Source organism: Talpa europaea, assembly GCF_964194135.1.
Source record: "Talpa europaea genome assembly, chromosome: 15".
NCBI lineage: Eukaryota > Metazoa > Chordata > Mammalia > Eulipotyphla > Talpidae > Talpa > Talpa europaea.
In genome coordinates, this window is record NC_140083.1 from 10,980,604 (window position 1) to 11,041,409 (window position 60,806).

The 60,806-nt window shown below is 38.1% G+C and overlaps 1 protein-coding gene across 1 annotated transcript; it reads left to right on the top strand.

Moving 5' to 3' along the window:
* Window positions 1-235: 235 nt before the first annotated feature.
* Window positions 236-51,324, top strand: SLC41A2 (solute carrier family 41 member 2; the record flags this gene model as incomplete). Its single annotated transcript, XM_084256319.1, has 10 exons — window positions 236-817; window positions 8,474-8,581; window positions 15,722-15,793; window positions 16,866-17,010; window positions 18,602-18,748; window positions 25,640-25,787; window positions 29,529-29,608; window positions 38,374-38,505; window positions 39,679-39,827; window positions 51,139-51,324. Exons 1-10 carry the CDS (start codon window positions 263-265, stop codon window positions 51,322-51,324), a joined length of 1,722 nt encoding a protein of 573 aa, XP_084112445.1. The 5' UTR covers window positions 236-262.
* Between the last annotated feature and the right edge of the window lie 9,482 nt (window positions 51,325-60,806).

Consider the following 60,806-nt stretch of genomic DNA (forward strand, 5'->3'; position numbering starts at 1 on the left):
GGGTTGGTTTATGAACATAATTTATACTTTTATGAAAATATGAAGTATCAAGAGTCAATCTGCTTTCTAAAAATGATTTATTTTTTCTTTCCAGACCCAGTCCCTCTGTGGAACTTCTAAACATCTTTTATTTGTGGAAGAATTTTCTACAGAATGACAGCAACATCTTGATTTAAATTCAGTGTTTGTGTGGTTCTGGTTCACTTGCTCTGGTTTAGGAAGCGCGAGATCTAAGGAGCCCAGGGTCTTTTGCGATGACAATATGACTAATAACAAAGGAAAATCTATTACTGTTAAAGCAAGTGGCGGTTCAAGTAGTGTAGGAGATTTTGTCGACTGGACTTTAAGTTTAAATACAATTCAGTCGGATAAGTTTTTAAACTTACTGTTGAGTATGGTTCCAGTAATTTACCAGAAAAAACAGGAAGACAGGCACAAAAAAGCAATCAGCATTTGGCAAGATGGGTTAGCATCTCCAGCACAGCCATTTAATAATAGAGCTGATCAACACATGGAGTACCACAGTTTCTCCGAACAGCCCTTTCATGGCAATAACAGTCACTCACCAGCAGGGGGCAGCCCAAAGTACGATGACTACGCCAACTATAATTACTGTGATGGAAGGGAGACTTCAGAAACGACTGCCATGTTGCAAGAGGAAGACTTGTCCAGTGATGGTGATGACGATGTCATTGTGGAAACAAGTCAGAAATTACCAAAGGAATCCAGCGGTGTGATGGCGTTGCAAATACTTGTGCCATTTTTGCTAGCTGGTTTTGGAACCGTTTCAGCTGGCATGGTTTTGGATATAGTACAGGTGGGTTTTCATCGTTTTTTAACTTCACAGTTTTGCTGTTGATTGAAGTGTTGAATATTGGTGATGCATCTCAACCATTAAATTGAGCTTTAATTTATCCCTTAGTAAAATGAACCGATAATGACTCTGGTAGAGAATCACCGCAATTTCTAGTGTTTTTTGTTTCTTTAGATTTGAGAGAATAATCTCATTCTGACTATGAAGTAGCTCTTCGTGAAATGTTACAATAGTAAAGTAACAAAAAAAATGGGTAAATCAGTTAAATGAAAAACTCAACACGGTTATATTTAACTACTTCTTTATTTTTTAAAAGAAAAATTAATATACATTTTTGAAATGAATTCAAACAAGGCAGAGTATCAAATGAAAGAGGTGTGCCTTGTTTCTCATCTCCAAACCCAGACTCTCTTCCCCTCCAGATACTACTCTTGTTGAGTTTATTGTGTATACTTGCAGACTTTTTTCTTTGCATATGTGTAGTTTTTTCTAAAGTGAAAATGATATGAGAGATGTATACATATATACTTTACACACCCCTTTTTGCAACTTCATTGCTTGGACACCATCCCAAATAAGTAACAAGGACTTTCTGCATTTTAAAATGAATACTTTTGATAGACCATTGTATACATATACTAACATTAACTTATTGATTCTCTTCCATGCTAGTGTTATAATAAATATCCTTATAATTAGATCTTTTATTTTCTTATGTTAATATTTTCATGGGATTATTGGGTATTATACATTTAAAGTTTTATGAATAGTATAAAATTGCCTTCCAAAAAGTTTACACCAATTTATACTCCTACCATCAATAGATAAGTCCTTTTATTTTTCCATAGTCTTATCAACATTGCATATTAATGATCTTTTTCATATTTGCCAGTTGATAGGAAAATGTCACCATGTTCTAGCTAACATTTTTTAAATATTATTAATGTTTAATATCTTTTTATATGTTTTGGCCATTCATATTATTTTCTATGAATTTTCTTTGTCTTTTATCATTTTATCATCTTCTTTGTCTTTTATCACTTTGTCTTTTATCATTTTATCAGCCTTTTATCATTTCTTTATTGATTTGTAGAGATTCTTAGTGTGATTTGGTTACGAGCTACCTATCATGTAAGTCGAATAGTTTCGAAAGTAGTAGATTGTCTGACTGTAGCATTTGTTGGCTTTCAGCTCGTGTTCATCAGAGAGGAACACTGCTGTGGGGAAAGGCTGGGTACTTGTCCTATAGTGCCATTTCTTTCATTGTTCACTCCTTAAAAGAAATTTCATATCAGTTGTAACTCTAAGACACTTTTCAACAGATAACACTCTTATCTAAATGGAAAACATAAATAAATAGAAACACAATTTTTCCCCCACGAGATAAAGGATATTAAAAGAACGGTGTTAAGAGGTATATTGAATTTTTGCACAGACTGAAATACTAAAACCGGCACCGAACCTCCTTGGCCACTTGAAATATAGTTGTTTCAAGTTATTATAATAGTATCACAACTATTAAAAGGAATTAGCTGTTTTGGCTGATTTTTTTTCCTGATGAACCAATCATTCTGAAGAAACTGCATTTAACCATAGGATGACAACATCTTCAGGAATCGGGTGTCAGCGTACAGATTCTTAGTCCGAATAGCTCCAAGCACACTGAGCACATGATTCTGGCAATGTCTTCTTATTTCTTTTTTTTTTAAAAAGAAATTTTTTTATGCATAAAAGAACTGGGGTACAGGTCAGAGTTGGCGGGGGGTGAGAGAATTCACCAAAGAGAGAGTGGGGAGCAGAACAGGCAGAATGACTGGAATATACTACTGAGGGGAGCAGTGGGCAAGGCAGGAGAGGTCTGCTGGGCCATGTGGGTATCTCCCTGACAGGCCAGGGATCGAACTCATGCTATAGAAGCTGTGGATAGCTTCACAGTGCTGTGCCACCAGGGAGGCTCTGTCTTCTTATTCTTGATGCTGTTGGAGAGAGCAGCACATGTATTTTGGGAAAAGCTCCTTTCATAGTTTTGTGAACTTCAACACTGCTGCCCTGATGACTTTATAATGTTAAGCTTCAGTGTTAAAAAAAATTAAAAACATCACATAAATCCTTTGAAGGATTTTTTATCTCCAGGTGTTTTTAAAAATTTTAATTGCAAAATTTAACACATGTACAGCGTAAAAACCAAAAATGTACAGCTCGGTGAACTTACATGACAGAAGCAGCCATATAAACTATCACTCAGGTCCAGGGTAGACTTCATCCGTCTCCCTGCACTCCTTTCTATCGCTGCCCGCTCTGCCTCCCATGACTGCAGAGAGCCACGAGTCTGCTTTTATGAGAAGCCCTTCCTTGCTTTTTTTCTTTTTGTGTTAGTTTTGGTAAGTTGTTTATTCATTGAAATTTATTCATGCCAGGCCTCCCTGGTGGAGCAAGGGTTTAAGACACAACCTATGAAGCAATCTGCAGCCACTGCCAAACGAGTTTGTGTGGGAGCCAGGCAGCTACCCACATGGCAGGGCAGACCTTCCCTGATTCGCCCGCTGCTCCCCTCAGCAGTGTATTTCGTCAGTCTGCCTGTTCTGTTCCCCACTCTGTCTCTGGTGAATCCTCTCACCCCCACACACCTCTGGCCTATACCCCATTTCTTCTATGCATAAATAAATAAATCTTAAAAAAAAGAAATTTATTCATGTCCTCTCTACTTCAGTTACTGTCCATTTAAGTTCTAGATTTTTTATTTGACCTTTTCCCAGACATGTCCTTACACCGCTTTATGATTTCTGATTTTCTGCTCAAAGTTTCAATCTTTTATTTCCCTCAAGACGAAAAGCAGATTTAAATCTTAGTGCTCCCCCTGAGGGTGGATACACCAATATCCAAAACCTCTGTGAGTCTGTTTCTGTATTCTGTTATTTTTATTATTTCTCATTTATGTTGTTTTATCTCCTAATACCAGATTAACCTTTTCCCTGTGTGCTGGACACTATAGTCGAAAAGATTGTAGAAATAATTTTAGGTTTAGGGTGATAACACTTTTTTCCATAGAAGAGTTTTGTTTGCTGTGGCAGGCACCTGGGGAGCTAGAAGTCTGAGAGCTCTTGAATCCACGCCCAGAGATTGAAAGCATTTAAATCTGGGTTGCATTCTTTTGAAGACTAGTCTACTCACAGTTTTCTCTTCATATTAAAGTGGAGATATTATTGGATCATGGTGTGACATATGGCGTCTTTACAGCATCCCCTTTCCCTTCCAACTCTCCTTGGCAGGTGTGGGTGCCCACTTTGGCCATCCTAGTCCCCCGAGTGTCTGGACACTAATGAGCCTTTCGGCCTTCTCTAGAGCCAGCAAATATCTCCTTGAAAAAGCAGGCTGAAACCTCAGTCTCAGCTCGCTGGGTCTTTTAATTTTCTGTTCTTGGATCTGATATTTGTTCACTCTTCTGTTAGGTCCTTGTAGTATGTGTGCCTTTATGACTGCTCTTGTGGCCTTCTTCCCTGGCTCACGTTCCTGTTTTTATTAGAAAAGTAAGCATTTTCCAAGGCTCTGTCCTTAGACTTCTCTGCTTCTACTTTCTCCTTGTCAAAAGGACCCACTTCTGTATTGACAGAGAACTAAAACTTTAGGGGTGGCTACTCTTAGCTTACTGGAAAATGAGCCTGGGGAACATTTTGGTAGTTTTAATTTTCTTGATAGGCCTGCTGATTATGTAACATGTTCGTGCTGTGACCATCTGTGGAGCTGTGCTTTTATGATCTTTACTCTGTGCTGTCAGTGTGTACTTTACCTCATTAAAAAGCACAAAGAAACATAAAAATAATTTATTGCAATAGCAATAGGAAATTAATCTATGGTTTACAAGACTGTGTAGCAACTAGTCCATGTCTCCCTTTCCAAGCTCTCCCAGTCTACTTTTTACCCTATTTAGTGTGCGGTGTTTTTTTTTTTTTTTAAAAGAGTTATTTATTTATTTATACAAGCACTGGGTACAGTCAGAAGTGCGAGAGTGTGAGAGAATTCACCAGAACCAGAGTGGGAAACAGAACAGGCAGACTGACGATGAAATACACTGCTGAGTGGAGCAGCGGGCGCGGCAGGCGCAGCAGGAGAGGTCTGTCGCGCCATGTGGGAACCTCGCCGGCAGCCGGGGATTGAACCTGCGCTGCAGAGGCTGCAGGCAGCTTCGCAGCCCAGCACTCAACCGCTGTGCCACCAGGGGAGGCCCTATTTAGTGTGTTTTAACCTCATTGGTCTTTCTTTAGAGCCTTGAATATACCATAGTCTATCATGTCTTTCTCACTCAGAATTCAAACAACTTTTTAGGTCTCATCTTAAATGTCACTTCTTTGAAAACTTTCTCTTATCCCCCAAGTTAGATCATTAGTTTAAGTCTTCTATAGGATACTTGTCCCAGCAGTGACACTTTTTTTTTTTTAACTTTTTAGGTATGTATGTTTACCATACATATCTAGCAGAGCATCGAGTAGTTTCTCGACAAATATGTGTTGAATAAATGTTAACAATTGTTAGTTACTCATGTTTTTATAGGCCAGGTAGGCACTGTACCAAATCCTGCTTATTTTATCTGTATAAGAAAAGTGTAGAATAGATATTATTATCTTCATAATATAAAATAAAAATATCTTCATCTTATAAAATGCACACTTTACACTATCAAATGATAGATCTGGGGCTCGCATCTTGGTCTAACTTTGATGTCCTTTTAGCCACCACAGATTTCCCCTGCTATCCGAAAGTAGAACATTCTTACTTGGTTTGATTTGGTATTTTAGGGTTATTTTAGGGATCTGGGAATGTTAACAAATTTCCATGTAGGTTAATGGTAATAGTATTTCCCAGACCCCCAAAATAATTTGACAAATCATATAAAGTAGGAATGTTCTACTTTTAGATAGCAGGGTAAACCTCTATACACGAGGTACCTTGTTAATACATATGAAAGCGTTTGTAATCCTTTGAGAGTTATGGGTGAGCATAAAATAATAGCATTCAGGACTAGTTTTAAAGGTTAAAAAGATAGAATTTGTCTTTGGTGCTAAGTCCATATGGACTGCAGTAACAAAATACTATAGACTGATTGACTTAAACAAGAGACATTTATTTCGGACAGTTCAGGGAGCTGGGAAGTCCAGGATCAAGGTACCAGCCTGTTCAGTTCCTAATGAGCAAATATTCCTGGTTTGCAGCTGGCTGCCTTTTCTATACATTCTCACCTGGTGGAGAGAGTGAACTTTGGTACCTGTCACTCAACCTCAAAAGGTAGTACTAACCCTATGAGATTAGGGCCTCACCCTTTTGGCCTCATTTAACCTTTATCACCTCTTCAAAGGTCCTATCTGAACATACAGTCACCTTGGGAGGTAGGGCCTCAAGCTGTATCTTAACTATGGAGGGGATACAATGTGGTGCATGGCAGGTGCTGCTACTTGTGCTGCCTTAGCTGGATCATCAAATTCAGGACATGAGTTAAATGGCTATTAGTGTGTAAAGGTAGTATTCTAAGATGTCACAGGCAGTTGGCTGGGGTAGATTGCATGGCCAATCTTTCCCTCCTATTTAATAGGACATACACTCTCTCTATTATGAAAGGCCTTCTCTTCCCTTGACTCTCTGCTTTCAACTTTTCTTCTTCAATTATCAGTCAGCTTGGAGTTGTCCATTGATGTTTTCTGGAAAAATATTTCAGTATTACCTGTTTTGAGTTGAAGGAATAATTCCGAGATTGAGCTTTGTAGATAGGAAATTGGTAAGGGTTCAGAGAGAGCAAATACAGGGTAGGTTTTCAAATTTAGAATGTTTACTCCGAAGTGCAGCCTTTTTTGTGTTAATGGGGAATACAAATACATAGATTGTAACTCTAGTATATGGCTGAATATATACATTCCTTTAGAGGTAAAGTATCAGTGCTATAGGAATTCTATAGAAGTTCCAAATGCTCTTTAGGAATACAGAATACCTACTTTTATATATTCAGTCTTAGCCAAAGGAGTAATCTTGTTTCAACCTAACCTATCCTTGTGTGTTTGTGTCTTATAATATCCCTTTACTCATTCTGGACCTCGAATTAAAGAACTTAGTAAAGTTTAATGAAAAAAGTAATATAGGTATACTTGGTAGAGTATGTTTAAGCCGTATGAAAGAATGAGTCATGGAGAAAGAAGTCCTTCTTCTCCCATATTCTCCCTTCCCTTGAAATTACTGGGACTATTTTTTCTGTCTCCTGCAGTAAACATTAAATACATATATATCATATATAAACACAGATGTATCTATCCCTACGTGCGAGTATATATATAAATATATATACATATATGTGTTAAATATATTGCTTAAAAACATAAAGCAGCCTGTGGTTCTGCTCTTCATCTTGCTCTTGATTTATCCGGGAGCTCATGTGTCATTATACACGGATGTACCAAATGCTTCTCCAGCTGCCTGATGCTCTATTGTAAGGATGGATCATAATTTTTCTACTAAGTTACCTAATGGAGATTTAAATTGCCTCAGATCTTCTGCTATTATGAACAATAACGAGGTAAACTCATTATATGCACTTGTTTGAACTCATGTGCAATTTTATTTGTAGGCAGAATTCCTTGAGGGAGAATTCTGAGTTGAAAATTATGCGTATTTTGTATTTGATGTTGCTATAGTCCCCAAAGTAGATAAACCTTTGTATTCTCTCCCTTGGTATAAAAAGTGACAACTTCCTTATGCTTTAACCAACAGAGTATTATCCCACTTTTTGATCTTTATCAATGCCACAGATGAAAATTGATCACCTTTTAATTTGCTGTTCTGTAATTATGAATGAGGTTTGTCATTTTGCCGTGTCTAAAAATGAAAGGGTTTAGTTTTTTAAAGTAAGTGAAAATGAGAAATAAAACTCTTCTGGATTTCTGGTATGTTTCTTAAAATTGCCTAAAATTCTTTTACCAAATATATTTAAAAAAAATTTTTTTTGTGTAGTTAGGGCTCCATAGATATGTTTATGAACTTATTTTCTTAACCTTATTTTTTTAGGTTTCACTTTTGTTTGTCCTTTTGGGCATTAATAATACATGTTTAAGTTTTGATTGAGTACCTACGCAGGCAACTTGACATGCCCGAGTGTGTGTGGGTGCTTGCCTGGGATCGGATAGTACCAGAAGCACACAATTAAGTAGGATTAGAAGTTGATTTAGGGCAGGTTCTTGCGGAAAATTAGCAGTTCATAGTCATCTATATAATCTCAGGGCATGTCTGTATCATGGCAAAACTCGTGAATAGTTGTATTTATTTTCTGCACTGATGGCCTGGACATCTTCTTCCTGGACTTTAAAAGCCTTACTGCCCCTGACAGGATAATCAATTGATAACATGTCTGGGTGTTTGTTACACATTCAGCATTGTTATTTGTCACTGTTTATGGTCACAGTCCTGAGCACAACTGTATGAAGTAGAAACAATTGTGTTCCTATTATAGATGAAGAGAGTAACGCATTGTTTGCTTGGCACATGGTAAATGTCGTATAGGCAGAATTTTAACCCAGGTAGATGTAATGTGGGGTGGGGGGGAGTTGGAAAAGAGATTTTTAGAAATATCTTTTTTCTGAAGTGCTTTTAAAGGAGTGTCAGAAGATTCTTTTTTTCTTACAGCATTGGGAGGTGTTCAGAAAAGTAACAGAAGTTTTCATTTTGGTTCCTGCACTTCTTGGTCTCAAAGGGAACTTGGAAATGACATTGGCATCCAGATTGTCCACTGCAGTAAGTTTTTTTCTACCTCAAAATCTGTATGTTACCTTTAGTGTTTCTTTCTATTCCGGAGACTTGCATCAGGGGCAAAATAATTCCCTGTCTAATAAATTTCTGTATTTCAGATCTATGCTAAGTAGTTATGTTTGACCTCATTTCCTGAAAGTTTTCTGGGTTGTCTAATTTGAGAATTATGGACCCTTTATCCCAAAATGAAGTGCTGTATTTGCCTCTTTTTATTCCAGCACTTTTTGTTAATTATCATCAGTGCTTAAGATATGGAGCAAATCTGATTTTGATATTCTTTATGGTTCAATGGTTGGTTGATTGGTATTAAACTATTTTTGTGATTGTAAAAGTCATCCATGCTTATTGTAAAAACTGAAGAAAAGGGGGAAAGTATAAAGTAGAAAATTTAAAATTACCCCTCAATTCTTCACTTAGCCATAATCACTTAATATCATAGTATAGATTGTTCTACACCTGGATAAGTTATAGACATCCATTATTCGGTATACCACAATATACTGTATAGTCTAAAAAAGATCTGGAATCACATTTGCTTTTATAATCTGTGATGTCCATTTAAACACATATCATGATCATCCTTCCATATCAGTAAAATGTAGATCTCTGTCATTATTTTTATTACTTTTCTGTTGTAGAACTCTACTGTAGTATTATTCATCACCTATTATTGGATGTATAGATCTTTCTAATGTTTTGATATTGTAAATGATGTTGTAATGAATATTCTTATCTTTACAGTTTTGTATTTTTTTAAAGACAAAATCTAGTGTTGTAATTACTTTCAGAAAAAAATGCATATTTTAAGGCTTTAGGCAAATATTGCTGAATTGTTATCCAGAAAAGTTAAACTTTTTTTTAAAAAACTGCCACTGGCAGGGTTCTGGGTTATTTTTTTGGAAGACCAGAGGACACTGTTTTGTTTTTTCCCCACTGTAACAATCTTTGGGAATTCACCATTGTGAAACCATTAGCTACTGAGGTTCACTTCAACGAACCATCTGCACATTGAATGTTAGCCAGAAATTAACTCAGTCCTCAGAGAGCATTACTAATTGCTGTGTCTTTAGGGTAATGAAGTTCTTTTTTTCTTTAAAGATACTATAAAAAGTGAATCCATCTATGAACTAGGGGAAAAATTTGTGTAGACTATTGATGTGGAGATGTGGAGACGGAGCAATTGTGTCGTGGATTGGAGCACCCACTCCCATTTCTAACCCCCCCTCCCTGACCCTCCTTCTTCCCCCAGATAACTGCAAATTCCCTAGCATTACTTGAGTAAAGCTGATGTTTGGAAAGGAAATGGATTAAAAAATTTATTAGCATTATTGGTTTGCTCAGTTAGGAGGAAACGCTACATCTGCCCTATGGAACTTTCTAAATCCCTCCAGAATATATAATAGGTTATATTCTTCCCAGGACAATAATGAGATATAGTGTATTAATGAGCTTTCATAATGTGCTAGGCCATGCACCAACTACTTAAAGGATATCTTAGGACAATCCTAAGAGATAAGCACTGTGATACCTGTTTTACAGATGAAGAACAGAGGTTTGGAAGAGTTGTAACTTTCTTGAGCACACTGAACTAGTATAAGTACAGTAAGTCACATTCCTTAACATTTCCTTTTACCTGCACAGGATAACTGTGTTGGAGTTAATAAAACTGACAAATAATAGCAGTAACAAAAATATAGCAGCCTCCTGTTCTGCATTTTAAGGGTGTTTTTGTAAGGTCTTGGTCTTAGCACCAATACACAATATTTTTGGTATTTAATATTTTAAAACTTTTTTGATATTACTAAAAACTATTATTTGTGGATATAGCCCTGCTGCTTGTCTCTGTAGTTATTGGTGAGCTAGAGATGATGTATGGGGATATCAACTAGTCGCTAAGGTAGAGCCAAACCTCATTGAATCTATAATTTTGCTTGTAATTGATGTGATTGTTCAATATTAAGAAGACTAGAGAGTGATAAAAATTAAAGCCCCTTGGGCTGGAGCATAAAAGTGCAAGATGAACCTGAAATATCTTCTAGAGCCAGAAAGGAAAGAAATGGTATTTTCAAAAGATGGGGACATAATAAAAAAAATACAGGGTAACATATTAGCCAGGTCTAGGACAATTCAAGCCACAAAATTATAGCTACAGATTATAAAGAATCATAAATGATTTTTTAAAAAAATGCAGGCAAGGTCCCTGCTGTGGTAGAATTTTTTACATAAATAATTTCAGATATTGATAAGGACAGTGAAAATAAAAATAAAACAGGACATTGTGAAGAAGGGGAATCACTAGGACTACTTTATATTAAGTGATTAGGGGAGACTTCCCTGAGAGTGTACACAGCCAGATGTAACTTTTTCTTGCCCCAAAAGCCAAATCTCTGAACCCGGGAAATGTCTTTCCCCAAAGGAGTTTATTACATGAGGCTGCCAACAAGGCCGATACCCTAAAAGTAGCTGGTTCCTCAGTGGAAGGGTGTTGTGATTATATACGGAGGAAGGAATGTGAGGATGAGAGGGATGAGGAGGTGCTGGGCGCCATAGGCTCCTGAATTGCAGTGTTTATCTTCTTCATCAGAGAGTGTTCCTTTGGGGTGAACCATAGAAGCTGCCCTGGTGTTATCAGCTTGGGAGGGGCACAGAGGATTTTGCTAGAAGTAGTGCACTATCAGCTGTCAAGTTTCCAGGAATGCAGCTGGAGAATAAATCTCAAGTGTGGGCGGGGTGAGGGAGAAAGAAGACAAGGATGCTTGGTATTTGATTTTGCTTAGTTTGATTTTTCTAACAAAAAAGGGAGAATCTGGCTACAAGAGGTGACATATAAGCTGGAATCTGTGTAATTTTTTTAAAGATTTATTTATTTATATAAGAACTGGGGTATAGGTCAGAGGTGCAGGAGGATGAGAGGATTCACCAGAAACAGAGCGGGGATCAGAACAGGCAGACAGACCGAAAACACTGCTGAGGGGAGCAGCAGGTGAGACAGGAAAGGTCTGCTGCGCCATGTGGGTATCTCCCTGGCTGGCCGGAAATTGAACCCGTGCTGCAGAAGCTGTGAACAGCTTCACAGCGCAGCACTCAACCCACTGCACCACTGGGGAAGCCCCAGCCTGAGTAATTTTAAGTGGGTCAGCCATATCAAAATCTGGGGAAAGACCAATTCTAGGTAATTATGTCTCCTCAGCATATGATTTCAATGTAATGTCAAATATTTATAAACTTTCTAGACAGGTTCACTTATAACAGGCCTGAGGCAAGAATACAAACAGATGCCCCTAAAACATGTCTACATAGTTAAAATTATACAACAAATAGACAAAAATGTCTTCCTACTGTGGCATATACAGTATTATGAAGAATTGGAAGTCCAAAACTAAGTTTAGGATGCTTGTACCTCTTGGGCTCTGTTTTGGAACATGGAGTTGTAGAAAGAGATAGTCCAGGCCTGAAGCCTTACTCTCCCACCCTCTGTCTACTTCAAAAGACCACACACATATCTTAGACCCCGTATCCAGGCTCCATCTAGACCCGCAACAAGCAGCCATCCCTTGAGTACTCTCTGGGCTGGGCATGCACCTAGCTGTGGCCTTGTCTGTCTTCAGGTAGCTTGACCTGAGGAAGAGGCTCTGGCACTGGACTCCAGGCCACTTGGTCCGAGAACTTTATCTGGAACAGAACCTAGCAGGAGAGGAGGCACAGGCTTTGAGTGGGCACACCCTCTTGGGCCCTGTGCACACCCACCATGTGGGGTGGGGTTTAGCTAGAGGAGGGCCGAAGTGGGACCCTTTAATCCATGGGTCCTAGTGCTGAAACCCTCTTCCCAAGATTTAGAATCCTACTGAGTCTAGATTCCAAGAGTGAAAACCTCGTTTGGTCTAAAGAAAATTACATGACATAGAAGGTATTTTGAAGATGCCGTGTTACATACTTCTGCACTACAGGAAAGCAAAATGGAAGAAAAGTTATATATTAAAAAGAGGTGCTTCCCCTATGTTTATAGCAGCACTGTTTACAATAGCTAAGCTTTGGAAACAACCCAAATGCCCAAAAATAGATGACTGGATCAAGAAGATGTGGTACATATATACCATGGAATATTACTCAGCATTCAAAAAAGATAAACACATGCAATTTGCAGCAACATGGATGGCGCTGGAAGGGATCATGCTCAGCGAAATAAGCCAAGAAGAAAAAGAAAAATACCGGATGGTCTCACTCATAGCAGGAATCTAGAAAACTTAAATAAGGGACCAGGAAAATGAATAACTATAAGAAAGTGAAAATCAAAATGAACAAAAAACTATGAACCAGAGACACTTTTAGGGGGGCGGGGGCGGGAGGGGAGGGATTGGAGTCAGAATGGGGGGGCTGCAATTGTATGGGGAATATAACAATAAAATTTTAAAAAAATAAATAAATAAAATAAAATAAACCTCAAAAAAAAATATATATAAAAAAAAAAAAAAAAAGAGGTGCTTCAGCTCAATAGCCTTAATGTTGTATTCTGAGGGAAATAGTCACCGGACCTAGTAATCAGTGGTGGCACACAAAGAAAGTTGTTCTTTTACTGAACCTTCTTAAGTAATGAAGTGAATGTACCTTGAAGAGTATAAATATTCTCACATTTTATCTGCTATAATGGTTTGGTCATTCTACTCTTGAGAAAATACTGAAATTGGCATGGGGTGCAATAAAAGCTCAGATAGGGATGGAAATTCATTACTTTTTTAATGGTATCTTGGAAGTCAGATACCTTGTACCATTGTTACAGTTTTTAGATCTAAGGCTCAAGTACAAATTTTTCTCAAATGGCTGTGCAGCAGTAAAGATAGGTAAAAATATTAAAATTTAAAAATAAAAGTTAAGGCAAACATTATAGACTCATATGAAAATATTTGGAAAACGTCATTATTAAGCAGTTCATAAAACTTCAGCTTGTGGAATTATTTCAGTGAAATTGATTTGTTACTATCAACCAAATCTTCAAACCTAAGAAGTAAAGAGGAGATTTATTTTTTTCAATTATTATGTGCAAGGAAAGAAAACCAAACAAACTGGTCACACCATCATTCTCAGCAGTACCTAGACTGGCAGAATGAGCCAGGAATGATCAATACCTTCATTCTCAAATGAAAGCTGCATCCATCTAGTTTTATAAATATGAAGCACAGTTGGACCATATGATCTGTCTGGCAGCTCTCAGTGCTCAGAAGTTATTTTTTAAAAGTGTAATAATATGTAGTAATAAAAAAAATTTAAACTTTGGTCTAATTTCACATTGGTGTCAGCTGAATATTGATCTTAACCCATGGCCATTTGGCATCCAGCTAGAATGTACGTCAGGGATATGTCTGGCTTTGGCCTTAGAAATCTAAGGAACACTTTTTAGGTAGTTTTACTGAGGATTTAGTGAAATTACGTACAGGTGTCCGTCTGCTGTATTTCCTCTGTCATCTACACTTGGGCTATATTTTAAGAACTGGTGGTCGCCAAGGTGGAACTCAAGCCAGGGGCCTCTGGGCAGGAGAGGAGAATAAAGAGGACTTGAAGCTCAACAGTGGCACCATTTAAGGAAGAAGAAAGTTAATTAGAATGAGAGTTAAAAGGTGACTTTAGTCTCCTTTTGTTGGAAAATGAACTTTGTAAACTTTGTTCTGATAGATAGTACTAAGCACACAAGCATTTCAGCAACTTGATAACTTTGCCAGGAAAACAGAAATTTTGGCTAGCTTACCCCAAAGAAAATACTCCTAACAGCAACATTCTTAAATATTATCCAGCATTTCTATATAGTCAAATAATACTTGAAACGTGCCAGCCCATTTTGAAATAGGTCACATTATCAAGAATCTGGATAATAAAGACGAGGGTAATGAATAGTTCCCTACTGAAATCCCACACCTCACAGACTATCCTCCACTTGAAGTCTTTAGCCTCGAAGTGCTTCATTCTTTCATTTCCCCCATTTCTTCTTATTTTACATTTTCAGTGTTTTTTTTTTTCTTCTTCTTTGCTCATCCTGTTGCTTTGAGGCTTGCCTGACGTTTTAGTACCTTGTTCTGCTTGTCCTCTCTTGGGGATTTCATGTGGTCCACCAATGCGTTCACACTGCCGACTCTCACATCTGCTTTCAAGTTGCTTCCCTGATCTCCAGAGCTGAATTTTCAATTGTCTGCCCCACTCACTGCATTCAAAACTAAACTCATTCTCTCCTCTTCTTCCAACATGCTCTATTTTTCTCTATTTCTCATTGGCTTATCAACATTACCAATTGCCTGCCTCGTCTCTCCTTCTATCCAGTTATTGTCTAGACTGTAAGTTCCACTTGTGGAATCTCCCTCCCGCCTCTCTCACACTCCATCAGCCACTACCTTAATTTAGCTGCCTGGTGTCTCTGATTGAGTCTGTGTGTAGCAGATTCCTAACTGTATGATTCCAGAGAGAAGGATAAATGTGTTTTTTTAACTTAAAATAAGTACTTTTGAAAGCTTTTTCATCTTGGTACAAAAAATAATATAAAAGTATTTTTTAAATAATTTTCCTATGTATTATTTTCACTTGTGAAAATAAGAGTCGAATCTATTATAGCTATAGGATGCCAGATGCTTTCATCTTTATGCTCCATAAAGGGTCTTTTCCTGATTCTCTGTGGGAGACCAGGATAAATGAGTTTATAGGATTATAAAGAAGGCCTTGGGTAAGTAGAGAACTTAAAACAGGATAGCAGATACAGCCTACTTAATCTGTGAAGGTCAATTGCCTTTAAAATTTATTATTCTATAAAACGAAAGATTAAATGTTCACAGATAAAAAGATATTTCAATAAAAAGCTTTCCTATTTTAACAAGGGAAATTTAATGATGATGAATCCAAATTAATTTTATCTATTCTCTTATTAGAGTCAAAATTTATTTCTGAAGGTATAATGATTAGCTTGAACAGGTTTCCCTGTTTTTTTTTTTTTTAATCTTTTCTACAGTAGATCATTTTATAGTGGACATTACAAATATATTGATATAGCAGTGGCATATTATTGGAAAATAAACCAAGTATAGTGATTCTACAAATTGTTGGGTTTAAGTTCTGTTATCCAAAATCTGAAAATATCCACCTTAACAGGTAAATATTGGGAAGATGGATTCACCCATTGAAAAGTGGAACCTAATAATTGGCAACTTGGCTTTAAAGCAGGTAAGTGATACACATGTTTGTTTAGAGATCTTGGGTTTACAGTGCTTGGGTGTTATCTGTAAGAATGGAATGAATTTTAGTAAGATTAAGTCTACCATTTCATTCCTTCAGAATACACAGCTCAATAATTTATTACCATAAAAAGTGATGCAATAGATGGATACCCAAGACTTCCCAGCTTTTTCCTCTACAGATTGATCAGATTCTTCCAAATATGAAAAAATGAGGTTTTTTTTTTTAAAAAAATATCAAAGTAGAGAAACCTTTCTGGACTTCGTTGTTTTATTCTTTCAAATCACAGTATAGCTTCCACTCCCGCTCCCTCTCCCCCTCACTATCCAAAAGTAGAATGTTCCTATTTGGTATGATTTGGTAGGTTATTCTCCGGGTTTGGGAACACTCAAAAATTTTTCCACATAAAAATGGAGCTAGAGTCGCTAGTTCCAAAAAAATAACCTACTAATAGGAATGTTCTGCTTTATGATAGCTGGGGAAACCTGTATTACATTAGAGCTGTCTTATGGTCCTTTTCAGACTGAATTTGTGGGAAAAACCTATGTGGTGTTAATAATCAAAATATTTAACAACCAGTGGTGGGATACATAAACTAATAGATAAATAAAAAATTGAACACATATTCCCTTCTTTAAATATCCTAAATTCTCATTAGGCCGTATGATGAGGTATAGCACATAGCCAGTCACCATAACCTCAAGTCCCTCTTTGTCAATGTCTCATGTCAGCAAGGAGGCGTGCGAAACAGGGAGCCCCATGCAGGCCCATCTCCTGATGGTGGTGCCAGCCAGTGAGGCGGTGGGGCCCTGTTCCCTGTGGACAGAAGTAGAAGGGAGGAGAAAAGAGGGACACCCTCAGAGGCAAGGCATTGGGGGTGGTTGTGCTCTCTCTGACTTTTAATATTTAAACTATAGTAACTTTGTAAGGGTAACACAGCTAAATTACCATATGCCATACTTTCTTCTGACTTCTTACATGTATATCGACATCATCGAATAGGAAATGTTTTTTTCAAAATGAATAATTCAGCTGGACTATAAAAAAACTTTTTTTTTAGGTTCAAGCAACAGTAGTTGGTTTTCTAGCAGCTGTGGCAGCAATTATATTGGGCTGGATACCAGAGGGAAAATACTACCTTGATCATTCCATACTTCTGTGCTCTAGCAGTGTAGCTACTGCCTTCATCGCGTCTCTTCTGCAGGGTAAGTGCCTTTATAAATGTCTGTTCACGGTCTCGTACTCGCCAATGATTTATTTTCCATGTTGACTGTTTTTATTTGGATGATATGTGTTCATTATGAGAAGAATAGAAACACGTCATCTATAAATTTTTAAAGTATCTTATTCCAGATATATTTATATCTATTGTATGTAAACCTTAGTGTAGAACAGACATTCTGAGATTTTTCTCCTGACCTGCTGTATCCTGGGACAAGTCCCAAATAAACCTAGATACTCATTTGCTTCTGTAAGTTCAATTAATTGAGAAAATGCCTTTCTGGAAATGATGTAGAGGATTTATTGATTTGTCATTTGAGCAACAAGTATTGCAGGAAACCTGAGTTTCGAAAACAGTCCTTCTGTTAAAGTTTTTTGAAGTTTCAGATTTCAAAAATATTTCCTTGCTGTTTCTGTAGCACTGCAGATATAACGACAAGCTGGATGCAGCATTTTTGTTGGCTGTACACTTTAAGAGTCAGAGACTTTCTAGCTACATTTAGAATTTTTCGGTTGGGATGTCATTTTTATTAATTTGAACTTCGCACTAGAGAACTAGCTAAATATGGAACCATAATCATAAAGAATTGGTTCTTTTCATTTTATAATTGCTGCCACCTCCCTTATATCACCAGTAAAGGTCAAAAGTGGAAGATTCTCATGTCAGGAATCATGACAAGCGAACAAGCTAACTTTCTCTGCTAGTTTCTGGTAATTTAGAGAATCTTATTAAAACTAAAGCAGTGTTTTCAAAAGGTTTTCAAGATTTTGTTTTCATACTTAAATTATATCCAGAATAGTTTCTCATCAGTGTATGGAATTATTAGAATTAAATAGTAGTTGGTGGTGTGAGAAAATCCATACACTTGGCTATGGATATAAATGTTATCATTTTTCTCCCATTTCTATTGCTCAGAAGAATAAGGATTTAAAAGTACAGTTACATTTTCATCTTCTTTCTCTAGTTGTAGGTTCATAGGCAGAAACTTTGGGTTGAAAGGGTAATCTTTCCGAAGTCAGCTTATTATGTTCTGGCCTCCAGTGTTCAACATATGATTACTTTCCTCCTCTTGACACTTCAACACTTTTAAATCATGAAAACGAAGCACCCATTTCTGGTTACCACAACATAAAACAAACCGTTTTCTTGGTCATCTTCCCAATGGCTATGCCTATTAGTATCACCCACCTTTCTTTATTTGAAGGTTACTTCAGTATCTTATTTGAATGTTAAGATAAAATCTTCAGGTTTGATACACACAAATACATTACTTTTATTACCTCTAAGCCATATATGTTATTGAATTTGAAACTTTAGCTTTAATATCATCTTGCAGTTGCCTCTCCGGTTTCTCAACGCAACACTGAATTTCTTAAATCTTCTATGATCTATGGAATTTGTTGAAAGGCATTCTGCCAAAGCATTAGAGTAAAAAGTTTTATTTGGTTTAGTCAGCTTATCTTTGCAGGCTCACTGAAACTGTTATGCTGTTTGTCTAGCCCATATATTTTAGTATTGGGGCATTGATTTTCTTTAAATCATAACATAAAAGTAATGAGCTCTTTTTATTTTAGGAATTATAATGGTTGGGGTTATCGTTGGTTCGAAGAAGACTGGTATAAATCCTGATAATGTCGCTACACCCATTGCTGCTAGTTTTGGCGACCTTATAACTCTTGCCATATTAGCGTGGATAAGCCAGGGTTTATACTCCTGTCTCGGTAAGTGGACTTGAAACAAAATATAATGTGTTGCTCTGAGTGTCTTTAAATATATATCATTATGCTGATGCCATGGATTCCTGGTGGCTTCGTCCATATTAGAACTGTGAGGGTCAGAGCTGAGCACACTACCCATTTGCCATACACGGGTGTTCTGTTGTGATGTTCATCTATTTTTTTTTTCTCACTTATTTTTTCTCCTTATAAAGTTGAAAGCTCTGTGAGATAAGGATTATCATCTTTAATTTTAGATGAGAAAACAGACTCATAGAAGTGTTGGATATATAACCCACTGCTAGTTAGAAGGTTGAAGACAGCTCATTATATCCTATAAATTCTGCCCTTTCCTCTAAATGTGTGGCTGACAAAGAGCCTGCTGACAACATGCTGATGCTGCATTGCGCTACTATCCCAGAACACAAGGTTATGGTGCCTGAAATCTAGTGGCTCCCCCACCTCCTGCCCTCCCCCCATCCCATCAGAAACCAACATGGCAATTAACAACAACAAATGATCACCATGAAGGCTAGCCTGAATGCTGTGTAAAGTTGGAGTCATATGTGTGATTCTTGATACAAGGATAGAGTATTTATAGAGTCTAATGAATTGTTTTCAGCAACATACTCAAACTGTCACCAGTGTAAATGGATATATTTTTTAGCATTGGTTTATGTTATAAGAAGTTGTGCTGTTATTTATTTTTAATGCCAAATTAAGAAAATTAAAAGAAAAAGTAACAGTAATATGAGAAAAAATAGTTCTAAATCTAAGCCCAAAGCAGACATGTATTCATATGTCTTCATATATTTTCATGGATTCTGTATAGATTTGTGAAATACCTTAAAGTAAATCAAAAGTGCATTCAGCTTGAGAAAGGACCTCAGATCCATGTTTTTGAACTAAAGCAAGGACTTTAGCAACAATGCAGTCATTTTTCACTGCTTATGGATATATCAAGAGACGCTTCATTTTGTATATAAAGTTACCTTAAATTATCTAATAAATGGCATAAACATATTTAGTAAGGCTTGTATTTGTCCATGGAAAAGTCTCATTTAGCAGATAAGATGTATCCACTTGAAGTCAGGTAGAAGACAATACCTGATCAGTGGCCGAAATTTAGACCTTGGTTTTCACTTGGTTGTGGAATAATTGAGAATTGACATGTTCAGGTATAGTCGGGATAATGTCCAATTCCTTTCTCTCCCTACCCCCCAGAAAAAAAGCACAAAGAATGAATCATGTTGTTAAAATAATCTGCTCTAATTTATATTATTGTGATGATAATTGGACATTCTTTCTGCCTGTGAACTAGTTACACAATTTAGAAGTTGATGCTGGTCAGGGCTTGAAATACTAGCTTATGGCTCGTATTAGAGAATGCAGTTTGATAGTCTCCTCCTACTCGATTAAGCTCACTTGCCTGTCGCAGGCAGACAGCTGGGCAACTTGCAGGCCTCACCACCTTAGAAACCAACCACCATTTCCCAGGTCGAGCAGGGAGACAATGAGTTAATCGTGCTTCGTGCCTCTCTCCCTTTTTGGAGATTGGATCATCCTTTCCCACTTTGGGGAGGAGGTAAGGAGAATGGAAGTGCAGAGTAGTCGAGGGAGAAGGGTCTCCCCCTAATGTTATTGAGGGCAGAAGTTCTAGGGTCTGGCCAGGAGGATACTGATGGGGGTGGCGGGATGGAGAGTAAGTATTCGTTCAGGAATTGGGCTCCCCTATATTATAAAAAAGTATTTATTTGCACACTTGAATATTTAAATCACCATTAAGTCATTTGTAGCACAATTCTCAGGTGCTTGGTAATACAGACTATCTCATCAGTTGAGGTGGTAAGAAAATAAGAGAATGACAACCATTGTAGTGATACAGAATAATTATTTGATTCCACAAGATAATTCAATTTTCAAAGAAAATAATGGGTGCCGACCTTTGAAATTTTATTTTAAAAAACTACATGAGGGCCTCCCCTGGTGTCGCAGCGCTTGAGCGCTGGGCTGCGAAGCTGCCTGCAGCCTCTGCAGTGCCCATTCGATGGCGGCGAGGGTCCCACATGGCGCGACAGAACTCTCCTGCTGTGCGTGTATTTTGTCAGTCTGCCTGTTCTGTTCCCCACTCTGGTTCTGGTGAATTCTCTCACCCTCCCGCGCTTCTGACTGTACCCAGTGCTTGTATAAATAAATCTTTAAAAAAATAAAAAAAACTACATGAGCCATAAACTTCCCTTATAAAAGCCATAGCCATAATGTATTGTATAAAATTTTCAGTATTCTGCATATTATAGATGATATACCAGTACTTTAACTAGTTCAGGAAATTAAAATGTGAAATGGAATGATACCATCACAGATCACAATTTGGAAAAATGTAATTTTATTATAAAATACTGCTTGGTTGCCTTGTCTCCTAAAAGTTGACAGAAAGTAATTCAAGATGAATTAATTAAAATAGGATATTTTATGTTTAGTCTGTATCATGTTTCCCTAAAATGGCATTTTTATTTATTTTTTAATGGCATTTTAAAAAATGGGCTACTAGTTGTTTCCAACATTAATTTAGCAGGTAAAGGTGTTTCTGAAGTCCGTGTTTGGGTTTCTGTTGTGAACGCTAGGGGTCCTCAGAAGACCAGCAACTGCGAGCCTAGTGTAAGTGGATTCTGAAAAAAGATTAAGCACAGGCACATTAAAATCCCCTTCATCCTGCTGAGATGCCTAGTTCTTGGAAACAAAGTTGAATTCCTGAACGCTTAGCAGTTTCGAGAGATTATAAAGAGGATTTCGTGGCAGCTTGAAATTGGTTATAAATAGAGGCCTTGTCAGTATAAGCTCGCAAAAAAGTGGATGTTGAAAACAGTCTCACTTACCTGTTCACCTAGAGTTTTGACATTTGGAAATGACCTTAAATAGCTCTCCCCGTGTCTGTTGGTTTTGGTGCGCGTGCTGAGGACTTGCTCTCTATCCATTCAGTGTGCTACGTTTCCTTTAGTCCTGGTAAAATTGCTCATTTCTGATATCTGAAGCAAATGCAGGATTTCCCTCCTCACTTCTGCAGTTCTCTGTATATTTTTTAAAAAGCCCAAAGCCTCCTGTTGATTTCATATTTGTAGTTGCCCCATGAAAGTTAGTGTTCAGGTCCCTGGAGTCTGCAAAACTTACTTCACAAGGTCCTACCTGCTCCGACCTTTCTTAAACCTTTTACTCCAGACTCTGCCATGTACTGATTTTCATACATGTCTGTGATTTTCCCCTTTTTTTCTTGTGTTATCGCCCTCCTGTCCATGAAGGCCAGAGTCCCCACTTCTCAATGCTAAGTTCATAGGGCCCCCTCATCTTGGATGACCCTTTTCTTCCCTGAATCCCTAGAGCATATCATCGACCCTTCCATGATGATGCTTTTTACCTTGACTACATTGGTCGTTAACACTTTTAACTGAAGCTGTAGTATGTTCCCCTACGAGGGTTTAAGTTTCTTGAGGACAAAGCTGCTTTTATTTTATTTACATTTTCTGTAGCATTCCATAGTGCCATATATATAGAGAGAGGATGCTGAATAAATAGAACTTTACCAGATGCTTTGTTCTTTTTGAAAGCTACCCAATTAATGGGAGTAGAAGTTATTTAGGGAGGAGTAGGTCTTGGAAAATAGAAGATATGTGTCCATCTGAACAATTTTGCAGTAGTGTCCAATAACATAATAGATTGTCACAAAAAAAAAAAAAGGATCCTTTCGATGAGGACATGTATCAGGAACATACTGGAAGGGTATCTTGGTTAGTGAAAAGTATCTGGACATTAGTATTACTGTAGCAAAGTAAAAATGGCAACATATCACTAGAAAAGATCTATTTTAAGTGCAAGTAGAAGAGGAAATAAAAGTCAGTGACTTGTAGAGAAAATATAAAGGCATTTATTCAGCCTGTACATGATCTTTAAACATGTAATCTTCAAAAGCTATGAAGAGAATCTAAGGTTGGACCAGTAACTGCAGTCGCTGTACATAATGATTATTGCCCTTTTTCTTGTCTACACATTTTAAGAGAATTTTAAAATTTTTTTCAATTATTTATAACCATATGGCTATATAATTCTTGTATGTATGTGATGTTTATTGATTTGAAAATTATCAGCTTTTCATTTTTTTTTGAGACAGGATCTGAGAAACAAAATGTTGATTTCTTTCTTCAAGGTTAACTTTAAAAAGATGTCGTCATTGAAGTTATAAGAACAATAGCAACCAGCCTCGGGTTATTTTAGTCCTGTGGAGACTAACAGGAATGACACCTGGTTATTTCCAGAACATTCTAAATATCACTGCCTTGAAGTGGTGATGTGAGCAGAATCTAAATTTATTTTTCAAATCACTCTTTAGAGATTTTTAGCAATGTACCATGTGAGTTTAGAGTGATTCCTAGAAGGTCTATATAGTGGAAAAATCTGATGGTTATTATAATGGACATTTTAAAAATTGTTAACTTAAAATGCCCATTGCTTTGTTCACACAGAACGCGCTAACATAAAAATGCCACTCATAATGACTACATATTTCAGAAGAATATAGGGTAAGAATAATAAATGCTATTAATGAAATTACTGAGCGGTAGTTACAAAATGTCACCAACAGTCTAATAAAAGGTGAAAGCCAGGAATGAAACAGGTAGCAGTTCTGTTCAGAGGTGAAGTTCAGTCTTAACAATTGTAAACATTTTGTCCTAATTTTACTATTCTGTAATTTACCTGTGCATAGAATCATTACTAATGCACTTGGACATTTAGTGGCATAAAATTCCACAAATTTCTGTGTGTACACCTGTTTTAATATCCTATCACTACTGGGATACATTACCACACACCTGGGCTGCAGTAAAACATAGAAATTAGTTTTCTGACAGTCCTGGAGACGAGAGTCCAAAATGATTTTTACAGGGCTAAAATCAAGGTATTGGCAGGACTGGTTTCTTCTAGGCGGTTCAAGGGAAAATCCTTTCCTGGCTTGTTAGCATGTTTTCAAGGTTCATCTGTACTGTAACCTGAATCAGTACCGAAAATAGCACTATGGAGTAACATCCCAAATGTGGATTAAAAGTATTCTAGTGTATATGTGTTTCACATTTGTCACCATTTGATGGGCATTTGAGTTGTTTTCACTTTCTGGCTATTGCAAATAATGTTGCTGTGAACCTTCTTGTGTATTTTTTGTGTGAACATTTGTTTTCAGGTCTCTTGGCATATACCTAGGAGTAGACTTGCTGGGGCGCATGATAACTCTTATTAACATTTGGAGGAATGGTCCATTTATTATTTTTAATTTATTTCCTGAGAAAAATGTTCCCCTCTTTGGAAATCCAAGGTGGTGGCTCTGGGGTGTGGGTGGTGGGCTCATTTTCAACTTCAGATGCCTTTCCAGAAATTTCATGTTGGGTATAATTTAAAGCATGGCACCGAGCTGCTGCTCTTCTCTTGACCTGGAAATGAAATAAAAAGCTGATCTGACCCGGCACTCTTTCCATCTGTGTTTTGTGGACTTCAGTGCTTATCATTTTCTATTAGATCTTCTAAGAGATTGTTGGCAATCTTAGTTGGTTTAGGAGGTGAGAATGCTTCCAGATAGAAATGTTATTTATCCTTCCGCCATGGTTTATCAAGAACTAGGAATGCATAAGGTTTTTCCTTTTTAAAAAAAAAATCATGGAGAAAATGACACTATCTATTACATTGGTCATATTTCTTTCAATGAATGAAAAAATGTAAATGAATTTTGTCAGCATAGTTACTGTGAAGATGCGATGGCAAGTCAGGTAAAGTCCTGAGAATAAAATTCGTTTGGATATTTCTTTGGCATCTATAGCAGTGGTTCCTACTGAAAAGAAAAATTGAGTTTCTACCTAGCTTAAACATCTTTAGTGATGAGTAAGATTTTGTTCAGAAGTTGTATACATCATGTCTACAAAGCAAGACAAATAGCCAGCCCCAAGGCCAGTGAACTTCCTTAGACTCTCCCTAGAAAAGTCTGCCAAGAAGGCGGGAGAAAAAATACTTGTGATCAAGTGAGACAGTCACCACAAGATCCTGGGACACAGCCACCCCAGCATGTCCCAGATGGTGAGATGGGAATAATAATGGCAGTGATGATGACAATGATGGTACATTTTCAATAAATGTTAGCTACGTACCTGGTTTGTGTTACCAGATGGTGGTTAATAAATGTACTATAGTCCCCCATAGCATATTAGAAGGTCCAAGTAGTGCTGTAGTGAAGCGATCTGTTTAACTGTATTAAGATACTTTTTAAATTTTATTTTGGAGCTTGAACACCACTTAGCTTGGGGGAGCTATCGATTGTCAACTTATTGGCCAATATTCTGTGGAATGCTTGGACTGTTGGAGCCTTGCAGGTGAAAACAATATGCCATTTGACTTCATAGTTTAGACCACAAAATTTGGTGTCAGCCAGATGTCATTTTTCCCAACTTTTGCTATTTCCTGGCTGTATACTTAAACACGCAAGCCTCAGTTTCTTCATAAACTAAAAATAACACAGTTGTGAGGACAATAAACTGAGAAGATGAATATAAAGCATTTAGTATTTGGTAGGTAGAGAAGCCCAATAAATATTAACTGTTTTATTGTTGTTCTAGTCGTTATTATTGCTGTTCCTACCTAGGTATATAACTCTTTCAGTAGATACTTGTCAAACAAGTGTATTTGTTTTTAGTTACATTATTTAATATTTTTTATCTTATTGACAGTTTTAAAGTAGTTTGAAATTTATAGAAAATACATGAATGTTTGATAATATCATAGCTTCTGATAAAATTTTAATGTGTCCATTTGCTACGATTAAAAGAAAGATTGAAATGTCCTTTTCTTTTTTTTTTTAAATTTTAGAGACCTACTACTATATTTCTCCACTGGTTGGTGTCTTTTTCCTGGCTCTGACTCCTATCTGGATTATAATAGCTGCCAAACACCCAGCCACAAGGACAGTTCTCCACTCGGGCTGGGAGCCGGTCATAACAGCAATGGTTATAAGTAGGTTAGTGGTGAAGTGTGTGTACTCTGTCTGCATGTACGTATATGTGCATTAAAACAAATTAACTGCCTATTTTTATTTGACTACTGCTACTTCAAGGATTCTGACAAGCCTTGATATAATTAAGGATATATGCAAATGTTTAGTTTGCAAGGATCCCATTACAGCACAAGTTTTAATAACAGAAAAAAAAAGCAATGTAGAAGTCTAGCAATCAGCTATTGGTCAGGTAAGTTGCAACACATAGTCATGCTTTGCTGAAGGACGTTTTGGTCAATGGTGGCCGTCCGGTGGTGGTGACAGTAGGCTCCCTCATGGGGTTTTGGGGTGTTGTGAGCCGTGCCATCTCGGTTTGTGGAAGTACACTCTGTGAGGTTTGCATGATGGTACATGGCCTAGTGATGCATTTCTCAGACCACGTCCCCATTGTTAGGTGACACATCGCTCTAGTGTTGCCAGCCACAGAGGCTCACACTGTAACATTTCTGTTGACATGAAAGTTGTTCATTATACGTTTGGTGAAAAGAGCAAGTGAGAAAAGAGTATGAATTTCCTGTTAAATGTGGTTGATGGACACATTTATAGCCTTCGTGAAACTACTAACATGACAGTAAAAGAGTGAAAAAAGGTCTAATACTACAAAGACAGGTACTCAGAGAAGACAGCAGGTGAAAGATTCAACAAGATTAGTAAGATAGGTGTCAGATGGTGGTGAACTGAACCAGCAGAATGAAATAGGGGGATACACATCAGAAATAAGTCGAGCTGACCCACAGAAACCCAGGACAGCAGAGGAATGAGAGGCATAAAGTACTTCTGAAAGCTGAAATGAAGACAGACTGCAAGTTTGTGTAAGGAACATCAAGAGCCCAAAAGCCCTTCTCCAGTTTGCCCACCTGAAGGGCAGACAAGACTTAACTCCAGAGATGCCCTGGTTCAGGGACACCCGCATGTGTGAGGATGCTGAGTGGACACTGTAGGAAAGAAAATGAAGTGAAAGTCTACGTGCTAACTGGGGTTTTCCATTCCCTTTTCTTTGCTCATAGAATGCTGGTGGCAGCTTTATGTCCCAGGCAGAAAACTAAAAAATTTCTTTCTGGGAAAACTCATCAGCACAACAGAAAAAAAAAAAAACATGCATATATTGACCCTTGTGGGTCCTTTAGTGAGCAAGCTGCATGCCTCCCCGGGGTTTTTCCCTGCTCCCACTTACAGACCTTGCTGTGTATGTGGAGAGCTCTCCGTAGGCCCTGCAGCCCCCTGACTTACCAAGAGCAAAGTCCCAATGTTTTTATTCTTGAAATAGTGAAGGATCGTCAGACATTTGATTAAGGCTTCTAACATGAAGGATAGCGATCCCTCTGCCCCCCCCCCCCAAAGTGTTACTCAAAGAAAGTGCAGGGACAGTTAAAAACAAACAAACAAACAAAAAATGTCATCAGTATTCCGGGAGAACTAACAGAAGCTGTGGTCTAATAGGCTTTGCAACTCAGCTTTGAATAATGATTCCTTGGTTATTATTAAGTCAATCCTAAATATTTTGCCAAAAATTGGCAGGATAGTGGGAAGAAGGGAATTGTGAAGGGACAAAAGAGGGAAGAAAGAGTGAGACTCAGTCCTCATCTGCTGTAGCAGGAAGCCAGGCGGTAAACGTTTAAAATCACATATCAAGAAAGAGCATATTTATAACCATGTTATTTAAAAATACAGAATTAAGTGCTAGAAGCAATAGCTAAAGAAGTTGAAAAGGGGGCCTCCCCTGGTGGCGCAGCGGTTGAGCACTGGGCTGCAAAGCTGCCCGCAGCCTCTGCAGCGCTGGTTCAATCCCTGGCCACCGGCGAGGGTCCCACATGGCGCGCAGACCTCTCCTGCCGCGCTCACTGCTCCCCTCAGCAGTGTATTTCGTCAGTCTGCCTGTTCTGCTCCCCGCTCTGTCTCTGGTAAATCCTCTCACCCTCTCATGAATCTGGCCTGTACCCTGGTTCTTGTATAAATAAATAAATAAATCTTTAAAAAAAAAGAAGTTGAAAAGGGATCCTAGTGGAGAGCAAGATCTATACGTGGGGTTGAGGACTGTTTTATAAGCTTTGTGGACCTTTCGCTATTAAAATAATGCACGTATGTTTGGTAAAAATAAAATTTAATAACAGAAAATGACTTTCATAATTTCAGCCAGTTTTATTTTTTAAAATATGCTTGTTAAAATATGTCTGGGTGGCGATATGCCAGCAGACGAACTGTAGAACTCTGAATGCTGTACCTGTGGCTCATTTATATTTTCTTCTTTTGTGTTTCTATTTCTAATTTTTCTATAGTAAGTTTTACGACCCAAGTAACAAACATTTTAAACTATATTTTAACAAGTGTTTGTGTTGTATCCACAGAATGATTTTTTTTCCTTGACACATAATGAGTTTGTCCTACGATATATGCATTTTTAAAATTAGCACTTAAAATATTAAAATATTTCTAAAGATGACTATTTTTGGACTTAATAAAATGGACTTTTTAATGGGAACCCCTAGCAGTGTAGACCTATTAAGCCATTATTAATTTGTTTTGCCAAAGAATTGAGATAATAAAGGCTTAACAATTTCCTAATGTTAACTGTTAGTAGTAAGAACATTTGTTCTGATATTTTGACAAGCAGCCCCATTCTGTGACACAGTTCCTTTTTCTGTAATGTGGACTGCATTTTCCTGGAGGACTTAGACAATAGAATCCCATGAAATGTTGGGACTGGCAGTGCTATCTAGTACATAGACTGAGAGACTGAAGTTAACCAATGGATAATGGTCTCAGAAACAAAATTCTCCAAGCTCTGATGAGACATTGTGAAGCTATGGCTTGCCATCACACAGCTGCACCTAGGTGTTCCAGGCCTGTGTTCTCAAGGTCAGCTCTTTCTGTGGCTACTACGCATCATTTTAATCTGCAAGTGATAAACACACCCTACTTACATACAATGATAAAAGTCATTCCTTCATGCCCTTAGTTACTTCAAAGAAGAGAGAATACTCTTTAAAAATACTTTTTTTAAATTGTAACGGCAATAAAGGGTTTTTAAAAATTACTAACTACAGAATAGTACAAAAATGACCATCAGTTTCCCAGTCAATCTCAACCCGTAGGGATGGATGTTAATATTTTCTTGTCTGTCTTTCCAGACGTTACTTGCGTGCACTGAAAGTGTGCTTTTCCTCTTCATAAATAACATATCTTGGAGACCATAAAGTGAGTCCTCAAATGCAGAGCTACAGCTTATGCCATATTTTATTCTTAATATTTTGCAGTTGCCTTTGATTTTTTTTTTTACTTTGACTATTTCCTCATTTTCTCCATTTTTTTTTTAAGTTTTTTTTTAAAGGTTTATTTATTTATTTATACAAGCACTGGGTGCAGTCAGACGCGCGGGAGGGTGAGAGAATTCACCAGAGCTAGAGCGGGGAACAGAACGGCAAAGTGACAAAATACACTGCTGAGGGGAGCAGCAGGCGTGGCAGGAGAGGTCTGCGTGCCATGTGGGACCCTCGCTGGCAGCCGGGGATTGAACCAGCGCTGCAGAGGCTGCGGGCAGCTTCGCAGACCAGCGCTCAACCGCTGTGCCACCAGGGGAGGCCCATCATTTTCTCCATTTTTTAATGCCTTAATATTTTGTTTTTAAAAGTAGAAGTGTTTATATATCAAGAACAAATTAGTGCATTTCCTTTCCTCTTCCCTAAGTTATATGATTTTGTCTTTCAGCATTGGGGGACTTATTCTGGACACAACTGTATCTGATCCAAACTTGGTTGGGATTGTTGTTTACACACCAGTTATTAACGGTAAGAATCAGATGTGCTGTTTTGTTATAATGTGAAATCTTTACATATACCAAAGTATTACTAGAAATTTTAGGACCATATTCCTACTCTTCTGTTTTCCCTTTAACCCCACTTTGTTGCTCATGGTGGAAATTACATTCCTGTTCTCAGTATACAGAATACATTTTTGAAAAGGACTGTTTCTTAATCTTATCACTAGATGTTAATTGAAAAGCAAGTCATTCCAATTTTTGAGGTTAGTGTGCCAAATACGATATTTCAGTTCTGCATGCTTTGGTCCTATCTACTATCTATGTTGTTTTGTTGCTACTCTTGTCAAATCTCATAGATGAATTTGAGGCAGATAAGATTAAGGAGTGCTTGAGTCAGTTTAGTCTATTCAAATCTGTCTCTTCTCTCCTGAATCCTTTAAAAGCTGTCTTATATTTTTTCTTATCTATAAAATAGTAGTTATAACATTCAAGTTCATAGGGATTTTTGTATGAATTCAATTTAATAGATCATTTTAATCTACTGGCTTTGGGCTGGCGGCCATTAAATTATATATTTTAGTATAGCATAAGCCAATAAATTTAAAAGTAATTCTGCTTGGGAGAAAACATGTCACAGGACTTACTACACACTTACAATAAATTACTTTTGTATATTTATCTGTAAGAAAATGTTACACAAGAGCAAGTTCTCCAAAATCTAATTTTATGTCTAAAATTCTGTGAACATTTTCATTTTTGTGTACCTTTAGAATAACCCTGTGAACCGTTTTTTAATTTTCTTGGTGCCCACTTTTCTGTTCACCCTTAAAATTATGGATCCACTTGATTCAACCTGCCCCTTCATTTTTTCATAAACAGTGACCAACCTTGTTTTTCTGTCTTTTACCATTGTTGTCTGCTAATGTCTCTCTCCAACCTTCAGTCAAGCAATAATAGATTAGCCTTCTGGACTCACTCCGCACTCAATGCAAAGTAAACATTTTCTTTAAACATTGTTTTTATTGCATCTGGCTTAAAATGACCAACTTAACAGTGATTTCCTCCTATCTGTCAAATCAAGTTTGAGGTCTGCTGCTTAGCTTTCACGCTTGCTATACCCTATTGGATGCATCGGCCTTTATCACTCTAACTAGATTCCATCGTAACTGTTAGAGCTGTGTTGCCCAACCTGTTAGTGAGAGATTCACCTTAAATCACAACAGCCCCATAATTAGTAAGGCTTTCATGAGTTTTTCTGTTGTTTCACCTTACATAAGAAACAGTGCTGGAGCTTCATAAAGTGTCCTCATTGGACATTGCTGCTATGGCATTGCCTGGTAGTAAAATCTTTTTCTGTATCTTAGAAAGTAAACCTTAGTTAGTTATAAGAGTGAGCTCATTTGATGTTAAATTCCACTTTTTAAAAACATTGATAGAGGATTCATTCCATCTTCTTCAGAATGGTGGAAGCGAGTTTCATGTTTTCAATTTATTTTTTATTGAGGCATAATGGACATATAACACTGAATTATTTTTAGGCCTATAATGTTATGATCAATATTTGTACATACTACAAAATGATCATCACAATAAGCCTTTAGTTAACAACTATCATCACACAGAGTTACACATTTTTTTTCTTGTGATGAGACTGAGAACAATGCATTATGCAGTAAGTATCATTAACTGTAGTTGTATATTACATTCCCAGGACTTATTTATTTTAAAACTAGAAATTGTATTCTTCATGTGATTTCAACTCTTTACTCCTAATCCTATCTGTTCACTTTCAGATCCATACTTTAAACTGAATTTACCCACAAGGAAAGACCCAAAACACAAAATCTGAGCTCATTTTCTCCCCTTACTCCCAAACCTGCTTTTCCTCCTGTGTTTCTCTGTCAGTTAGTGGTATTATATGTATCCAGTGTACCAAACGGTGCATCCCAAAGTCATCACATACTCCCTTTCTCTTATACTGTCTCCTCTTATCTGCTCTTAAAATACTACTTGAATTAGTCTCAACCCTTTGTCTCTATTATCCCTGTTTTTGTTCAGAATCTTACCTGAGTTCATCTGTATAAATTACTTCCCAGCCTCTTTTCTCACCCATATTGTTGCTAGAATCACCTTCCTAAAGAACAAAGTGGACCTTGTCCCTTGCTTGCTTAAAGATCACAGTTGAGTTACCTGCATGAAATTGTTTAGCATAACACCCTAGACCCAGTCTGCCCTAAAATCCCCCTCTTCAGTTTTATTTCTCTACAAGTCTGCCAACTCTTCAACCTTTTGTCTTGCTGAATTTTCTATGCTTTTTCAAATAGATCAAGTTGTTTCTCTATACCGAACCTTTGTACCTACTGTTCCCTCTGTCTTACTCCCCTTATTTACCAAGTTTTGCTCATTAATTCAGACCCAATAAAAGCATTACCTCTTCTGCAAAGTAGATATTCAGGCAGAGTTAGTTGCTTTTCTCTGATAACAATACATTAGTTATCTTTTCTCAGATTCCAAAGCAGACTTTTATACATTTAATACTTTTATTATAGTATATACTTATTTTGTATAATTTCACTTTTGAAATGAATAGTGTCTAGCCTGTTTTGATTTGGTAATTGCTGGGTGAATAAATGCATGAGTTAAGGCACATGCTTCGTTTTGTTGCTGAATATGTCACTAAATTTGAGGAAATTATCTCGTTAAATAATGCAGCTTAGATCATAACCAAAACATTTTCATGGAGTTTAGCAGGTACTTGAGATGTGCTTTCAATAGGCAAAAATAGAAAAAATGGTTCCTCCTGTTTGTATAAAAAATCAGGTTAGGAGTTGGGAGAAACAGGCAAAAGGGGTGACTGTATGGCAATGGGGGGAAACTAGACTTTTGGTGGTGATCGTGATGTAAAGTATACATACAGATGGGGAATTATAAAGCTGTGCACCTGAAACTTATAAAATCTTATAAACCAATGTTTCCTCAATAAAAATTTATTAATAAAAAAATTAGCAGCGATGGCAACATTTATTACTTTCCTTCATTTCTTCTGTGTGAAACTGGAGAAATTGATTTCTCAGCATTTCCTTCTATTTGGTATGTTCTAAAATCTCTTTAGATAGGAGTGAATGTTGGGGGAGGAGCACTTTAGATACTAAAAGAGGTTAGACCAAAAAATAAAAAAATAAAAGAGGTTAGAGATCCAAGGAGTGAATATTTTGTGGACAAAAGAAGAAAGAGCTGTATTAGAGATCAACTGTTGAGGAGGAGGAGCTAAGTTAGTGTAGCTAAGAAAAGTGATTCAAAAGGGACCTCCTGTTTAGTAACTAAGAAGTCATTTGCAAGTTCAAGTTTTTAGTTTAATAGGAGTAATAACTAAATAAATGAAGGTATAGTCTCATAATAGAATACTGTTAGCAATAAAATGAGTGAATTTTATCTTACACAGCAACAAGGATGAATCTCAAGAACTTATATAATAGAGGGTTCCATTTATATAAAGCACAAAAGCATAATTAATATCCGCATTTTATTTCTGGAAACTAAAAGAGTAATTTCTATGTGTGGATTTGGATAAGACATTGTGAAAGGAAAATAGGTGGAAATGCAGGTGTGTGGAGGTGGCTTCAACAAGTGAGTATGGATGGGAGATACTAGATCTGTTGTACAGTCAATTAAAGAAAGTGATTTCCAAGGTAATAATACTGCTTTAATTTCAAAATATAACCAGAGATTATGGTGAGCACATGGGAGGTTAACACTTTAATTAGCTCTTCCACATTATGTTGTTTACTTCAAGATTTTAGTCATCTTGGGTCTCCCCTGGTTGGTGCAGGTGGTTGAGCCCAGTGCTGTGAAACTGTCCACAGCCTCTGCAACGCTGGTTCAATCCTGGCTGGCCAGCTAGGGTCCCACATGGCGCGGCAGACCTCTCCTGTCTGGCCCGCTGCTCCCCTCAGCAATGTATTTCGTCAGTCTGCCTGTTCTGTTCCCTGCTCTCCCGATCTGCCTCTGGTGAATCCTCTCACCGTCCCGCACATCTGGCCTATACCCCGTTCTTGTATAAATAAATAAATCTTTAAAAAAAAAGATTTTAGTCATCTTATCTGGAAAAAATATGCCAGTCTGTTTCGAACATGTCAATTCATTTTATTTTTAGCTTAGTGCAATTGTCAGATATCAGTTGTGCCTGTGTTTCCTGGACAATGGGGTGAATCAGGTCAGGGAGCACATGGAAGAGGAAAGCATAAGTCCACTATTTCTAAGGGCTTATGTGTATTCATCATCACATATGATAGTCTGGACATAGTAAAAAGGAAATGAAAGTAGTTCTGCAAAACTACTCATGTGGTTTTGTGGAAGAGAACGCTAATTATTGTTTCAACTCAATCAAGGCGAGTTGCAAGTAGCAGCTACATTCTCAGAGTAATGCATTATGCTTTCTGCACTTTTAAGGATTCCATATCTAATAAAATACCAGACAAAACATTATCCCCAAGAGAATTTCCAGCGTAAATGAAGATGAACCTACCATTTATGCATTCCTGTGGCAAATATCTGGCATCGAAGAATGTTTCTGAATGCAGTCTTTCCTTTTCCATTTAGTATAAGCATCTCATTCTCTTTTTTGAGGGGCTATGAAGGGAAATCCTTGGCTGATTACAGGCTGTTCTTGTTGGCTTACCCAGTAACTCTTTGTGAAAGTGCTTGTATTGTAGAATATTAATATGCCCTTCCCATGTCCAGGGCAAAGGAAACAAATGCGTTTTTATTTTTATTTTTTTACAGATGTGGTAATTTCTAGGCTATGTTAACTTACTTCCAGTTAGAAATGTTACTGGCCTTGTTTATGTGCTATTATCAGATGTGTATCAATACCTGCCAGTTATTCAGTGTTCTGCCACCCTTGTTTACTTTAGAAAGTGAGCTCAGATTTAGAACATCCCCACTTTTAAAAATAGTCATCACTACCCTCTTGTGGAAAATCCAGTGAGTAAACAGAAGGCAATTTAAATGATTGTTTTAAATATGGGCATCAAGTGACTTATTCTCTTTTTTAAAAATGAGAAATGTGAGTTAATTGAAAAGCAGCACAGTTCCTACACCATGTCCAGCAACTGTTGTATCTTTCATGTTTTCATTACTTTATTTAATGTTATCTCTGATGAGGTAGATATTAAATTATCCTCACTTTTCAGTGTATAGGATCGAATGCTGAGTATCACTGAAGTCTCAGTGAGTGGCAAGGCCGTTTGCAAACCCACGTGGTCCGAGCCAGAGGCAGCTCCACAGAGAACAGAGCTCTGCATTCATGAGCCTTAATTATTCCTCCTGGTCAATGTGACTTTGTTTCCCTTTTAAACATATTTTACAAGAAATTTGTTTTCTTCTAGGAAATTTTTTAGAACTCCTTGGGATGCATATTTTTAAACCTTTTTTATGATAAACTATATTTTAAGTATCTTAAGCACTTTTAATGAATTTTTTATTTGCTAAATGAGACATGGTAAGGAAATTGTGAAGCTACATTTAGTTTAAGATGGAGTTGTAATTTCATTTAAAAAATATAACATTCAAATTGCTTTATTTTTAGTGTATTAATGTAAGAAATCAGTGTGTTAACTTTAAGGGGGGAGGCTTCATGGTGTCCTTGTTTCTCTAATTTTTTCCCCCATGACAAAAACAATGTTAAATTCTTATTTATAGAATAGAGATTTATCACTATTAGAATGCATTGAACACCAAAATTTCACTACACGTCAGGTTGTATATAAGTCACGTAGAATGGCATTGAGCAGAATCACTCAACCTGTATTTCTGAACATAATAATTATATATAACCCCAGATAAATTGTTCAGACTGAAAGCTTGCTAAAGCTGGGTTTCTCCATAGTATGTACCTGATTGCTGGCGCTAAACAGCACATCATAAATAGTCAAGCAAAGGATTCATCCTCTAGCCACTGTATGTATGAGGGAGCAGCAGAATAAGAAATCAGTTGTTTTGCATCCAGATATCTGGATGCAACAATTGGTGATCATCCTGGTCGAGGTCTGTTGTCTTCTGATTCTGATGACTTCAAAGCTTTTGACTCGCTACCTAGTTCAGGCTTCCTGTTGAAATTATTCCCTAGGTCTTGTTTAAAAATCTCCCTCTGCAGGGCCTCCCCCGGTGGCGCAGCAGTTGAGCTCTGGGCTGCGAGGCTGCCCGCAGCCTCTGCAGCGCCTGTTTGTTCCCGGGCCGCTGACGAGGGTCCCACAAAAAAAAAAAAAAGAAAAGAAAAATCTCCCTCTGCAAGTGTGAATCAAATGGAGCCCTGCATGAACGCATTCTAAGATTTCCAGCTCTTACAATTTCATATTTCTTCCAGATTTATAGTATTTTGCTTTATGTATCTGGAGATAATGCTTAGGTGCATCTACATTTAGGATTGTTACGACTTTTTGTTGCCTTCCTCAACCTTTATTCAATATATTTATGCCTAGTAATAATCTTTGTTATAAAGTTTTTTTCCCTGATGCTGATATTGCCACCCTAGCTTTCTTTTCATTTGTGTTTACATGGTAGGTCTGTCTCCATACTTTTAACCTATTTATATCCACATTTTTTAAAATTAATTAATTTATTTATACAAACACTGGGTACAGTCAGAAGCACAGAAGGGTGAGAGAATTCACCAGAGCCAGAGCGGGGAACAGAACAGGCAGACTGACGAAGTAACACTGCTGAGGGGAGCAGCAGGTGCGGCAGGAGAGGTCTGCGCACCATGTTGGACCCTTGCCGGCGGCCAGGGATCGAACCTACACTGCAGAGGCTGCCGGCAGCTTCGCAACCCAGAGCTCAACCGCTGCACCACTAAGGGAGGCCCCATATATCCACATCTTTTAATGCATGTTGTATATCTTTTGCATTAGGCCCTTTAACATATTAATGGTGATCATAGCTATTTTGAAGTCTTTGTCACATAGTTTTGACACTTGTATCATCTCTGGGTCCCCCAACTTCTTCCTTTTGACTGTCTATATTTTTATTGAATGCTGGACATTATATATACCAGAACATTGGAAATTGAGATAAATATTATTTATGCCTGGAAATAACATTTTCTTCTGTTACTCAGGAGTATGGAGGGTTGAATCTAGTTAGTGGATGAGCTGGGTTTGTGTGGGGATGGGGTGGTGGTTATTATAGTGACATCTGGTACAGCACTGCCTTCCAGGTTCTGTATTGAGGGGCCTGCTACCTTATGCTTAGTGTGAGGTCTGGAACGTTGGTCCCTGCAGCATGGAAGGCTTGACTGTGCTCCTGCTCTTCTTCTGTGGGGGCTGCTGCTATTTGCTTGTTACTTGGTCAAGGCATGGGGTGGGATGTGGGATTCTCTTACTCTACCCTCAATTGTAGGCAACCCCTTTGCATTCTCAGAGATAGGGGATCAATATTTTTCCCCTCCCCCATTGACAGTCAAATGTAACTTGATTTGTCAGCAACTGGTAGATTTTCTTTTGTTTCAGCAGCAGATATCCTTTGCTTCTATTCTTCCTCCAGTGGCAACTGGTCTTTGCCTGGGACTAGGTAGCTCAAGTATTTCCTCCACTGCCCTAAGCAGCTTTTGCAACATAGGAGGGGTTCAGGGGCAGATGGGATTTCCTGCCTGTGTGCTGCCAGGGTGATTTTTCAAGTCCCCTGCTGGACCTCAGTCTGTTTCACAAGCACCCGACAGAGACTTGTGGAAATAGCTGACAAGTGAGTGTGGACACCCAGGGCTCCAGGTATTCTAAGAAGTTACGCATTTACGAATTTGAATTTTTCAGTTGTTTCCTTATGATATGCTTTTAAGGCTACTACCCCTTTCTCCCAAACTCCATAAAAGGAAAAGTCATTTGTTGCCCTCTCACATTGGAGGAACTTCCCACCTTTGGAAATCATTTCACCTCTTCAGCTTCTTTTCTTCAGAGTATATGAGAGGATCATCTAGATTAAAAGATGACTTTCCTGAAGTCTTTGTGGTTTGTTGTCTTATACCAATTTCTTTCTTTCTTTTTTTTTTTAAATCATCTAGATTAAAAGATGACTTTCCTGAAGTCTTTGTGGTTTGTTGTCTTATACCAATTTCTTTTTTTTTTAAATGTTTTTTATTTAAGTTGCTATTAAGCTTTTTTTTTTTTTTAAGATTTATTTATTTATTTATACAAGCACTGGGCACAGTCAGAAGCGCGGGAGGGTGAGAGAATTCACCAGAGCCAGAGCGGGGAGCAGAGCAGGCAGAAGGACCGAAGTACACCGCTGAGGGGAGCAGCGGGCGGCAGGAGAGGTCTGCGCGCCATGTGGGACCCTCCTCTGGTGGCCAGGGAGCAGCCGGGGATCGAACCGGCGCTGCAGAGGCTGCGGGCAGCTTCGCAACCCAGCGCTCAACCGCTGCGCCACCAGGGAGGCCCAAACCCTAGAAGAAAAGTATCAGGCTTTGTCTATTAGAATTTTTTTTTCTTTTTCATTAAAGTGATAACCATGAACCATTTTGTCATCTAGTTTTATATCTTACCAGTAATTTTTAAAAAATACTTCTTGCTCCAGTCTGTTTTCAGCCCAGACAGTGAGTCAGCTTTGGAAGAGTAATGAATGAAGCCTTCATCTCAGTGATTTTATGCTTTTGGAATATCTACCTCAACATTAAATAAATCAACATTATAGAAGAATTCATTTTTTTATTGGCCCAGGATGTGACATAAGGCAGCTGCATGTGGTCATATTTATGCAAATTTAAAATATGAAGAAAACGGCTTCATTTCTCCTATGTTTCAGGTATCGGTGGTAACCTGGTGGCCATTCAAGCTAGCAGGATTTCTACCTACCTCCATTTACACAGCATCCCCGGAGAACTACCTGATGGACCCAAAGGCTGTTACTATCCCTTTAGAACCTTTTTTGGCCCAGGTACGTGCCAAAAAGGACTTCTGCATATTGTATTTCAGGAGCTCGTCCTCTCAGAGTATAGACAGGCAACATTTGTCGAATACGTATTTTGTTTGTGGTATTCAACTTTTCCATTTCTGAGATGAAATAGGATTTTTTTTTCACTCAGTCTCAGTGAACAACAAAAAGAATTTGTATCAGTTCTGTAGCTGCTGAGGGCTTTCTATAATATTTCTCTTTTATCTCTGTCTCTGGGATAAGAGGAAACCTGTGCACACAAGAAAACATTGCTTGGTGACTTATGGAGACAGATACCCTGTCCTTCTTCATGAGAGTCATATTTTGGCCTTTCTACATGTAGGCCTTTGATCCCAAACAGGAGAGAGGGAATAATAAGCACAGATATATGAAAAGTATGTTGTTGATGTCACCTTGGCATGTGATTACCAAAAAGCAAGGACCACAATTTAATTTTTATTCAGTATTTTTAATGGAGCTAACATTGCTTTATGACATTGTGTCTGATCTAGGGAAACAGGTTCACACCTCCTCAGATGCATGTCACCACGCCTCTCCCACCATCAAAGCACCCCTAGGCCTTTTCCCTAGCCCATTGGGGCCCTCTTCTTTTTGTTCCCTCTCTACTCACCTCAGTTCTGCAGTCATATCGCTAGAGTTTGTTTTGGTTTAGTTTCCTCAGTTCCTTTGTAATCTCTGTATTCCCCATGAGTGAAATCATCTGGTATTTGCTAAGGTGACAATTTTCAACATTGTAATTCTTGTCATTTTTTTCTGATGAAAATAAATGTAATTATTAACTTTTGCGTGAGGATCAGAGATTCCTAGCCTTATAATATCAGTGAAATAACTTTAAAGGAAAAGTAAAATTAAAAATTTCAATACATTAATGACTTCATTTTTTTTAAATATATTCCCTCTGTTTTTATGGTAGATATTAGAGTCTGGCCAAAACTTCATAGCTGTTTTTTCAACTACCTTTCATTAATTAACATATAACAAGTAGGAAGAATTTGGAATTACTAAATGAATTATAGCTGAAATTTATTTTTAGCAATTAGATTTTATGTGATGCTATATAATATGGTAGCTAAAAAGTTCTCCAATTTTAATAACTGTGATATATTATTAACTAAAAATATGATTTTTAAACAACTTTTACATTTTATATTACAGGAGTAAATAATAAGTCTGCTCAAGTTCTACTGCTTCTAGTGATTCCTGGACATTTAATTTTCCTCTACACTATTCATCTGATGAAAAGTGGGCACACGTCTTTAACCGTAATCTTCATAGTAGTGTACTTATTTGCTGCTGTATTACAGGTAAGAGTTAAAAATCTCCTTTATGCTTAGAACTTTGCAAAGGTATATATAGCTACATAAATCTAAAGGCACATGAAATATTTTAATTTCTCAAAAACCAGTAGAATGCCTTCGTATTAATTTCCTCTTAGGAGCATTAGGCTCAGGACCACTTTTAACATAGTATAGAAAATAGAATCTTTGGATTTCTTGTTTCTTGAATTTCATGTCTTCTTCTTTTTATTGTTCTCATGTTTTGTGTTAACAGATCTTCTGATATATTCCTGAAAAAAAAAAAGCATACTTTTTTGACCCTTTGCATACTGTATAATGCTTTTATGTGAGTAGGTTGACTAGACATAGAAATCTGTTTGTTTGAGGATTTTGAAGGCATCGATTCATTACCTTTTAGCTTTTCCTGGGAAAGACAGTCATGGGCCTTACTCAATGCTGATTTCATAGTGTGTAACTCCTTCTGTCTCACTAGGTGCTTGCAAGATCTTCTCATTCTTCCTATTACTCCTAAATTTCACCTGGGTGTGCTTTGCTTTGAGTATATTTTGTGCGTTTTGATAGATTTATTGTGATGCTATGCAATACAGTGGCTAAAAAATAATCCTCAAAATTTAATAGTATTTGACCCTTTCAATTTCAAAATTCACGTTCTTTCGTACTAAGAAAATTATATAAAGCTGGCTGTGTAATAGATGCTATAGAAGTGTTAGCTGGTAATGTTATTTTTGTTTAAATATTTCTATATAGAATGATACAGAATAGAATTATAAATGGTCATTGATTTCTGAGTGACAGTTTGAAAGTTTTTTTTTTAACTTACAGTGTTGATTGAATTTTCCGATGTTTCTTTTATAGTTTTCATTTTTATGGGTTTGGTGTTTATTTTCGCTTCAAGAATCAGATATCTGTCAGAGTAAAGCTTTGTGGTTGTGTCTGACATTGTGTGTTATTCCAGTGGAATACCTTGGAATCAGATCGTACATTCTCAAATCTTTGAGCTCTGACTCTAACATACATAAGTACAGACACACACACACACACACACACACACAGGCACACATACCTCTTTGGAAACCAGCGTTTACATAAAAGATCTTGATCTTTCCCTGCTGTGTCAATCAATACAAAAATGGACACAATGAAGAAATACTTCTTAAAGACTTCCTGACCTCTTGAAACTCACCTTTTAATATTCTTTGCACGATTGGCCTCCTTTTTTTTTGATCTGCTTTAATTTATATTCAATCCCACTCAAATGTTTCATTCCATGCCACTTGTCCTACTCCTAAACTGTATGTTTTGATTGAATTCATGTAATAAAGTTTTCTAATGCATGTATAATTTCTCTTCATTTGGATTCCTACCTCGTTGAGAATAGAGAACAAATCTTTTTAGTATTTCCCCACAAGACATGATATAGTTGGTTGTTTTTTAATTTTTATTGTTCCAGTCTCTTCCCAGACTAACATTACTTGAGGAAATTTCCCTCTCAATTCCCTGTCATACTAAATGAAGAATATCTGTTTGAAGGAAACTTGATATTGAACCTATTATTATATCATTGTGAAACAGCACTTTTGCATTTACACAGATCATCTCTTTCTGCAAGCCTTCCTTGAATAATACCTAATTTGGTCTGAGTGCCCCTGTTCCTGTTACTGTGGTATCCTCTGAATACCATTAACCTCACATATTCCAGATTCCATTCACTCTAGAATGCAATCTAGAGTCTGTCTCACCCACTCTAGAAAAAAAGGTCTTTGTTTTACTCATTCTTTAGCCTCTAGCATCTACCCCTATTGTTCAGTTGGCACTTGTTAAACCGAATGACTCTATAGTGGCAGCTCCTCTGTCATCTGTGGTGGAAGGAGAAAAGTAGAACTGTATTTAGGTACCAGAAATTCTCCAAAACGGAAAAATCTAAATTGTCTTCTCTTTGCTTTCAATAAACATCAGTCTCCTCTCTTTCGTTGTCAGTTATTCCAAGTAAAAGGCAGTGAAAAATAAAGCATAAACCTCCACAAATACTATCAACAGTCAAAATTGTAAGGTTTTACTGATATGTTTAGTGATGAAAAGGCTTGGTATGTAGGGGAAGTAAAAGGGGAATGGATCGAGCCATAAGGCTCATGTGTTGGTAACTGATGAAGCCGAATGGTGGTGCCTGAGGATGGTGTGCATTAATTTGGGCTGTGTTCTCTCCTGTTGTGTATGTTTGAATTTTTACATAATAAGGAGTGTTCAAAATTAAAGTTTTATTTCAGATGTTAACATTGGAGTCTTTTTCAAAGAATATTAGCTCTCTAATTTTGGTCCTGTAGCTATTTCTTCAAATAAAAAAGTAAAAATTGTCAACTTGAGTTTGATGCTGGGACTTGAAGTGGCAGAGTATGTGTTTTATTTTGCTCTATGTGCACAGTGACTCCATTTTGGGGGGAGCTATTGCTATGGATATGTTGCAGATTGTTTAGGTATTTTTTTTATGTGTCTTACAATTAGAAGGAACCTAGCAAATGTGTTTTGTTACGTGATATGAAAGCCACTGAACCACAGCCTGTAGGTTTGATGGACTATGTTCTTGCCCAGTCCAGTGGTCAGACTAGGTCAAGGTCAGAGGAATGTGCAGAAGACATTCATACTACCAGCCCTGTTGCATTTTGGGTTGATTTGTTTCAGCAGTAAGCATGGGTTGGCATCAAACTAATAGTTCTCTGTCACCCAATATACATCTTGTGCCTTCAGTCAGATTTATAAAACTTCTAGCTGTGGTTAAGGATATGATCGTTGGCTTTAGAACACAGATTTTCATCCATATCAAATTAGTCCATTGAACCTACATAACTGATTTTCTAGAACTCGTGTACTTTCTTCCATCAGCGTTCCTTCTCTATTGCAGTGATTTCCTCTGCCCTCACATCTTACTCACTTGCTCCATTGACTGCTCAAAGCCTGTTAATTTGTGAAATCAAAAGCTTTTTTATATGGACTGTGAGGAACCTTGTTGACCTTCTCCAAGGTAGAGACGGGAAATTTGATGCCTCTCAGGGTGTTCTTTCCCTCATTCTTTCATCTGCCTTGTTCCCTACAGTGTTTTTCAAGGACATGGTACCTTGACAGCATCATAAACCTGAGAAGGTACAAAGATAACTATCAATCAGATATGCAGACTGGCAGTCATCTGAGCAAAGGAGGCACAGCAGTTCATCATGGTTCATTTCCTTATTTAATTTAAAGTCTCTACTAGTTCATTCCCCTTTGTGTCAGAAATCCTAAATATACTTCCTTTGTGAAAAGACAAAAGCAGAAAATTTGGAAGGCAGCTATGCTCACCACTATACCACCAACGCACCTAAAAGCAGAAAATTTGGATGACATGTCCTGTAAGACAGGTGTATATGGCATAGATAAGTATTTTTTCTACTATAAAATATCTCAATGGGACAAGAAAAAAATGAGACTTTTCTAGTCCCGTATGTCTGTTGAATTCCAGCAAAATGTTTGTTAATGTGTCCAGTAAATAATGAATCAAAACCATACTTAAAGGGAATCACGAATTATCTGTTTTAGGCCCTGGTCATTTTATACGTAAAATTAGATTGTAGGTTATTAAGAACTCAACTGAAATTCCAGCAGCGTCACATTCCATAATAAATTCACTGGGAAAATTTGGTGGTTGTAGCCGTTTTTTTCCTGGGTAGAAATGTTTCCTTCAAATGGTGGAATGACAGCAATTTCTCAATATGTCAAATTGATAATTGTAAATCTCAGAATTCTATCAAGGACACAGTGTATATCAAGTGCTGAGCTCATCTCTGTACAAAGGAAGTGGGAGGTGTGTCCCCAGCCTTGAAGTTCTTCTCTTAGTTGTGGAAGATTAAACTCAAATGCAGGAAACAGCAGGAGACGAGCCCAGACTTCCCACCTCTCACAACACAGTCCTCTGTAACTTCAGAATCCAACTTAATTTCTGTTACTACCTTGCAGTAGGCAGTGCTTGTTCTAGATTGGATACTTGAGTATAAAGAGCACCATCTTATATTTCCCAATAGGTCCACATTCTCAAGAAAAAATTGTTCTCATCATCTCTCACACCCACCTCCAACGAGCAAATCATTGCCTTTTATAGTACAATTTATAAGCAGGGTATTGATGAATGAATGGTCCCAGAAGTATTCCTCTTTTATAAATAAGTTCATGGTCATTTCGAAGCATATGTTTGCAACAGGAACACTGAGAATATAGTTGACATACTTACCATCAGAAGCAACATCTCAGTTCTGAAGACACATTCACATGTTGTGTCATCATTTGAACTATGAAGACCTGAAAGTAAATGTTTCCACAGAAGAAAAGTATTTCTAAGTCAGAGAACCATCACATAAAAGTCAAAGGAAAGAAGAGGGAAAAGAAGTCCCTAATCCACAGGAGACTGTGGAAAGATCACAGAGCTCTATAAAGTTGGACCTGAGTCTGAAGTTCTGCACTGAGACTTAATTTGTGTCCTCAGCCAAGCTCCATAACCTTTCTGAAGTCTTCTTTTTATACCAACCTCAGCGGACAGTAATACGGACTGAGCTAATGTATGTAAAGTAACCGGTTGAGTTCCTGGAACATAATAAGTTTCCAGTAATGGTAGTAGTGCAGTTTGTCATCATTATTGTCATCAGCATCATTTTTTCCCCTGCTTTCATTATTAGGGTAGGTTATTCAAAGCCCCAAGGACTTTTTCCTCTCACCACTCACCTTTTAGTCCCTGTCCTCTGCTGCAGAACTCTTATCTTGCTCTTCTGATGAGTAATGTAATAGCTACCAGCCTTTCATTGCTTCCTTCCAGATTCATATCTCCAGTCTGGACTCTCCACTTAGTTTTACATTTTCAGTAAAATATTGAAAAAACATCTCTAACTTACTACATCTGGAACTAAGTTCCTTATTTCTCCCATAACCTTTCTTAAGCCACAAGTGGATACAAGAAAAAGGCCAGGCTTAGAGGATACAAGCAGAGGCTGCTAAATCTCTCAATTCTCAGCTCCTGGCCCCATAAAGACCCTCTAGGTTGAGGAGAGCCTTAGTCCCACAGACTTTATAACTCAGGTGTTTTGCTGATACCCTAAGTCCCAGTCATCACAGTTACCAGCTTTATCTTGCTACTGGTGACCTGTACAGTATGATAGAAAACTCCAGGACTAAAGTAATTCCTTCTGGGCTCTAATTCTGGACCTTTTGTAACCATCTAACTTTGGCTAAGTCGCAGCATTGCTATGTGGCTTAGTTTCCCCATTTGTAACATAAGGGTGAAGATACTGTCCCTAAGGAAACCATGTGATTTTAGTCCAAACCAAGATACTTTTGAAAGCGAGAGGGAGCTGTCATAATTAGAGTAAAAGGCATAAACCAGTACTACCCTGGGCAAAACAGAAAGTATAGTGACCCTAGTTGTCACTCATAGTCATGTGTTCATGTTGTATGATTCTGTGACTTCCCTTCCCACAGAAGAATGTGAAGGAAATGTGAGGAGAAGACCTACAGTCCAAGAATCTCCTTGTCTAGTTGTGAACATACACCTACGTTAACTCTAGGAGTTGACTAATAGGGTTACCTTAAGGTAGAAAGTGAAAACAGGTGGGTTTTAGCCTGGTATTATATTTTTGTGACACAAGAGTGTGATTATGCTGCTAGCTTAGGTCGTTGGGTCTTAGAATGGAGACACGTTCTCGCATCCATACTTAAGATTAGTTCTCTAGGTAAGTGTGCTTGGGCGCCAAGCCAGGGACACCCAGAAGATACCTCGTTGGAGGCTCAGCACCCTGGACCCTGTGCAGCGAGGCATTGAGCGAGGATGTGCCCCCCTCCCCCTAGGCTTGCCAAACCTGATAAAGACAAAGGGAGCAAAGAGCAGCTGAGCCCTCTTTTTCTCTAGTGTTCTGGTTAAGATGTTACTTCCTATGCTCTGGACATGACTTAAGGAATTTTTACGTCATCTACCAAAAAAATCTGATAAATAGCTGTGTGAAAACACTTTATTGAACAGCACCAAAACCTTATTCAAGAAATTTTCCAGAATAAAATCTCACTTGATTGTGATCCGAAAATACTACCCCCCAAAATACCAATCTGAATGATTCTATGATTTGAAATGTTTAGCTCTTAAAAATAAATATTTAGCACTATACCACTCTATTATTTTAAAGCTAAATGTCCGTGTCCATTCTGCCTGACAAAGCTAATCTAAATTGTTATTTTTGTGCCATCAAGAGATATGTATTAAAGCAAAAAATCCCTAAAGATTTTTGCATTTATTAATAGGGATGATTAAAGGATGTCAAAGGATGATGAGACCATCATTCACTATCTAAAATAAAAGGACAAATTTGAATGTATTGCTTATTATTGTAGGGGAGCTAGGCTGGGCTCACACAGGATCTCAACAACCAGGCAAACTACTGATCTCACAGGGTTTAGGGAAATGTGGGGTTCAGGGGTAGGCAGATGGTTGTTCAAAAGCGTGAAGGGGTTGGTGTCATCTGTAGAATGGTTACTTGGATATGATGACAGCTGTTTGGCTGTCCCCAGAAGTGTATTTAGTGGACTGGATTCATCCCTCATTGACTGCTTCAGGAGCAAGGGCTGTCACTGGTTCTAAAGCATGTTCAGTAAAGCAAGTTGTTGACTAAATGAGTTTAAAACCAGTTCTGGTAGCTTCTCATTCCTATGACTAAAGAACAATTACTGTTACCCTGGGACTATGGGGACTCTGACAACTCTTAGTTTTCCTGCTTTTGTTCTTCACTCAGTCCAAGCAGCAGGGTGTCCCAAAGGATTGTCCAGACTCTCAGCAATGCTGCTAGTTCTCTTTGAAGATGGGCTCATTAGTGGAGATTTGATTTGCAGCCTAAGTATCAACCAGCATCATTTTAATTTGGTTTTGTTGTGTTTGAATCATTTGTTGAAACATCTGCCAGGGCAATGACTGTATCAGAGCATTTAAGATATTGAACAAGAAACATACAAATGACCATTGGACAACAAAAATAATCTGAAGTATTCTAAGAAGGGACTGCAGTATATTTGACTACCATTACCTGAATTTTTCAGGTCTAACCAAGGAAACAAGTTCCAGTGAGTTACCAGAGCTGGCTTTGCTTTTAGTTTAGCTATAGATTGTTTCATTTCACCTATAATGTTAATTCAGGCATAACGTGAAGTGTTAGCAGTGATTCTGGTTGGCCAAAAGAACATCTAAAACTATTCTTTCATTTGTAATTATAACTATTATGTTGATAGTCCTAGGTGGAAGCTATCTTCTTTGAATAGTCTTCTTGTCCTGAGAGTTGGGGGGTAATAGCTTGCAAAAGCTGGCTGCTTCTGCAGGTTTACTCAGTTCCTCTGACATGCCTGGTCTCTGTAGGTCTCTGTGGCTCAGGCTTGGTCTCCACAGATTGCATCTTTCCCTTACATCCTATGGATTTTAATCTCTCTAAAGTAATTTTACTTAGCCTATGGTAAAAATCACTATCTGTTAACTTCCTATCACAGTTCATATATGTTTTATTTCCTTCTTTTTTTTCCTTCCTAGGAACTAATAATCATACCATTTGGGTTGACTTTTTTCTTAATGATTAATGAACACCCAACCACCCCCCAATTTTTTAAAATTTTCATTGTATATTAAATATTGAACGAGTAGCAATGACTTGCACAAGGTATGAAGAATAATACAGAACACCAGGACACTCATCAGTCAGCTTTAGATTATATACCACTGCTAGTAACTTAACACGTGTGTCTGCCCCTCCCCCCCATTTAAGAATTGACTGTGAATTGCATGACCAACAAGTCTTTTCTTTTCCTTAAGATTTTGCTACTTATGTTTGGATTGCTAAGTAATATATTTTTAAGGTTTGCATGTTTTTGAAATATATAAAAAGGAAATCATACTGAGCTTGTGTTCATGTGGCTTTGTTTGCTCAGTATTTGAGATTCATTCACTTGTCTGTTGTTCATCTGTTTTATCACCATATATTTCATGTGTGAATATTTCATAATTCATCCATCCATTCTTCTTTCAATGGACTTTTACATTGTTTGCAGTTGGGGTCTATTTTTGTCATTAAAAATCAAGGCTTTGCATATTGCCACATGTGTCCCCTAGCACACATTCTTGGAGCTCTTTTGGGCAGAAAGTCAACCATTTTTGTGCCATGGACTCCTTGAAGTGAGTTTTATTCTCAAAATAAGGTTTATTCATTTCCCACCTTCCCCCCCTTTGAGGTCAAAATGATAGTTCACAGCAAAGAAAAGATGTTTTATCTGGATATCAAGAGTACATTAAATCTTTGTTGATTGATCATTCTAAATTCCTCTTAGCAGACATTTAAATATTAGATTTTAAATGAGTAGGGTTTCTAGTCTGGAAACTGGATTAGGACCACATATTTTTTTATGGGGAAAATGAATTCAGCCTTTGTAACTTAGGGCACTGTACTAATTTGCTACTTTTGGTGTTTATTTATATCCTATTTCTAAGCATTCCTCTTCTAAAGAAATATCTTTCTTCCTTCATATAATACACCCAGCTGTTCCTAGCCATTGGGTCGCAGAGGGGATGCTAGCGCTTGGGAATGTTGACTCTAGCTCACAGAAGAAGCTGGTGGAGAGAATCAATATCATCCAAAGCAAATACATATTCTTGTACTTCATATATTTATTTAAATTCCAAGTAATACATCTCTAACATGCATAATTAACTGGGGCTACAAAGTTGCCTTTTCAGAAGGTATATTTACCTAAAGAAGTTATGCATATTTCATAAAAAACAAACAGACAATGTAAAAACAGGCTCCCCTTGGTTTGATTTTTGATGTGTTTTCCCAGTGGAAAGCACCCTTTCCTTAACCATTTAGTTTTAAAATAAAACATGTTGCATTAAGAAGTATCTGATAGTTATTGTGGTTTTAATCATTCTACACAGCATCCCAAGGAAACACTGATACTTTGTTAACTTGCAAAAAAAAAAAATTAGTACATTTAAACCTGCTTGAACTTTAAGTCATCACAAAACCTTTAAAAATAAATTGCATGGGAAGGGTTTTTTTTTTAAGATTAAATTTAAATTTATTACCACTGTTATGGAAGGGTTTTGAAATAAATCCAATTACTGGAAAAAATTGGGGGAAGGAGAGGGAGTAGACATGCGAAGGGAAGAACAACTGCTGTGCAGACAATGACAGATTTCTTTTTGTGTCTAATTTTTAAGTTTTTATTATAGGAAATTCCCAGGAAAATATAAAAAGAGCTAATAGAGTGAACTACCTCCATTAATCCATCTCGTAGCTTACCTTTGTACTTTACAGCTAGAATAGACCATGAAGACATAAATCCACTTTAAAGAAGCCAAACTAAAGCTCAAGGAATTGAAAAGCACATCTCCATGCCAATAACCTTCCAAATAAAGGTCATAAATTCTGAGACAACATAATAATTGATGTACAATGATGATGGCACGAGTCCTTACTATCTGTATGTACATAGAGTACATACAGCACTTAATAGATGTATGATTGAGCACTTACTATATGCCGAACATTTGCTTAACCCTCACTTAATTTCTGCAATGAACCTCTGAGGTAGGAGGGTAATGGTAACCTCCTTTGGGACGCAAGGAGGCTAAGATTCAGAGGTTTTTTCACTAGTTGACAGAGTTATTTAGTGGTCGAGCCACTTAACAACAAACTCTTGTTTCAAGCTTATCACGTGTATTTTTGTTAGAAACCAAGGGATTAAATCGAAAGAATATGTGAATTTCTCTTTGCAGGGATTTACATATTAGAGCCTAGCACGTAAGATGGACATGTTAGATCCGCAGCTGTCAAGTGTTTTTTTTTTTTAAATAATAAATTTTATTTTTATATTCCCCATACAATTGCAACCTCCCCATTCTGACCCCAATCCCTCCCCTCCCGCTCCTCACCCCCCAAAAAGTGTCTCTGGTTCATAGTTGTTTGTTGATTTTGATTTTCACTTTCTTATAGTTATTCATTTTCCTGGTCCCTTATTTAAGTTTTCTAGATTCCTGCTATGAGTGAGACCATCCGGTATTTTTCTTTTTCTTTTTGGCTTATTTCACTGAGCATGATCCCTTCCAGCGCCATCCATGTTGCTACAAATTGCATGTGTTTATCTTTTTTGAATGCTGAGTAATATTCCATGGTATATATGTACCACATCTTCTTGATCCAGTCATCTATTTTTGGGCATTTGGGATGTTTCCAAAGCTTAGCTATTGTAAACAGTGCTGCTATAAACATAGGGGTGCAGGTGTTCTTTGGAATGGATGTTTCTGTGTCCTTTGGGTAAATACCTAGGAGTGGAATTGCTGGATCATATGGAAGCTCTATGTTTAGTAGGTCCAGAAATCTCCACACAGCTCTCCATAGTGGTTGGACCAGTTTGCACTCCCACCAACAGTGCAGGAGAGTTCCTTTTTCTCCACACCCTCGCCAACATTTGTTGTTGCTAGTTTTTTTAATATGTGCCATTCTCACTGGTGTAAGATGGTATCTCATGGTAGTTTTGATTTGCATTTCCCTGATTGCAAGTGATGTTGAACATTTTTTCATATGCCTGTTGGCCATTCGCATTTCCTCTTCTGCAACCCTCAGTAAGAAATACGTTTATACAGAAACAAACAGACCATGTAATTTCATAGCTGTTTCTTTCTACGTAAGTAACATTTGTTTCCTAAGCAGGACTCAGCACACCTTTTTCTCAGTGTACTTGAGACCTCAATGTACTTACCTTTTGGTGGTTATTCTTACATTGCACTGAGAGGTTCTTTGACCGGCCTTCCAGGGCCTTAGAGTTCTAAGTGTATGCTGTTTCCCATCTTTATTTTATCAGCTGTACCTACCACAGGCGACTGTTCCTTAATTGCTTGTTTTAACTTCTTGTGTCTTCTTCCTCCTTAACAGGCTTAGCATATGAAAGGAAGTTGAGACATAACGGCAGTTTGGCAGCTGTACAGTGATATTAAATATAAGGATTATTGCAGTTATGGAGGCTAGAAAACATGAAAAATTAGATGTGACAAGTTGAAGGGAAATTTTATTCATTGCGGAGATACATGTTTGTTTGTTTGTTTCCCCTGTGGAAGGAAAATTATCCTGACCATGAAATGATCCTTCTTCTCAAGCCTGGTTCTTGACTTGGTTGTAGTTTCTTCCTTCCAGAAAGCAGTGATCCAGGTGCAGAGCTAAGTCGGCCACCACTGGCCAGTACTGTCCAGGCCGCAGCAGTCACGTCTGGTGTTCTCTTGCAGGTGTTCACCTTGCTGTGGATCGCCGACTGGATGGTCCATCACTTCTGGAGGAAAGGAAAGGACCCGGATAGTTTCTCCATCCCCTATCTCACGGCCTTGGGCGATCTGCTTGGGACAGCCTTGTTAGCCTTAAGTTTTCATTTCCTTTGGCTTATTGGAGATCGAGATGGAGATGTTGGAGACTAATAAATCCCACAAACTGCTCTCAAGTTACCAAGGAGGAAAACACAAGACACCCCCTTATAGCTCTTTTTCAAAAATCTTCAGCCAGCAGGGTAATCTTCAGTTGGCCCTGATTCAATTAAATGGCCTTAACATTTTTTTAAGGAATTTGAGTTATAACCATAATGAACAGTATTTGTGCTGCTTTTCATAGAATAAATAATAATTTGACATTGGACACAGATATGAGCTCAAATTCTGAAATTAAATAAGAAAGACTATAGGATGAATAATTTATAAGATATAATTTAAAAACCACAGACATAGCAGAAATGTATTTTATTATTGTTTAACTTATAATGCAGGGTAGAGGGGGCAAGTTCTGGTCTGCACGTCTTGTCTCACACGTGTTGCACTGTAAAGTAAACCAGGAAAGAAAGAAGCCCACCCAAGCTTGTAATGTTTACCTGTGCCCACCTCTCTGCTAACTGAGGGTAAATGTCCCAGTTACTTGCTTCACATCCAAGTATGTTCAGCAGAGCCTAAGGTAACTCAATCTTTACTTGTTTCTATGAATTTCCTGTGCCAATGCTGATTGAACTTCAATGCTGCAAGCTCTTGGCAGGCTATCCTTTCAACACAGAATAATCTTGAGAGATCTTTCAGGATAGCAAAGGGTCGTTTTTGATCATTGCTTTTTTGACTAAATGTTGATCTTTTTCAAAAAACTAAGGATCAAAAACAGAATATAACATGAGCTGCATATGTAGAGACAAGATGATGTGAAGGGGTGTGTGTGTGTGTGTGTGTGTGTGTGTGTGTGTGACAGAGAACTGATTCTTGGATTGATGATAGCAAAGCTTTTAGCGCTATAGGAACATCCGCATTATATAATTATTCTTGAACACATTTCATTGATAATACTTTTGTCATTGGTCCAGAAATTTTGCCTACCCAGAATTTAGGATTTGCTACCACATTATAATTAATAGTTCTTATTTAGATAACTGCATCATTTAATTTAGCCAAGATATTATAAGGTTTGGAATGAGAGGTGATTCATTTGATCTTCTTGAAGGAGTCTGTTGAAACTTTTAGGCTCGCTGTTTTAAAAGGGGGAGTTGGTGGGTTACTTCAGTTACTCTCTATGACTGCAGGTCAATCACAGACTGGTCTCTGCTTAGGATCCTATCACATACAGTACTCTGTTCCTCAGATATTTTTTTGAAACTCAGATCTCCATTTTAAACACTCGACTAACACCTTAGTTGTTTAACAGGTGAGCATTTTTATATCATACCATTCATTTAAAAATGCAGTGAATCCCTTAAACCATCAGATATTTAATAATTTAATCAGGGGAGAAAGAAATGCACCCTGTAACTCTGATTATCATGGTTTAAATTGTGAGTTAGTATTAACTATACGAATAGTAGATTGTTTATAAATACATTGGGGAAGCATTCCTTATTAAGCTCTTTAAAATAAGGAGTCTATGACCTAGAGTTCTATATTTTTGCTTATTTTAAAACTTTATTCCATTCTCCTGCCTTATGATGAAGGTTGTAAGGCAAAGAGCTGAGCTAATTATAGAATTTCTCCTTTGGAGAGTTATAATGTTGAATAGTGAACATTCTTACAAAAGAAAGAATGATTAAGTTGATGAATATTTAGCTGCAAAGATTTTTTATTTTAAAAATTCCATAAATAATTCTTTGATTTTATTGTAAAGCATTTTGTGTGTTACTTATTTACCTTTGGGCTCTATGATTCATAAGCATTTGTGTTTCCTAGTGATTTCTATTTTGATTTTTTAACATAAAAAAGGTACAGGAAAACACACCTGTAAAACATTTACCGACAATTGTCCTGTATTATTCATTCCAAGGCACATTCAGATGCACTCTGTAATTTGGGACTCACACAGGACCATGAAGTATGCCAGGTAGCTATTCCTGTCTCTATTTTATAGCAAAGGAACAGAAACTCAGAGAAGTTACATTTGTAAGGCTGCACACTGCAAAGTACTCAAAGTCCAGGTCTCCAGTCAAGTATTCTTTCTGTGATCCTCCATATGTACCAAGAGTACCCAGGGGTTCACCGAGAGGAAGTCAGCTAGGAAAATGGGGTTTTCTATAGTGGTGAAGCTTATTGCAGCATCTTTCAGATTTCAGACAGGGCAACTGCCATTTAATAAATCTTGATAGTATGGTCACCTTAGGGACAGTTATTCTTGTTCCTAAGACCAAGGAAACACAGGTAAATGAGAACTTCAGAATAAAGAAAAATGCCTTATTTCTTAGACTATGTAGTTAATACTGCCCTTCCCAGATCTGGCCTTTTCCCATAGATGCAAATATATAATTAGAATAAGCCACTTGAGTTCTGTCTCCTCTCTTTTGCTACCTAATCTTGGTTGGTTAGAGCAACAAAATATCTAGGAGGCATACAATACAGGAAAAAAAGACATGAAAAAAAATCAATCACTGATTGTTTGAATTTACAAAAAGGATGTAGATTCCTTTAAAAAAGTTTTTTAAGCCTTTGCAATAGTTTGAATTAATAAGATGAATTCTGTTTACCACAAAATCATTTATTATCAATCATATATGTAAACTCAGTATTTATTTTTATACAGTGTAAAAACCCCTGATTTCCAGACTTCTTCCTTTCACTAATTTAGCAGGCACTTTATTTACACACAGTCTTTTTAAAGATATATTTTTCATTCCAGCCCACCAACCATATTTTTCTTTAAACAATAAAATTTTGTAGGCGCTGATAAACAGACACGGTAATGTATTCCAGGGAGAGAGCAAAAATCCTGCATCATAGACCATCAACGATATAGCCAAATGAAGTACATTTTAAAAAGTCTTTCATAATTGGGCTTCCTTGCCTTCTATGTCGGGTATAATCTGCCCATTTGTAATGAGTGTCCTTGAACTGTTGTAAACTCCAGTAGGAATAAAATTTAAGAAATAATTGGCCAGCCTTGTTGTACTTAACCTCTGTATAAACCTGATAAATAGCAAACCTGTGTGAAACTCACCCAAAAGACTGGGGTGATGTGGGTACATATATTGTATTTATGAGTATAATAAATTGGGCTTTGACCATACCTAGACTTCCAGTCCATTTTTACCAATGTCCGTGTGTGCAGTATCAGAATCAGTAACCTGTACCCCCACGGGATGATCATAGGTGATCAGGTATGAAGTCTTACATCCAGCTGTCTCCTGTTTTGCACCATGCTGTTATCTTGCTCCATCATCTCCATGTCTTCAGTAAACAGACCAGAACATATGCTAGCTTTTTGGTAGAAGAGTATCTTCAGGGAGGAGGAAAGGAAATACAAAACCAGGACAATGGCCCGAAAGGCATCAAGAATCCAGCAGGCATAGGAGAGGACTAGGAGACTAGAAGCCCTCACGATTGTCCTTTGACATTTTAACATGTTTGAAAGGTCTGGGATGACCATGATACAAGAACAAGTCAACCCTGAAGTCCCAAAGACTTTGCACAGTCAACATTTTAGTCCGAGTGGCCATGTAGTCTCTCCATCTGATGGACACATCTCTGAATGTGTGGACTCCAACATCACTGCACAGCACAAAGAGAAGACCAGGAGGCTCAATGGCTTCTAATCCAGGACCCACCTTAACTGCAAGGGGGGCTGGGAAGTGTGGTCTTCCTGTGTGCCCAGCAGGAGGAAAAAGCAATGAAATGTGGCTGAACATATGGCATTTATCTCCACCAAAGCACCCATGACATTTTTTTCTTTGAATATTAAAGAAAGACCTCACTCAAAAGGCTGATATGCTTGAAGCTATTTGAGGAACAGAAGACAGACCCATACAGCTGGCCAACATCTCAGAGTCACCATTTCCAGCTCCTCAGGACAGAAAATCTAATGACTCATCTTAGGTCTGGCAGCCCATCGACCATGGTGGCATGAAGGCAGGGATTGGTAATTGGATTGCCTTCGAGTGCTCTACCAAAAAGAAGTGGACAGAGGAAATGATTGGCAACTCTGGGGCCACAGTCAGTCTGGACTTCAAGGGGGAGGGAACCTGAAGGGATATTTGTCAAGTGCTAGAAAGAGACCAGAAAACAACCTTTGCCTTATACTTTACCCATTATTGTAACCAGGCACCTTCAGGAAAGTAAAAATTACAAAGTTATGAAGAGTCAGTAGAGCCTAAAAGTCACCCCCAACACACACACACACACCCCACACATGGAAAACATATCCTAAAGCAGTGAATAGTTTTTTAAAGTGGCTGCTCTCCAGTTGTCTCTAATTGTTTAGAAAGCAGAATGCCCTAAGTTTGAACATGGCAAAACTCTTTTCAAGATTATAATTTCTATTGGCTGAATCCACAGAAGCTGGAAACAGCTCCAGAACTCCTGTGGGGATGAGAAGTAAATGGATTCCAACTAAATGTTGCTTGGGTTGACCTCTAGTTCTGGAGCAACTCCAGACCTCAGGCTGCTCAGACAGTAAATGAAGTCCCATGTGAGCTTAGTCTGTTTCACAGGATGGTAAAACTAAAGGCTTTAGAGGTAGTTTCCAAAAGGTTTCCTCCCTGAGGCAGAAGTCTGGTAGTTTTAGGATATAGGTCTCCTCTGTCTTGGTTTCTGCTTCTCTAGGTGAACCAGCAGTTGGTTCTGTTTCACCTACTGGGGCATCACCACCATATAGGCAAGGCATGTGCACACACATGCACACCCAGTCACCCCTGGCTCGATGCCGTGACTCATACGTGACCCCATGCACCAATATGATGGTGTACAGCATGGAAACATGAGGATGACTTAGGGTCAGAATGGCCTCAGATTTGTCAAACAGTTCCTCTTGGAAGGATATCACGTGACCAGGAGGCTTTGTTTCTGTAGCTCTGAATAAATATGCAGGATCTGTTCATTGCAAAGTGTTTTTTAAAAATCATTACTTGTTTTGATTCTCTAGTGTCTTAATGGTTTCTGCTAATAGCATTTCAGAAGTTGAATATAACAAAACGTGAGATGCCTGTTTATAGAGTGAAGAGCGCAGAATAAATGCTAATTGGGCTTGGCATAATCTTGTGATTTTTTTTTTCTATAGCATAATATTAAAGACCCAATGCCAACTGAACTAGACCAGAAGTGAAGTTCATGAGTTTTTATTAAATGCCATTTGTGAAAACACTTCTGTCTTATCACGGAGGAGAGGTCACAGGGTGAAGCAGCAGAGTAAATAATCTGTGAGAGGGTCAAAGATTTACATAGGAGAAAATTCCTAGTAGTTGATAGGAGTAAAAATCATTAACTGTTCAACAACAGAGCAATGTTTAAAAAATTGTGGCAAAATATGTATTGCTGTGTACAATTATATTTTCCAAAAACATTTAATGACATGATGGAAAGTTGCACAATACAAATGGAAAAAATCAGGACATATGTAGTTTGATCTTATTGTGGATTGCCTTCTACCACTTCCCTCTTCGGGACTAGGTAAACAAGAAGCCCCGGGTTTTAATCTATTTTTCTGGTAAATTAATGCAAGGAAACTGTTGTACAGCTCAGGCAAGGAGCAGTAAATACCTTAGGAAAGGAATGAATCCTCACAAAGGTCAGGTCTATAATTTCAGATCTTATTTTAGGAAAACAACATCAGAACTCACCTTTATTCTTACCCCCAGGGGTATCCATCTGAAACCCACAAACCCCTTGAGCGGTCATGAGACCTGCTCACTGCTGCCCCTGATGGAGTCAACAGAAACTGCAAGGACAGGGGCGGCCCACATAGAAATTGACGAGACAGGGTCCTTTCTCAGAGAACTTGTTTCTACAGGGTTGAGCTCAGTGTGCTGCAGGGGAAAGGAGGTGACTGGGGGCACCATGGGGAGAGGGAAAAGGTGGAAAGAGTTTGGGTGTAAGTGAGGTCCACCTGGCACAGCCCTAAAAGCCATGTTAGAGTTCCCGGAGTCCACCTCTTCTCCCCCACAGAAATCAACTGCTTTACCAGCCCTACTCATGGAGTCAGCTGTGGAGCCTGGACACCCTTTGGTCCTTGTATGGAAGGAGTGAGCAGCACACAAAAAACAGCAGCCAAGGTATGCGGTGGCTGATACAGTGGGATCCAACCCAACTCTCTCCCCAATTCTGCATGACTTCTGTGTAAGAACCACAGAAATATTCACTAAACAATTTGCCATCTTTGGGGAACAATGTGTATCTGCTTTAGGAAAAGGGTTGTCATTAGAGCTAGCCTCCTGTCCTATCTTGAGATCCCAACTTTTCCTATTTCTAAGGGTAGCTTAGACATGTTCTGGGCACAGAACGGAGAAGGGGTCTACCAGGACTCACGGTGATGTTGAAATGGAAAACTAGAGGGTAGAAGTGTGGGGAAGGATAAGAAATATATCATGATATATGCATTCTTCGAAGATTGGAAGGAAACACACCAAAATAAATATTGTTATGGTGAGATATGAGTTGATTTTTCTCTTCATGCTGCTTTATATTTCTCAAAATTTTTGCAGTGAACATGTAATAATATTTTTGTACTGAAAGCTGTATGTCCAACAACAGAAAAACAATCTTGACATTCCAGCAAAACGTGTTTTGAATGGGGATTTCAAATGAAATCTGCTGTTGAAATGTTCACTTAGTCGTAGTGGTTATGACACAGGCTGTCTGATGTGTGTGGTGTCACTGTCACTTGTGCTAACATGAGGTTGATTGATTTAAGGATTTTTTTGCATCCTCTCAAGGTGAGCAAGTTACACCTGTATGAAATGGCCATGAAGACACAGGACAAGAATTCTCCAGGCTTCCAAAATCTCTATTAGGCATATATTGGGGAAAAGGTGTCCTAACTTGTTCTATCAACTGTTATACACCATGGTATCTACTTAAGCTCCAGTGTGCAAAACATATATACTAAATACTATTTCAGTTTTTGTGTTAGGTCCTGCTTCAGATTATTAGAGTATGATCCTTTGGATCCCACTGTATCTACCACAGGCATTGAAATACACTATCAGAAGTAAGATGGCGCCCATGAGTCACTAATGAGAGATGCCCCAAAACGTAAAATGTTAAAGATACAGGCACATTTGGGCCTATTTTTTCTGTTCCATGGTGATGACTTAAGTTTAGAGAAGATTAGAGAAGACCCGGGTTTTGAAACTACTGGCTCAAATGACAAATTTCCTTCTTCAAGGGGAATCTGAAGAATGGAAAACTTTTCACTTCCCTTTAGTGTATCTTTTGGTTACCTTTGTGATGGGGAAATATTTGTTCAGTTGATTTTAAGTTTTAATTCTAAGATGTTATGAAGCATTTCACATGAGGAAGAAGTTTAGACGTGTTGGTCATTTCTCCAGAAGGCTGGAGACATTCAAAACAAAGAAAATGTGGTTAGTGGCCTCAGAGGAATCAGCACATTAACCAGCCTGCAGGAATTTAAAACTATTCTGTGTGGGTTAATGGGTACAATTAACACCAAGATTAGACACCATGTGTAAGTAATTGAGGCTATTTAACACAGTTATTGACTATACAAATCTCTGGACTGTGAATTAGGCAGTCAGTCTCACATTTCATTAGAGAATGTAATTAGCAAGACTTTATTGGATTTCATTATTGGCTCCACAACAGATTTGTATGGGAAATACCTTGGCAGGTAGTTTTCTTGAGAAGAATGCCGAAGTGACCACCTTTTCAATGTTTTAAGTGTATTTGCAGACATACTTCAGTTTACCACACTCAACTCTCTTCGTATACTTCCTTCCTGCATCTCTCCAGTCTCCAATAGCTTCCTTTCCTGCCCATCTTTCAAGGTCCCTCAGAGTTCTCCCGACCACTCATTTCACTTTGAAATAAGCTTCACTGGTGTCAGAACTGGCCTCCTCAGTCTCCATTTTGTATCAACTGAACTCCCCTCTTCCTCTGTGGTTGATGCCCATCAACCGCCAGATAAAGAATCATTTCATGAGAAAAAGGGAGCCAGATATAGGTAAGTCTGTGGAGAGAGGAGGGATGAGCATTTGAGTCTGTAGAGGGGACAGTCATGGTCATAGCTTCCCTGAAATCTAATCAGACTGACCCTTTGAGCAATGGCTCAACACTCGCAGATCATTAGAATCACCTGGAAGCATTCATAAACTACGCCGCCTATTTTCTACACCCAGAGATTCTGATTTTATTACTTTGAGCTGGGGCCCAACCATCCAAATAGCATCAGAGCTTTCCAGGTGATTCTCAAGTGCAGCCAGATAAAGAACTGCTCTTTTTTTTTTTTTTTTAAAGATTTATTTCTTCATGCATACAAGAACCGGGGTACAGGCCAGATATGTGGGAGGGTGAGAGGATTCACCAGAGACAAGAGTGGGGAACAGAACAGGCAGACTGAAACACACTGCTGAGGGGAGCAGCGGGCGAGACAGGAGAGGCCTGCCTCACCAAGAACCATGTCTTCTTAAGAGCTGACCTCTCGGACTTTGGCCTGTGTCTAAATCACTGGGGGAGGAGCGTTGTTACAGTGAAGTTTCTGGTTCAGGGGGCTGGAGTGAGCCTTGAGCTATTACATGCCTAAAAAAGTCCCCAGGTGATACTCTTGCTGTTTCTTTGTGGGCCACACTGTGACCAGAAGGCCAGGACAGGAAAGCATGACTGATACTGTACTGAGTGTGAGAGCTGGGCATATAAATTCAAGTCGCCCAGCGCCTACCAACCTGCGACTCCAAAGGTTTCATGTTCACCCTGTGGTTACAGCAATTACCCAGCTGTCTCCTGTGCCACAGAGCCTCCCGCGGCCTCTCTTTAAATCTCACCCAATTGTTTTCAGGTGTCCCGGGCTGCTCGCACTTCACCATTGTCCTCTCAGGCGCTTCCATTCAGTTTCTCTCAGCATACTGCTTGGGGAGGAATGTTCCTCTGCCCCTGTGACGACCTACCCTAACAGCACTGTGTCCACACTAAGGGCACCTTCTCCCTGGGGTGCCAAGTTACAGAAAGAACTTGTGAGTGGCCAGAGCAGAGTGCAGAGCCATGGCAGGGCAGCAGCCCACACCGCAGGGGGCAACTGCCATGTAGATGCATTTGGTGCTGAAGTCGCTCTGCTGGCTTCCTGCCCTGTGGGCCCGAGTCTTTCGAGAAATGACATCAGATTCTGCCTGCGACCCGCTCCAGGCCAAGTCCACAGCCTGGCAGACCTCCTATCTGTCTCAGGACAAGCGGAAGGCTGGAACGTGACTTCAGCCTGGGAAAAAGCCGCCTCCTGGAGTTGGGTTTCTAGCCGGAAAAAGTGTTGAAATGGGAGCAAAGATGGTGAGCGCTTGCGACTGCTGTGGGGCAGCGGATGCAGATTTCTCCAGGATTTTGAGCGGCAGCATCACCCTTTTTGGATTGTTTCAAGATGCAGCTGGAAATTAAAATTCAAATAATGAAGAGATAAAGCCTCACGCCCTATTTCCGGCCCTGCTTCTCGCAGGTAAGGCCCTTTGGCTACTTCAGTT